Source organism: Rhinoderma darwinii, chromosome 10 (genome assembly GCF_050947455.1).
Source record: "Rhinoderma darwinii isolate aRhiDar2 chromosome 10, aRhiDar2.hap1, whole genome shotgun sequence".
Taxonomy (NCBI): Eukaryota; Metazoa; Chordata; class Amphibia; order Anura; family Rhinodermatidae; genus Rhinoderma; species Rhinoderma darwinii.
The window spans coordinates 99,552,144-99,624,232 of record NC_134696.1 but is presented as its reverse complement, the minus strand read 5'-3'; the positions used below and the strand labels follow the sequence as shown (position 1 = coordinate 99,624,232).

The 72,089-nt window shown below is 38.0% G+C and overlaps 1 protein-coding gene across 1 annotated transcript; it reads right to left on the bottom strand.

Moving 5' to 3' along the window:
• Positions 1–34,844: 34,844 nt before the first annotated feature.
• Positions 34,845–61,341, bottom strand: LOC142662687 (Schwann cell myelin protein-like). The gene is made up of 6 exons (XM_075840898.1): positions 61,299–61,341; positions 60,859–61,224; positions 57,636–57,923; positions 57,258–57,521; positions 44,446–44,504; positions 34,845–35,090 (listed from the first exon to the last, which is right to left on the bottom strand). Exons 1-6 carry the CDS (start codon positions 61,339–61,341, stop codon positions 34,845–34,847), a joined length of 1,266 nt encoding a protein of 421 aa, XP_075697013.1.
• Between the last annotated feature and the right edge of the window lie 10,748 nt (positions 61,342–72,089).

The following is a 72,089-nucleotide window of genomic DNA, read 5'->3' as shown; positions in this document are numbered from 1 at the left end:
AGAGTGTGAACTGTCCCTCATAGGTATAGTCAGAGTGAAGACTGGAGGGTCAATCAATGGAGACAATCACTTGTAGTTGTTCAGTAGCCTTGTCCTATTTTATTGCATGTCACGTATCCCTCCATGGACTGTAGTCTGCGGGAGATCTGTGATATTGCGGCCCACACCGGTTCACCCGGGCGTGGAAAGCGGCAGATTTTTACGTCCGAGGTAGGCTACGTTCGTGTGAATGTAGCCTTACACTACTAAGGGTATGTTCACACGGCCTATTTACGGACGTAAATCGGGCGTTTTTGCCCCGAATTACGCCAGAAAATAGCGCCTCAATAGCGCTGACAAACATCTGCCCATTGAAAGCAATGGGCAGACGTTTGTCTGTTCACACGAGGCGTATATTTACGCGCCGCTGTCAAATGACGGCGCGTAAATAGACGCCCGCGTAGAAGAAGTGACCTGTCACTTCTTTGGCCGTAATTGGAGCCGCTATTCATTGACTCCAATGAATAGCAGCGCTAATTACGGCCGTAATTGACGCGGCGTTCAAGCGCCTGCACATGCCGGTACGGCTGAAATTACGGGGATGTTTTCAGGCTGAAACATCCCCGTAATTTCAGCCGTTACGGACCCCCGCCGTGTGAACATACCCTAACAAATAATAAATTAAAGTTTGCACCACCAGAGTAAAGGGGGTTTTACACTGGGCGATTATCAGGCAGATAATAAGTTCATAGAACGCTTGTTGCCGATAATTGCCCTGTGTAAACAGAGCAGCGATCAGCAGATGAACGAGCAAAAGCTGCACCGTCTGATTTAGGTCTCTACCACATTGGTTGGCCATGTCATGTCTCAATCAAAGCAGACTTCTGAGGACCTCAGGATTGTCCTCGCTCTTGAGGGTAGAGAAGGTTACTGAAAAGTCTTTGTAGAGTCTTAGTAAACAAATCTAGACTGAGGAGTAATGTTTTCTGATTTTTTTAAATAAACTTCCACAGATATAGTGACAACTATGTTTTCCATGTCTAAACGTCTAACTGAAGAAGTTGCCTCCGTTATACGATGTACTGCAGAACACACGTGCCGCTCCCGTCCTCCTTCTCTACAATGGAATAAACCTGGTCACATTAAGAAGAAGTCAGTGGAGATTTCTGGTGGATCATGGAGAGAAGAATCAGAACTTACTTATATTCCTTCATATGTGGATGATGGGACTCCTGTTCAGTGCACTGCTACGTATCCTGGTGGACCAAGAACTGGGAGATCAGAAATACTGAACATCCACTGTACGTATTATATATGACTGGATATAATGAACATCCACTGTACGTATTATATATGACTGGATACAATGAACATCCACTGTACGTATTATATATGACTGGATACAATGAACATCCACTGTACATATTATATATGACTGGATACAATGAACAATACATTTTGAACTCGCTCATATATGTGATAACTTTAGCAGCTGCCTTTACTTTTACACCATTTCTTTCGGTATTACAAATCTCAGTGAATAATCTGTACACACGTCTCCCAAAGATATCTAAAAAAAAGTCACCAACCGTCCCCTATTATGCTGTTGTGTCAACTCCTTCAAAAAATTTACATTTAGCTCAGAGTGACAATTAATCTATCCCCTCTATCGTAAAATAATAAGTTAAAGCTTCCCTGGACCTACTCTTAGGGTCCAATTTTGGCCGCAACAACGAGCTCCAATCAAGGAGACAGTTTGCTGATCGGCGCTCGTTTGCTCCTTCCACAAGGTGCTATGTATGGAGACCAGCGCGTCTCCTTGTTTACATAAGGAGATGTGCTGCCGATAATATCATGGCTCTGGCTTGGTGATTCATATTCATAGAGTTCTCCTTAAGCCACTCCTGTGTATTCTTGGCTGTGTTCTTAGGGCCATTATCTTGTTCGAAGGTGAACCTTCAGCCTAGTCTGAGGTCCACAGCGGTTTGTAAGAATATCTCTGTACTTTGCTCCATTCATCTTTCCCTCATCCCTGACCAGTCTCCCTGTCCCAGCCGCTGAAAAACATCCCCATAGCACGATTCTGCCGCCACCACCATGCTTCACTGTAGGGAAGGTATTGGGCAGGTGATGAGCAGTGCCTGGTTTCCTCCAGACATGACACTTAGAATTGAGGCCAAAAAGTTAAATCTTGGTTTCATCGGACCACAGAATTTTGATTCTCAAAGTCTGAGAGTCTTTAGGTGCTTCCATGTGTCTTTTACTGAGGAGAGGCTTCTTTCTGCTGTAAAGCCCAGATTGGTGGAGTGCTGCATTGATGGTTGACCTACTGGAAGTTTGTCCCATCTGCACACAGGATTTTTGGAACTCAGCCAGAATGACCATTGGGTTCTTGCTCACCTCTCTTACCAAGGCCCTTCTCCCTTGATTACTTAGTTTGATGGGGCGGCCAGCTCTAGGAAGAGAACTGATTGTTCTAAGCTTCTGTCATTTAAAAATTATGGAGGCCATTGTGCTCTTGGGAAGATTCAGTGCAGTAGAATTTTTGTTGTACACTTCTCCAGATCTGGGGCTCCACACAATCCTGTCTATGACCTCTACAGACAGTTCTTCCCTCCTCATGGCTTGGTCTTTGCTCTGATATTCATTGTCAGCTGTGAGACCTTATATAGACAGGGGCGTGTCTTTCCAAATCATGTCCAATCAATTGAATTTACCACAGGTGGACTCCAATCAAGGTATAGAAACATTTCAAGGATGATCTAGAGAAAAGAGGGGCCCCAGAGCAAAATTTCATGTGTCATAGCAAAGCGTCTGAATACTTATGTCCATGCCAAATTTGAGCTTCTCATTTTTACTAAATTTGCAAAAATTTCTAAAATTCTGTTTTCACTTTGTCATTATGGTGTATTGAGTGCAGAATGATGGGTATTTATTTATTTTTTTCTTTAGCACAAGGCCTCGAAATAACAACATGTGAAAAAAGTGAATATGTCTGAAGACTTTCCAAATGCATTGTATGGCCCTGTTCACACATAGTTTCTTTGACATGTTTTTTGAAAATGCTCCAATAAAACATCCAAAAACAGCGCCCATTGATTTCAATGGGAGGTGGAGAAAGCACTTTTCTCTGCGTTTTTGCCCGCGACGCTAAATGGCCGCAGGCGAAAAACGTCGCAAACTCTGCCACGAAAAACGCATACAGCCAGATCAAAATCTTTTTGCCTGCAAAAGAACTCTGTGTGAACAGGGCCTAAATCTTTATAGCAGTCAGAGGTCAGTTTTTCTGATACAAAGCTCCAGTGATAATACTCTGTCTTCTGCTGCCGCCACTAGAGACAGCTTAGGAGCTGTTAATCTTCTGAATTTTTTTTAAATGTTTGCATTTCTTTCTTTCAATTTGTTATTATTTGTTATCTGCAGGGCGGATGTAATTCTCTACACAAATGTAATGAATCATTTCCTGTAAAAGATGAACCAGGGATGTCAAGTATTTGTAGTTTTAATTTTGTAAAACTAATATTTTTCTTCCACAGATGCACCAAAAAACGTGTCCGTCACCGTCATTGGGATGGATGAAGTGATGGAAGGAAGAGAGGTGACTTTACAATGTAGCAGCTTCTCCAAGCCTGATGTATATGAGTATGAATGGTACAAAGGAAGAAACAAAACCAAATTACCAGACACCGGCCGGGGGATCACAGTACAGAATGCGACCAGGGACACGGACCCCTATTCCTGTGCTGCAATAAATACTGTGGGTAGAGGAGAATCCGCCCTGACAGAGATACCGGTACTATGTATGTATACAGCCCGGAGCTACAACTGATAGTCAATGTATATTTTACATTATATAACTCTGTGAATATAACATAAATAATAATTGCTCATATATCATTGATGTTCTTTTACCCCCTCTGCTTCTTCTGATTTGGCCAACTCATATTAAGTACCATCAAATGGGAATGGAAGCCTGAGAAGCCGGAGGATCACATATTTTGGAGGTGAAACCCTCTAAGGCCGGGTTCCCACGTAGCGTAAACGCTGCAGAATTTCCCCAACGCAATTGTGTGGGAAAATTCTGCAGCGTCTACAATAGCAGCAAAGTAGTTGAGATGTAGTGAATATCATGCCCAGTTTAAATTCCGCAGAATGTCAATTTATGCTGTGTTTTGTTGATTTTCCATTTGAGGGTTCCCCATTGAATTCAAAGGGGATGCCAAACCTGCAACAGAAAGCCAAGTGTTGCGACTTTTTCAGTGTAATCACAGCGTTTACGCCGCAAAAATCGTAACACCGGAAGAAAAAAAAATTATACTTACCCAGAACACCCTCCTTCTTCTTGCAGTCCGGCCTCCTGGGATGACGTTGCATCGCATGTGACCGCTGCAGCCAATCACAGGCTGCAGCGTCACATGGCCTGCAACGTCATCCAGGGAGGCCGGATTGGATGTCAGAGGAGGGAGGGGCTAAGTATGAACGGCTTTCTTCCGCAGCGGAATTTCCGTCCGAAAAAAATTTCAGATGGAATGTCCTGCAGGTTCCTGGTCGTACACGCTGCGTGATTTTTACGCAGCGTATCCATCCCATGGGTGCCCGACCTTAAGAACACTTAAAGGTTTATTCCTATCACACAAAGTGCAACTGTCAGGAATTCTGTTGGGGAACCCCCAACAAGTATAAGTCAATGAGGACCATCATTCGCCATTTAGATCCGTATAAATAGAAGCCAAGATGCCAGTGTGAAGAGAGACTCACTATGTTTATACTATGAGGGGAAATATCAACAGGTTTACGACAGTTATCTGTCATAAAAAAGTCTCGAACTTTGGTGCACGGCGTAGTTGCGCTGAAATTTGCAACTTCTTACCTTTTTTGCTCCTTTTAAAGGTGGCTGCAAAAGGGTGTGGTTTAGCGAAAGGGGGTGTGGCCTTTGCCAGAACGGGAGATTTATCATAATTTATGCCAGGAACTGGCGTAAGTTAAACTACAAATGGAGGTATGTTTGCATTTCTGTTGCATGGACAGCCAAAGATGTGCCAAATATATTATGAGGTGTGGAGCTCTTAATATATTCGATGCCTTTTCCACCGATCTACAGTAATTTAGTTTAAGACTTGAATAAGTTGTTTGGCACGCCAGTCTTTACATAATTCCCCGAGTGAGTTTGCAGTTAACGGGGTATTCCCATCACACAAGTGAAAGCATATCTATGTTTAGCCACCGGCTGTGTAGGGAAGTGCAGCACGGCCCCATTCACTACAAGCATTTCCAGAAGGGATATTTATTTTTTATGCAGGTACTTTATGCTGCCTGGAAACTTTTTGACTCTCTGTTTAAATGGCCGACATATAAAGACATGTTCAGAATTGGTTATAGGAAGTCCTGTGTGCTATACAATACCCTGACTCTCCAAGCTGCACTGTCTTGATTTATGCTATACTATACCCTGACTCTCCAAGCTGCACTGTCTTAATTTATTTTCCTCTTTCTTAGACAAAAGGACACGTGAGGACAGAGAAGCGTAGTCAATAGCCAGATCAGAATGATCTGTAACAGCCTAATCTTGGTAGTGTGAAAAGAAACTGAAAATATCAGTTCCCTGTTACTAGAGATTCTGAACACAGGGCAAAAAGCGAGATCTGTGTTCATTTCATGCGGAGGCTGCTAATATGGTACAATAAGAAAGTCCTTTCTGTCCTGTAAAAAAGTTTAAAAAAAAAGTTGGAGTAGCTAAGAAAATAAAAATAAAATGTACGTTTGGAATGTGGAATTTCAAAAGGTGGCATTTTACAGCGGCGTCAAGAACCCCCCGGTCATATGTTGACTGCTGAAAGACCCCTTTAAGGGAAATTGCAGTAAAGGGCTGGAGATGGGTCATTGTACCAAGAATTGCCCGGAAGGAAGGATTTTTTTTTACCTTAGGCTCAATGCACATGATGCGTATTACGTGCGGTTTACCCGTGCGGATTTGCGTGTTGCAAATTCACAGCGTAATACAGTACCAGCACAGTCAGTGAATCTCATGTACACGCTGCAGTTTTTTTTCAGGATGGAAATTGACCTGCAATGCAGATTTTTGAATCTACAGCAAGTCAATTTATCTTGCGTTTCTGCTTGTAAGTTGTATCTGCCTAATGCTGTGGAAAATCACACCAAATCCCGCAGAATTAAAACGGGCCGAAAAACGCATCAAAACCGAATCGAAAAACACATTGAAAAACGTACGATTAGGTGCGGTTTTTACCTGCAAATTCCCAGCGTATTTTCAGCAGCAAAATACGTAAGGTGTGCATGTAGCCTAAAAGTACAAACAGCTGGCTAAAATCTCATAGGGGTTTAGTTTTTGCCTTCTTCTGGATCAACACTACGGTGGGTCATGGATTTAATAGTTCTGTTTTTTATTGCTTGCCGTATGTTGTCATTGAGCATTTTTCATTGAAAAGTTCTTTTCATTCTGTAGATGCAGCAACTGGTGTTCACATCACAGTGAAGAATGACTCTGACGTTACAGAATTGATATGTGATTTTCTCAGCAGCCGGCCTGATGTAACTCACTACACCTGGATGAAGGATGGATCTGTATTACCCCAGGAGACAGGAAAGACTCTGACTGTATACAACAATAAGGAGAACTACGGGCAGTATTCATGTAGCGCTCATAACCGTGCTGGGGACTCCTCCTCCGAAGAGATCCACATGAAACGTTAGTGATGATGAGAGTTACGGTAGTCCATAACTGTAAAAATGGTACCTTGCATTTCATTGGCATTTGGCACCTGTTATTAGTACATACAACAAGCGTCGGACTGGGGTTCCTTGGGCCCCCCAGAGGAGATGATTCTGAGGGCCCACTCGCCACCTATATAGAACAAATATATGTCCACTTTTTATTATATTATAGTCCTTGTTGTTATCATTGTCCACATGGGATATATTATCAATAAGGTCTAATAGGTTATTTGTGAATCCTCCAAGAAGAAATAAACCCTAGTGGCAAGTTATTAGCTCCAAAGTCACCTCCAAATGGGCTTGTCTTCTGCTGGACCTTTAGGGTCCATTATTGTGTTAGAGCCTGGGCCCACCACAGGATCCTCTGGATCTCTGGCGGGCCAGTCCGACCCTGCATACAACGACCACGTCATCTGAGTTTTGGACATAACGCCACTGCAATTTAGTGCTTCAACATGGAGAATCGTACGATATGGTGGTAAGATAAATGAAGTTGAAGTAGAGAATTCTATGTCTACAATATAAACCCTGATAGTAGCTGAAGAGGCTGAAAGGTTCTTTAATTCTGTAAATCATTTATTCTTTATCTACTTAAAAAAAACGAAAAAACAACAAGATATGTTTTTATCTTGTCTCCTTTTTTGGTATTTCCCAGGCCCAGATTATAGGGAAACCAAAAGGGGCAATTTCTCAAGGGCCTCTATCACCCAGTTCCCCAAGCTACTAAGGGAGAGGTTGGTTGCCCTAATGCATAATAGATTGTGGTCAGATCCTGCTACAAGGGAATGGGATTTTTTTTTTTGCCCAGGAAACTCTCCCATGGAACTCCACCGGCCTTGATCTCGCCCTGGCATCTCTACAAATCTTTAGCATTACTGCCTGGTAGTGCAGGGGTTTGGTTTCATATCCATTCAGAAGATTAATATATTTTTCATCGCAAGTTCATATGAGTTTTGACTTTGGTTTGCTCCCTTTTTCCAAAAACATACGGATTTGTATATCGTTTTCCCAGTGAAAGTGGCCCACGGGCCTCAATTTAGCATGATGGAATCCACAAGAGGACTTCCCAACTATATAAATTAGTGTCTCATATTAAATTACATGACTGAGTCCAGAAAACTAAAATATTTGAGGTTGAAATTAATTTAGGAAGGCTCGCAGATATATAATAACCCAAAAAATATCTGTTTTCCTACAGGTGATACAGTGGATGTATCTCTGATCTTGGGGACACTTGCTGGAGTTTTCTTTCTAATTATTTTTATTCTGGTCATAATATTTTACCTCAGGTAATAATAAGTAATAGTAATAGTAAGAACATACTTATCAATGTTTAAATCCCAAATCAGGAATGCCCCTTTTAATGCAAGATTTGCATATACCACTCCCTTTTTGTGGCATGGTTGGGGGAACAGTCTGCAATAATATGAATGGTTGATTGGCCAGCTGATTGGCTTTATTTTCCCCTTTTAATACGATGGAGGCTGAACCATGGGTCCATATTGGGCAGCATGGTGGTTGTGGGTAGCACAGTGGTTCAGTGGTTAGCACTATTGTCTTGCATTTCTGTGGGCTTGCGTTCAACTCCAACCAAGGACAACATCTTCACAGAGTTTGTATGTTCTCTATGTGTTTGTGTGGGTTCTTCCAAGTATTCCAGTTTCTTCCCAAAAACATACCAATAGGGATTTTAGATTGTGATCACCAACGGGACAGTAAGTAACAATCTCTGTATAGCCCGGCAGAATATGTTGTTGCTATTTAAGTAACAGAAATAAATAAATGGCCTCTATCATCATACGTTGAATTATGGTTCTGGAATTGGAAAAAAAAAGAGGACATCTGAGGTTGGCAAATCATCTCAAATTTGTGAGTGTCTTCTTCTGAACCATCTCTAAAAACTTTTATTCTGGTTGCATGCCCAAGTCTATATTTACAATTTTTATAACAATCTATTATACATTGTCCAAAGCTCACATAGAACTTCGCCCACATAGAGCTCCGCCCACTGTCCAACTGCCAGTTAGCTCCGCCCACAGCTAGAAGACTGAGGAAGAAGATGTGAGTGATTAGTGGCGTAGATATAATGCCCCCCCTCCCATTCACAGTATAATGCCCCCATCTCCCTACCATACACAGTATAAAGCCCCCATATGTACGAACATAATAGAAAAATAATAACATACATACTTACCTATCCCCGTTCCCCTGCGGGTGGAGGATCCTTCTCCTCCTCCGGTCTGTGCGATGTGAGTGACTCGGTGCAGAGAGGCGCGATGACGTCACTACATCGTGCCTGCCTTCGCTGAGCTGCTCACAGCACACAGAGCACAGTGCAGAGGAGGCAAAGGATCCTCCACCCGTCGTGGGACTGGGGATAGGTAAGTATGTATGTTATTATTTTTCTATTTAGTCCATACATATGGGGGCATTATACTGTGTATGGGAGGGAGGGGGTGCATTATACTGTGTATGGGAGGGAGGGGGCATTATACTGTGTATGGGAGGGAGGGGTCATTATACTGTGTATGGGAGGGGGGCATTATACTGTGTATGGGAGGGGGAATTATAATGTGGGGGCAGCTATGGGGAACATTGTACTGTGTGGGGGCAGCTATGGGGAACATTATGCTGTGTGGGGGCAGCTATGGGGGCGTTATACTATGTGGGGCAGCTATGGGGGCATTATACTGTGTGGGGGCAGCTATGGGGGAATTGTACGTCATGTAGACAGCTATGGGGAGCATTTTTATATATATTAACAGACCACTGCATTCCGTTTGCTAGCAAACCCGTGTAACAGGTTTTCTATAATAGTTGGTTATATGTTAGTAAAGAGGGTTTTAATTTTTTAATTCTTTTAAAAACAAAATTTCACTTTTTTTCACAATTGCAACAAGTTTGCTGTAATAAATACATGTAATTAGAGGCAGTTTTTCCAGCGTGCAGTTGACCATAAAGGGAACCTGTCACTATTACAGACTTCTTAAATTAGAGCATCAATGTGATTCTGTAAAGGGGTTTACCACTCATTTTATATGCCCTGTTAGAGAACTCTGAGGTCCCCTGTACAAGAGCCTAGACTTCGTCGAGAGTGGAAATCAGTTTCAATGAGCATCTCTTGCTCTGGAGGACCTATTCTGTCCTCCATTACACTGGCAGGTCATTGATGTGAATGAGCTGTGTAATGCCTAATTTCCCCTGTGGTGGCAATGCAGAGAAATTAAATACTACCAGGTTTCCCCACAGATGACAGTTGATCACTGGGGGTCTTGTGACCTGCTAATTGTCCTTGTACCTTTCTAATAAGTAGGGATTTTTCAAAATGAGAACCCTTTAATGGAAATACACGATTATGAGTATAATTACATCCATTTAACAACCCACCCGAACTTGAAGAGGAAAAGTTGAGCACTACCTGGTTCTGTAGAGTGATGTGGTCTATCAGATGATCCCTCTCAGCCAGTGTAAGAAAAAAATTGTACAAACAGATGTGTATTTTTCATGGCATTCCCATATGAGGACAAAGGACAGAAAAGGTCCCAGCTTAATTAACTAAACATACACTTAAGGACTTTTTATTTTTAAAGATGCCCTCTACTTCTGCAGGATATAAAAAACCCAATGACCCAAATTTTTGTATCTTATTGTTTCTTAATAGACAAAAGAAGAAGTCCGCTCTCCCAACCTCTCCAATTCACCGAACCACACCTGCCAGGATTACATTTAATGTGAGGGTTTTTGCATGACCAATGCCTAGGTCTCTGTATTACCCTTCTTATTACCCTGTATGTCATTCTAAACTAATTGTCTAAAAGTATCTGGTCAACTTGTGTAAACTGTGCTCATGCCCAGCAAATCCAATGCAAAATATTTCTATGTTCTTTATCCAAAACATTTTTCAAAAATAAATATTCTGATATTGTAATGTTTTATTCTAGAACACAATAGATAAGGAGGAAAAGCAGTATGGAAATATCCAGACTAATCGCCACACTCAACTGCCTCCGATGAGATCAGAGTGAGTTTCTCTTTGCATTTATAAAAGTTTTTATTTTATTTCATTACGTTTCCAAAAAATGTTACTTCAAACAATGCAGCATGTAATGTAGAGACTATTCACAATGCCTCATGGAAGAGGTGGCCTAGCTGAATAGTTTTCTTCTTCTTCTTCTTCTTCTTCTTCTTCTTCTTCGAACCCCTGACGTCACTGACAGTTGGGGTGTGGTGTTTTCTACAGGGGGTGTGGGGTGCGACCTGCAAAATGGGGTGGGGGATGATATCTACAGAGCAGTGGCACTATCAACATGGGCACTGTGGCACTTAATTGGTACTATCAACAGGAAACACCGGCACTATCTACATAAGAACTGTGTGTGGCACTCTTTGGGCATTGGCACATTATATGTGGGCCCTATCTACAGCAGGCTCTGTGGCACTATGTGGGCAATGTGGCACATTCTACAGTGGGCATCATCTATGTAAGCCTGGCACTATCTATAGTAGGCACTGTGGCAATATCTACAGCGGGTACTGCCTATGTGTGTATTGGCTACAGAGTAAGCACCAGATCGGTAGTGAAAGCCATAGCAGAAGTTCAAAAAACAAAAATAATTTTTTATATATATATATATATATATATATATATATATATATATAAAGGCAACATTATAGTAGTTATATTCTTGTATATAGGGGCAGTATTATAGTAGTTATATCCTTGTATATAAAGGCAACATTATAGTAGTTATATTCTTGTACATAGGGGGGCAATATTATAGTAGTTATATTCTTGTATATAGGTGGCAGTATTATAGTAGTTATATTCTTGTATATAGGGGCAGTATTATAGTAGTTATATTCTTGTATATAGGGGGCAGTATTATAGTAGTTATATTCTTGTATATAGGAGTCAGTATTATAGTAGTTATATTCTTGTATATAGTGGCAGTATTATAATAGTTATATTCTTGTATATAGGAGCAGTATTATAGCAGTTATATTCTTGTATATAGGGGGCAGTATTATAGTAGTTATATTCTTGTTTATAGGGGCAGTATTATAGTAGTTATATTCTTGTATATAGGAGCAGTATTATAGTAGTTATATTCTTGTATATAGGGGGCAGTATTATAGTAGTTATATTCTTGTACACTACCGTTCAAAAGTTTAGGGTCACTTAGAAATTTCCTTATTTTTGAATGAAAAGCACAGTTTTTTTCAATGAAGATAACATTAAATATATCAGAAATACACTCTATACATTGTTAATGTGCTAAATGACTATTCTAGCTGCAAACGTCTGGTTTTTAATGCAATATCTACATAGGTGTATAGAGACCCATTTCTCCAGTGTTCTAATGGTACATTGTGTTTGGTAACTGTGTTAGAAGGCTAATGGATGATTAGAAAACACTTGAAAACCCTTGTGCAATTATGTTAGCACCGCTGTAAACAGTTTTGCTGTTTAGAGGAGCTATAAAACTGACCTTCCTTTAAGCTAGTTGAGAATCTGGAGCATTACATTTGTGGGTTCAATTAAACTCTCAAAATGGCTAGAAAAAGAGAGCTTTCATGTGAAACTCGACAGTCTATTCTTGTTCTTAGCAATGAAGGCTATTCCATGAGAGAAATTGCCAAGAAACTGAAGATTTCCTACAACGTTGTGTACTACTCCCTTCAGAGGACAGCACACACAGGCTCTAACCACAGTAGAAAGAGAAGTGGGAGGCCCCGCTGCACAACTGAGCAACAAGACAAGTACATTAGAGTCTCTAGTTTGAGAAATAGACGCCTCACAGGTCCTCAACTGGCAGCTACATTAAATTGTACCCGCAAAACGCCAGTGTCAACGTCTACAGTGAAGAGGCGACTCCCGGATGCTGGCCTTCAGGGCAGAGTGGCAAAGAAAAAGCCATATCTGAGACTGGCTAATAAAAGGGAAAGATTAATATGGGCAAAAGCACACAGACATTGGACAGAGGAAGATTGGAAAAAAGTGTTATGGACAGACGAATCGAAGTTTGAGGTGTTTGGATCACACTGAAGAACATTTGTGAGACGCAGAACAACTGAAAAGATGCTGGAAGAGTGCCTGACGCCATCTGTCAAGCATGGTGGAGGTAATGTGATCGTCTGGGGTTGCTTTGGTGCTGGTAAAGTGGGAGATTTGTACAAGGTAAAAGGGATTTTGAATAAGGAAGGCTATCACTCCATTTTGCAACGACATGCCATACCCTGTGGACAGCGCTTGATTGGAGCCAATTTCATCCTACAACAGGACAATGACCCAAAGCACACCTCCAAATTATGCAAGAACTATTTAGTGAAGAAGCAGGCAGCTGGTATTCTATCTGTAATGGAGTGGCCAGCGCAGTCACCAGATCTCAACCCCATAGAGCTGTTGTGGGAGCACCTTGACCGTATGGTACGCAAGAAGTGCCCATCAAGCCAATCCAACTTGTGGGAGGGGCTTCTGGAAGCATGGGGTGAAATTTCTCCCGATTTCCTCAGCAAATGAACAGCTAGAATGCCAAAGGTCTGCAATGCTGTAATTGCTGCAAATGGAGCATTCCAAGATGAAAGCAAAGTTTGAAGGAGAAAATTATTATTTCAAATAAAAATCATTATTTCTAACCTTGTCAATGTCTTGACTATATTTTCTAGTCATTTTGCAACTCATTTGATAAATATTATACACAAATGTCTCATGGGACTATAATGTCATATGGGTTGAGCTACCAGCAAGTGCAGCAATTCCCAGCTCCCCAATAGTAAAAATAGAAACTCCAAACATCATATACTAAATACACGAGAAGAAGGAGTCGGAACTATTCAAGTATAAAGCACAAAATATCAAAAAATACAAATTTTATTGAGACATACAAAAATACATAATTAAAAACAGACTACAAACATTTGATAAATATAAGTGTGAGTTTTCATGGAAAACACAAAATTGTCTGGGTGACCCCAAACTTTTGAACGGTAGTCTATATAGTAGCAGTATTATAGTAGTTATAGTCTTGTATATAGGGGTCAGTATTATAGTAGTTATATTCTTGTATACAGGGGGCAGTATTATAGTAGTTATATTCTTGTATACAGGGGGCAGTATTACAGTAGTTATATTCTTGTATATAGGGGGCAGTATTATAGTAGTTATATTCTTGTATATAGGGGCAGCATTATAGTAGTTATATTCTTATATATAGGGGGCAGTATTATAGTAGTTATATTCTTTTATATAGGGGCTGTATTATAGTACTTATATTCTTGTATATAGGGGGCAGTATTATAGTAGTTATATTCTTGTATATAGGGGCAGCATTATAGTAGTTATATTCTTGTATATAGGGGCAGTATTATAGTAGTTATATTCTTGTATATAGGGGCAGTATTATAGTAGTTATATGCTTGTATATAGGAACAGTATTATAGTAGTTAAATTATTGTATATAGGGGCAGTATTATAGTAGTTATATTCTTGTATATAGGGGCAGTATTATAGTAGTTATATTCTTGTATACAGGGGGCAGTATTATAGTAGTTATATTCTTGTATACAGGGGGCAGTATTACAGTAGTTATATTCTTGTATATAGGGGGCAGTATTATAGTAGTTATATTCTTGTATATAGGGGCAGCATTATAGTAGTTATATTCTTATATATAGGGGGCAGTATTATAGTAGTTATATTCTTTTATATAGGGGCTGTATTATAGTACTTATATTCTTGTATATAGGGGGCAGTATTATAGTAGTTATATTCTTGTATATAGGGGCAGCATTATAGTAGTTATATTCTTATATATAGGGGGCAGTATTATAATAGTTATATTCTTGTATATAGGGGCAGTATTATAGTAGTTATATTCTTGTATATAGGGGCAGTATTATAGTAGTTATATGCTTGTATATAGGAACAGTATTATAGTAGTTAAATTATTGTATATAGGGGCAGTATTATAGTAGTTATATTCTTGTATATAGGGGCAGTATTATAGTAGTTATATTCTTGTATATAGGGACGGCATTATAGTAGTTATATTCTTGTATATAGGAGCAGTATTATAGTAGTTATATTCTTGTATATAGGGGCAGTATTATAGTAATTATATTATTGTATATAGGGGCAGTATTATAGTAGTTATATTCTTGTATATAGGGGCAGTATTATAGTAATTATATTATTGTATATAGGGGCAGTATTATAGTAGTTATATTCTTGTATATAGGGGCAGTATTATTTTAGTTATATTCTTGTATATAGGGGCAGCATTATAGTAGTTATAGTCCTGTATATAGGGGCAGTATTATAGTAGTTATATTCTTGTATATAAGGGGCAGTATTATAGTAGTTATATTCTTGTATATTGGGGGCAGTTTTATAGTAGTTATATTCTTGTATATAGGGGCAGTATTATAGTAGTTATATTCCTTTATACAGGGAGCTGTATTATAGTAGTTATATTCTTGTATATAGGGGCAGTATTATAGTAGTTATGTTATTGTACATAGGGGCAGTATTATAGCAGTTATATTCTTGTATATAGGGGCAGTATTATAGTAGTTATATTCTTGTATATAGGAGCAGTATTATAGTAGTTATATTCTTTTATATAGGGGCAGTATTATAGTAGTTATATTCTTGTATATAGGAGCAGTATTATAGTAGTTATATTCTTGTATATAGGGGGCAGTATTATAGTAGTTATATTCTTGTATATAGGAGCAGTGTTATAGTAGTTATATACTTGTATATAGGGGCAGTATTATAGTAGTTATATTATTGTATATAGGAGCAGTATTATAGTAGTTATATTCTTGTATATAGGAGCAGTATTATAGTAGTTATATTCTTTTATATAAGTGCAGTATTATAGTAGTTATATTCTTGTATATAGGAGCAATATTATAGTAGTTATATTCTTGTATATAGGGGGCAGTATTATAGTAGTTATATTCTTGTATATAGGAGCAGTATTATAGTAGTTATATTCTTGTATATAGGGGCAGTATTATAGTAGTTATATTCTTGTATATAGGAGCAGTATTATAGTAGTTATATTCTTGTCCATAGGAGAGGATAGACGTGTGCTTGTGAGCTCCCTGTTAGGACTATGCATGGCTTCTGACCCAGGTGGAGGGGAGGGGTCCTGGGCTGATGATCCTGGGAAAGCCCAGAGTCTGGAGTTTGACCTGCCGCATGGAGATGGTGGAGGTGATGATCTGGAAATGGTGGCTGGTGAGTCAACTGAATCTCATGATGTTGGTGAATTGTGCACAAAAATGACAAAGAAAAATATCTTTAAAATGGAAATGCAAGTTCGCAAATTGAGAACTGAAATTAACCAAGAGACTGATCCAAAGGCAAAGCTGATGAAATGTGAGTGTCTGGATGTTTGCACACGTGAGCTAGTGATATTGAAGGAGAGATTGCAGAAAGAATCATGCACAGTACCCAAAATAAAGAACCGGGCAATTGAGAACAAAAGGGAGACCAGAGCCCAAACTGTGAAGAGAAAAAATATCATTGCAAAAAAAGACACTGACTATAATATTGTGGCACAGGGAAACCCTGGAAGATATGAGTGTGCAGTGGCTGGAGGTTCACATCTCTCATCATGTGTGGCGTCTGTGCAATCAGCCAACACAAATGCTGCTAAAGCTGCAGAGAAATGTGTGCCAGCTGACGAGGGTTTAACTGCAGTAGACTCTATGTGCAGTACTGATGAAGTGAATGCGTGTGGCACTCCTGGGAGTGAGCAAGAAAGTGCCTCATGTCCTGATATTATAAGAGAGACCTCGCTCAGCACGGTGATTGACAGTCTGATATCTGATGAACCAGCGGCACAGGCTGAGGCGGACATTGCAGACCCTGTTCTGGAGGTTCAGCCGTCCGCAGTGTCAGTGAATGGAGTGCAGGTTACACAGCGATCAGGAGCAGACACAGGAGGATCTGCAGTACAATCAGCTGAGGAGAGGTCCAGTCCTGACCCACCTGCTGACAGACCTCAGTACAGGAGACTGTTCTCCAGCGTCACAAGGCCGACTAACCCCACACCTCAGAGGAGGAACGCGGTCAGAATCAGGTACTCAGGACCAGAGGAAAACCTCCCCTCCAGACTCTACATTGGGAAAGTTTTGTTGAAGGAGTTTATGAAGTTTAAAGCTTCTGAGGTGTTCGCTTTGATCCACGTTCCCTCCAGCAGGAATTATGACATCAGTTTCAAGCTGCAATATAGTCTAGACTTGTTCTGGAGTATTTATAACGATACAAAGGAGCACGCGATGTGGGAGCATCTACATGTCATCCAGCTGACTAAACCCCAGGTAGTCACCGCCACCGTCCTGTTCCAGTCTGAGGTGGTGGCTCTGGCAGATTTGCAGCACTGGTTGAGCAGATATTGTGAGGTGAAGAGACTGCCAACAAAGATCTATGATGAGGAGGAGATCTGGAATGGAGGATATTCTGTCAAGATCCAGCTGGTTCAGGAGAATGCAGTGACCAGACATCTGCCGCACTCCTTCTACCTGGGCTCGGAGAGAGGCGTATGTTACTACCCTGGTCAACCGCGACGGTGCCATAAATGTGGGGGCAGACACCTGGCATTCAACTGTTCCCGTATTAGGTGCTCACTATGTGGTCAGTTTGGGCATGTGAAGGACGAGTGTACAGGACCTGTCATCTGTAACCTGTGCTTAGGACCTGGACATACATTCCGGGAGTGTCCACATGCAGAACATAATAAAGAGGAGACCTTTAAAGGAGCCATGGAGAAAGAGCAGGAGGATGTCTCCATATGTGTAGATATGACCCCAGAACCTGGAAGCCCCAGCGAGGATGTGAGCCGAAGTACCAGAGACCCTGCTCCAGAGACAAATGTCCCATCTGTGGATGCTGCACAAGTGTCACCAGCCACTGAAAATAGAGGTCATGCTAAAAGCAAAATATCCAGTTACTCTGTCACCAAAACATCTAAACATCTGCCCAACACCAGTAAGGAACCAGCTGATCCAGCCGCAGCGACCAGTAAAAAACCAGCTGGGCCAGCCACAGCGACCAGTATAAAACCAGCTGATCCAGCCGCAGCGACCAGTAAAATACCAGCTGATCTAGCCGCAGCGACCAGTAAAAAACCAGCTGATCTAGTCGCAGCGACCAGTAAAAAACTAGCTGATCCAGCCCCAGCAACCAGTATCGATGAGGAGGGATTTCAGATGGTTAAAATGAGAAGTAAAACAGATGAGTCTTCTAGGAAAAAAATCACTGCTGCAAAGAAATCCCCGGAGTCTCCAGTGCTGGCGATAACTGGGGGACGTTACTGTGCGCTGGGGGAAGATGACCAGGAAGAAGAAGCAGAGATGGAGCAAGTCTCCTCACGCAACCCAGATGACGAACCTCAGGATGAAGACGCTGACCCCCCAATGTCCACCAAAAGATGGGGTGTTACAGGACATAGCAGTGGAAGAAGGAAAAAAAGTAGGAAAGACGTGTAACCAAGATGAGGCTGAAAATCACCTCCTATTAACGTGAACAGTATGAAGAATAGGAGCAGGCGGCAGGCGATATTCCAGCGTCTGTCTGACGACAAAACCAATGTCCTCTTTATACAAGAGACTTATCTACAGAGTAAAGTCCCTGCAGTCACCACATCTAGTGGGACAGTGAAACTCTCAGCTGCTGTATGGAGACTTCTAGCCCGAACTCCGTTTATATCATAGAGGTTCACTATATGTCATAAATGTGGTGACCGTGTACCCTCTGTGGTGTACGAGATGATGCCCGGTCACCAATAAAGAAGAACTCTCCTGTAATACTGTCTAGAATAATATCATGAAAAATAGTTGAAACAATCTATACTGGAGCAATATTCATATATTATGGTTTGTTTAATGATTGTGATGTTATTAAGAGACAAATGTTTATTTTCTTTATCTGTTATGAGTGTATTGCAAAGGTATTGTAATAATTTGTTGCAAGTTTTCAAATAAAAAAAAAGATAATTATAATAGTTATATTCTTGTATATAGGGGCAGTATTATAGTAGTTATATTCTTGTATATAGGGGCAGTATTATAGTAGTTATATGCTTGTATATAGGAACAGTATTATAGTAGTTAAATTATTGTATATAGGGGCAGTATTATAGTAGTTATATTCTTGTATATAGGGGCAGTATTATAGTAGTTATATTCTTGTATATAGGGACGGCATTATAGTAGTTATATTCTTGTATATAGGAGTAGTATTATAGTAGTTTTGTTCTTGTATATAGGAGCAGTATTATAGTAGTTATGTTCTTGTATATAGGGGCAATATTATAGTAGTTATATTCTTGTATATAGGGGCAGTATTATAGTAATTATATTATTGTATATAGGGGCAGTATTATAGTAGTTATATTCTTGTATATAGGGGCAGTATTATTTTAGTTATATTCTTGTATATAGGGGCAGTATTATAGTAGTTATAGTCCTTATATAGGGGCAGTATTATAGTAGTTATATTCTTGTATATAAGGGGCAGTATTATAGTAGTTATATTCTTGTATATAGGGGGCAGTTTTATAGTAGTTATATTCTTGTATATAGGGGCAGTATTATAGTAGTTATATTCCTTTATACAGGGAGCTGTATTATAGTAGTTATATTCTTGTATATAGGGGCAGTATTATAGTAGTTATGTTATTGTATATAGGGGCAGTATTATAGCAGTTATATTCTTGTATATAGGGGCAGTATTATAGTAGTTATATTCTTGTATATAGGAGCAGTATTATAGTAGTTATATTCTTTTATATAGGGGCAGTATTATAGTAGTTATATTCTTGTATATAGGAGCAGTATTATAGTAGTTATATTCTTGTATATAGGGGGCAGTATTATAGTAGTTATATTCTTGTATATAGGAGCAGTGTTATAGTAGTTATATACTTGTATATAGGGGCAGTATTATAGTAGTTATATTATTGTATATAGGAGCAGTATTATAGTAGTTATATTCTTGTATATAGGAGGCAGTATTATAGTAGTTATATTCTTGTATATAGGAGCAGTATTATAGTAGTTATATTCTTTTATATAGGGGCAGTATTATAGTAGTTATATTCTTGTATATAGGAGCAGTATTATAGTAGTTATATTCTTGTATATAGGGGGCAGTATTATAGTAGTTATATTCTTGTATATAGGGGCAGTATTATAGTAGTTATATTCTTGTATATAGGGGCAGTATTATTTTAGTTATATTCTTGTATATAGGGGCAGTATTATAGTAGTTATAGTCCTGTATATAGGGGCAGTATTATAGTAGTTATATTCTTGTATATAGGAGCAGTATTATAGTAGTTATATTCTTGTATATAGGGGGCAGTATTATAGTAGTTATATTCTTGTATATAGGAGCAGTGTTATAGTAGTTATATACTTGTATATAGGGGCAGTATTATAGTAGTTATATTATTGTATATAGGAGCAGTATTATAGTAGTTATATTCTTGTATATAGGAGGCAGTATTATAGTAGTTATATTCTTGTATATAGGAGCAGTATTATAGTAGTTATATTCTTTTATATAGGGGCAGTATTATAGTAGTTATATTCTTGTATATAGGAGCAGTATTATAGTAGTTATATTCTTGTATATAGGGGGCAGTATTATAGTAGTTATATTCTTGTATATAGGGGCAGTATTATAGTAGTTATATTCTTGTATATAGGGGCAGTATTATTTTAGTTATATTCTTGTATATAGGGGCAGTATTATAGTAGTTATAGTCCTGTATATAGGGGCAGTATTATAGTAGTTATATTCTTGTATATAAGGGGCAGTATTATAGTAGTTATATTCTTGTATATAGGGGGCAGTTTTATAGTAGTTATATTCTTGTATATAGGGGCAGTATTATAGTAGTTATATTCCTTTATACAGGGAGCTGTATTATAGTAGTTATATTCTTGTATATAGGGGCAGTATTATAGTAGTTATGTTATTGTATATAGGGGCAGTATTATAGCAGTTATATTCTTGTATATAGGGGCAGTATTATAGTAGTTATATTCTTGTATATAGGAGCAGTATTATAGTAGTTATATTCTTTTATATAGGGGCAGTATTATAGTAGTTATATTCTTGTATATAGGAGCAGTATTATAGTAGTTATATTCTTGTATATAGGGGGCAGTATTATAGTAGTTATATTCTTGTATATAGGAGCAGTGTTATAGTAGTTATATACTTGTTTATAGGGGCAGTATTATAGTAGTTATATTATTGTATATAGGAGCAGTATTATAGTAGTTATATTCTTGTATATAGGAGGCAGTATTATAGTAGTTATATTCTTGTATATAGGAGCAGTATTATAGTAGTTATATTCTTTTATATAGGGGCAGTATTATAGTAGTTATATTCTTGTATATAGGAGCAGTATTATAGTAGTTATATTCTTGTATATAGGGGGCAGTATTATAGTAGTTATATTCTTGTATATAGGAGCAGTGTTATAGTAGTTATATATTTGTATATAGGGGCAGTATTATAGTAGTTATATTATTGTATATAGGAGCAGTATTATAGTAGTTATATTCTTGTATATAGGAGGCAGTATTATAGTAGTTATATTCTTGTATATAGGAGGCAGTATTATAGTAGTTATATTCTTGTATATAGGGGGCAGTATTATAGTAGTTATATTCTTGTATATAGGAGTAGTATTATAGTAGTTATATTCTTTTATATAGGGGCAGTATTATAGTAGTTATATTCTTGTATATAGGAGCAATATTATAGTAGTTATATTCTTGTATATAGGGGGCAGTATTATAGTAGTTATATTCTTGTATATAGGAGCAGTATTATAGTAGTTATATTCTTGTATATAGGGGCAGTATTATAGTAGTTATATTCTTGTATATAGGAGCAGTATAAGGGCATGGCCAGACGTGGCGTTGCTCTGCAGACACTGTCCGCATGAATGCCACACATAATCTGCGTTGCAGATTCTGTTGCGGCTTTGCCTAAAATGTGCAGTAAATTGATGCGGATTAGCCGTTGTGTATTCATGTGAAGAGTACTTCCTGCTGTCTTTTAAATCATTCCATCTCAGTCTGTCTATAGACTTAGAAACAGATAGGTCTAGCCAGAATGAAGAAATATCCCGTTCGTAAAACCAATACGCAACGCAACACACATAACATCTGCGAATTTCAATGCGGAATTTTGAATCTCCATTAAAGTCAATTGAGAAATTCCGCAATAAGTCTGCAACAAGTTTGCTACATGTCCGCAACAGCCAGAAACCAATGAAACCAAAGCTTAAAATCCACCAAACCCACCCTGGTTAGATGGAGTGAAGAGGCCATAGGACCGGCTAATGTTAGAACTAACAGAATAAGGACTGATCTAGCGGGATCAAATTTGCTGTGCAGCTTGGAGCTCACATTTAATATTTATCAACCTGAATTTTTGGTTCTCCGAGTAGAGGGCTCGTAAATGGTTAATTTTGAGTTCCACCAAACAAGAGTGCCCTCCCTATGGGGTTACTTCTTGCTAAATCCCCATAACTGTGATGCTGGTAGGAAGTAAGGGAAATGTAGATTTCTAACCTGTTTTCCTCAGTCCTAACAGCAGGGCAAGGTTTCCGCCCTGATAAATGTGACTACTTTATAATAAACACAATGTGGGAGGGGCTAGTAGTCCTTTTAGATGGAAGGTGGCTCTAGTTAATTTGTGTTTAATTTGATTTAATTAAATGTTCCATCTGTCCTACTAGTACACTGGGGCAGAAATACCCCATTATTGTTCTGCTGTTAGGACTAAGGAAAAGCAATTTAACGTTAAAAATCTTCACTTTCAAATATTCTATTTAGGGAATTCTGAGTGAATAGAGAAGGGTTGACTCATTTGTAACCTCCATCAGCCAGAGAGACCGACTGTAAAGAGCGTCACTTGCACATGAGTACCTGGCATCTACTGTAGATGGCTTGCATAAATAGCACAAAATTTGAAACGGTACCATGTAATGCTTAAGTTCCCCTGTGGTAGCGCTGTGGGAAAAATGAACACTTGCTGTCAGGTTCTCCCCTTGCAGATTAAAGATGATTATTGAACATTTTAGAATAATTTGCAAAAGTGACACATTCTGTAAATACCCCCAAAAATGTTTTTGTTTTTTATTATTTGTCTCTTATTTTATTAGTTTTACTTGCTCTTTGATGTCACCAGCAATAATAATTGTTTTCTGTTTTCAAAGAAAAAGAGAAAAGATGCTGACAAAAACTGAGGTATGTGACATGCTAAGACAATGTAGAGAGCCCCTTACTATTTGCCTAAAAAGGACCTATGGATGTTGTAAAGGGGGAAAAAGCTGCATTTCCTCCATTGTTTTTGGGTTTTGTTTTTGCGTGCTATAAAAATGACATGTTAACTTTATTCTGTGGGCCTATACGATTGCGTTGTTACCAAATTGCAATTCTAGCGTTCTAGATTTTTATTATTTTTACGGTCCTCACCATCACCAATCGGGACAAATAATGTTTTATTGTGAGGGTATGTTCACACGGCTTATTTTCGTTTGTTTTTCCCTTGAAAACAGCTTCGTATTTTCTGACATTTTTTGCTAAGCATTTGAACATACCCTAATAGTTTGGAGTTAATCCGATGCGGTGATACTGTTGTCGTTTACTTTATTTATTTATTTTTACATTACTTTAGGAGAAAAAGGGGAAATGTTTTTCTTTTTTTACTTTTAATATTTTTTATACATTATTAAAACTTTAGTTGAGTTACTTAGGTAATTAAGACATTTAATGGCCGTTCCTAATGTTGCAGAAGAAGGGAAGCACTAAGTCAAGGAGACAAGGACATTTGTGTTGACCAATGGTCTTCTAGGGGGGTGAACCTCTAACAGACGGTAGAACAATATCCAGTATTTTGGAACTAAAAATCTGCCACAATAAATCTGGTCTGGATAAAGGGGTTATCTTCTTATAGAGTTGGCCTTTTAGAGAGGTTTCCATGTATGTATTTTTTTCAGTCGAGGACACCGGGGCTCCATTTCAGTGTTTAACCCAACACAGTAAAGTTTCCTGCTCCTAAAGTTATTTTTTTTTCCCCTATTTATTTTAATGAATTAAAATTTTAAAAAATGGTGATTTGTTTCTTTGTTCCAGCAGGCGGAAGTCACATATACTGATTTGATAATATCAAATATTACAAATCTATATGATCAACTGCAGGTAACTATGATGATGCTGTATTATTATAATGTAATCCTCTGCTTATATACAGTACTGTGCAAACGTTTTAGGCAGTTGTGGACAAATGCTGCAAAGTAAGGATGCTTTCAAAAAAAGAAGTGTTAATATTTTTTTTTTAGCAATTAACAAAATGTAAAGTGAATGAACAGAAGAGAAATCTAAATAAAATCAATATTTGGTGTGACCACCCTTTGCCTTCAAAACAATATTAATTATTCTAGATACTTGCACACAGTTTTTGAAGGAACTCAGCAGGGAGGTTGTTACAAACATCTTGGAGAACTACATACAGCTCTTCAGTGGATGTCGCTTCCTCAAATCCTTCTGTCTGTTCATGTAATCCCAGAAAGATTTGATGATGTTGAGATCAGGGCTCTTTGGGGGCCATATCATTACTTCCAGTGCTTCTTATTCTTCTTATGCTGAGGATATTTCTTAATGACATCGGCTGGATGTTTGGGGTTGTTGTCCTGCTGCAGAATAAATTGAGAGCCAATAAGACGCCTCCCTGATGGTATTGTATGATGGATAAGCATCTGCCTGTATTTCTCAGCATTCAGGACACCATTAATCCTAACCAAATCTCCAACTACATTTGCTGAAATGCAGCCACAACTTGCAAGGAACCTCCACCATGCTTCACTGCTACCTGCACAAACTCATTATTGTACCGCTCTCTAGGACCTTCCACCATACTTCACTGCTACCTGCAGACCCTCATTATTGTACCGCTCTCCAGGACCCTCCACCATACTTCACTGCTACCTGCAGACCCTCATTATTTTACCACTCTCCAGGACCCTCCACCATGCTTCATTGCTGCCTGCAGGCCCTCATTATTGTACCACTCTTCAGGACCCTCCACCATGCTTCACTGTTGCCTGCAGACACTCATTATTGTAACGCTCTCCAAGACCCTCCACCATGCTTCACTGCTACCTGCAGACCCTCATTATGGAACTTCTCTCCAGGACCCTCCGCTATACTTCATTGTTGCCTGCAGACACTCATTATTGTACCACTCTCCAGGACCCTCCACCATGCTTCACTGCTGTCTGCAGACACTCATTATTGTACCGCTCTCCAGCCCTTCTGTCTTCTGTTACAGCCAAATATTTCAAATTGTGACTCCTCAGTCCAGAGCCCCTGTTGCCACTTTCTGTACCCCAGTTCTTATGTATTTGTGCATAGTTGAGTCGCTTGGCCTTGTTTCCACGTGGGAGGTATGGCATGTTGGCCAGAATTCTTCTCTGAAGACAGACTTCTGGCCAGAATTCTCCGAACAGTAGATGCGTGTACATGAGTCCCACTGATTTCTGCCAGTTCTGAGCTGATGGCACTGATGGGCCTCTTCCAAATTTTAAAGGGAAGTAAGCATGATGTGTCCTTGATCTGCTGCACTGTTTCCTTGGCTTAACACTGTATCTACGGTCCTTAACTTTGCCTGTTTCTTTGTGCTTCTTTATAATAACTTGAACAGCTGATCTTGAAACCCCCGTCTGCTTTGAAATCTTTGCCTGGGAGAGACGTTGCTGATGCAGTATAACTACCTTGTGTCTTGTTGCTGTGCTCAGTCTTTCCATTGTGGACCTGTGACATGAAACTATCTTCCACAACCTCACCTTTGCAGCAGAGTTTGGCTGTTCCTCATCCTGTTTTAAGCCTCCTACACAGCTGTTACTGTTAATGACTGTGTTTCAACCTACATTTGAGAATAATGATCATAATCACTGGTTTGGATAAATGGTTAATCATACACATGACTATAATCCTACAAAATCCATGACTTTGTGCAAGTGTACCTAGAAGAATTTATGCTGCTTTGAAGGAAAAGGATGGTCACATCAAATATTGATTTGATTAAAATATATCTTCTGTTCATTCACTTTGTATCATTTTAATTTATAAAAATTAACCTAGTAACACTTCTATTTTTGAAAGCAGTCTTACTTTGCACAATTTTTCCACAACTGCCTAAAACTTTTTTACTGTACCGTATATTATGTATGATGAACATTGGGTATGGTAGAATGTGACTGCCGTCTGCATTTTTTATTTCCTCAGTCCTGTGTGAAAGTCTGGTTGCTATGGATAAACAACCACAGTCTTTATATGAGGCTGTCAGGCAATGTTTCCATAGCAACCAGTCTGTTTCACAATACTGAGTTCGTCAGGCAGAATTGGCACTGAACGGAGGGCAGAGAAAAGGTGGGAACACAGGACTTATTGTAAACCCAAGTCTAGACTAAGTGTTTGCTTTGTTGCTCTGCTGCTCACTCCAGCTGTTGAATAAAGGCTGGCACATAAATGTCTATTAATAATAATTTTTTATTTTTGTTTTTGCAGAAATGCAATAACCTTAGAAATATAGAAGATCAAATACTGAATTGTAGAAGAACGTTAAAAATTCATACTTGCCAACAGTTCTGACTATTTTTGGGACTCTCCCATGGATTAGACAGCAAATGGTTGGAGTGTATGTTTATTTGCATTAAAAGGGATGTTTCTGGGCAGTTTTGGGCATTTTCCCAAATTGTCCAATAATTTGTGATTTTAATGTCAATAATTATAATGGTTACTAGTAATTATAGTTCTTTTCCCCTGTACAGTCTCATCATTTCTTAATATTTATATTATATCATTGACTGTATCTTGGTTTATTTTACAGCCTGTGATCCCTGCAGATGACACTGTTGTAAGATCAGATGTAGGTGCAGCTCATGAGTATGAAAACCTTAAAAAATAATTTTTTGTAAAATGAGAATAAAACTGGTTGTGGCCTAAAGGTTGAACATGGGGGACACTTGTTTTTATAGCCCTAAACAGTAATCCACAGCAACCCACACCACAGAAGTATTGAACCAAGCTCAGAGCACACGTTTAGAAGTTTAGTTGGTTTCCGTTTGTTTTCAATCCGTAAAGTTTCCGTAACAATAGTGTAGTCGACTACATATTGCTTCCGTAAACGAGAAGGGAAAGTTTACAGAATGGAAACAAATGGAAACCAACTGCAACGAAAGCATTTTCATTGTAATCCATGGTAATACAAATGGAAGCTATGTTTTCCGTTTGGCTTTCCGTTCATCGGTTCCTCCAACTGAAATTTCGAACGGAACCGATAAACGGAAGCCCAACGCTGATGTGAACAGGCCCTATCTCTTACTAGTAACTAGCCGACAACAGGCTAATCCTCAAATTCAGAACATTTTTGAAGAATATGGAAAGGAATTTAACTTCAAAATACATTTGGAAAATACATCCCTAGGTGCTGACTAAAACTCCTATGGACCCCTAAAAAAACCTCAAAATTAAGATGCTTAAAAACCCACTGACTAAGGGCACATGAAATTTCTGGTTTAATATTAATTTTTTTAGGGTTATTTTCTTTGATGCTATTTCTTGTCTTTTTTCTTCTATTTTGCCATTATTTTAAAAATTGTGCAAGTTAATATTCTTTATTTACTACCCATGGGACTATAGTAGTCGAAGTTGGATATGAAACAACTTTAAAAAACCCTCAAATACAATTTACTTCCTTATGTGACCCATTGTAACAAATGTAACTAATTATTATTTTGTTGTATTATCTCTTTATTGTTATTTTCATTAAAAACAGATTTGACAAAAAAAATAATGACAATAAAATCATCTGCGATAATCACGGGGTCTGTTGTTCTACTTTTGTAGAATAAAACATATTTTTAAATTTTCTGTTATCTCTGTTGGATCTCATTGATTCCTTGTTGTTCTAAGGACTGATATGAAGCTTAAAATATGTTGAAAACCCTCAAACTCTCATAAATAAAGAGATGGACCCATATTGTACATGTGCCCCTATGACCTAGGAAAGGTAGTGCATAAACTATGGGCCAAGTGAATCCATACTCAAAATGCTGATTCAAGTAGTAATGTAGTCACGTGACCAATACCGTACTTTAATGCCTACACTGTTTACATGCGTCATCCCCATGTGAAGCACTTCTTAGAAGTTTTTTGTTATTTTAGAACCAATTATGATCGGGAGGATGTCTGGTTTAAAAAATTCATTTTTAAATAATTGAAAATTTGAATTGACTAGTTGGGGTTCCCCAAATCAGGACCCTCATTGATTAGAGAAAAGAACAGCTACATAGTGTGTCACACTATAGAGGACTTAGCACATCCATATATTACATTGACAGCACATTGATTTCCATGTGAACAGGTAATGTGGGGGTGCTGGAGTGAGACCAAACACTTTCTGCCAGGTTGCCTAAAAGATTACAGCTGATCACTGTGGGTCTGAGTGCTGAGACACCTTGTGATAAGCTTATTGTCAGGAAATCCTTTTAACAAAATAGAATTGTCCAAAGTGGATAACTTATTGGAAAGTGGACAACTCCTTTAAGTATAAAAAGGCAAACACAAAAAACAACCAATCAGACTCCAGTTGTCAATGCAGGTACAAAAACATACATGCATATTAATGCTTAGTTCTGATGTTGCACAAAAGATAAATTGCTTTGCGGCAATAGGTGAAAGTCAATGGCGTTGCATTAAATTTGCCCGAGTTACGCTGTGAGTCTTGTAGTGAGCTCCGGTTGTATGCATCTTAGTAGTGTTACAAGATTTCGCAATGTAGCCACAATCCTGTGGTGTGGGAGGGAATAAGAACCGTCCATTGCTTTTCATTATTGTATTTATTGTTGAACTACAGCAGAAGATCCAAGTCAGCAGATCTGTTATACAATCTCAGTGATTACAACTTTACCCATCACACGGAAACGTCACTGAGTAGCCTCAGACTAATGTTTTGTCCTGTTGCTCAGATGTGGTCGAGACACCGTACTTACAATTGGACAAGTACCAAAAACAGAAAGAGCAAGTGCAGACTGAAAATAAATCTTTTGGAAATCACTAAAGAACTTTAATAATAGAGGAAGTTGCAGCTCCTGGATGTTACATGTCACATACAGTGAAACTGTGCAAAAAGCGAAGTAACAACGAAGCCTTCAGCACGTAAAGTAGTTTTCTAATTAGAAACATTTATGACATATCCACAGGATATGCCATAAATGTTAGATAGATGTGGGTCCCACCTAAACCCCCTTCTGCCGCTATGTGTTGCAGCAGAAGCAGGTGAATTCCGACCATGAATTAGGAAACAGCATTGCTCAAAAAGCTACGCTGCTTCTGTAAGTCCCATAGAACTGAACGGTAGTTACGGAAACAGCGTAGCTCGCATGCTACACTGCTTCCTTAAATGCCAATCACTACTATGTTTTCGGAACTCCCGACCACATAGTCAGGAAGTGCCCGGGGAGGCAGAGGGAGCAGAGGAAGGGAAGGAGGGAGCAGAAAAGGCTAGAACGGGTTCATAAGCCCCTGTTCTAAATATAGGTGCGGGTCCCAGAGGTGGGACCCGCATCTATCTGAAATTTATGTTAGTTTATGGAAAAACATAGAAAAAGTAAAAGTCATAAAATAGTCTCTTACCTAAAGTAAATTATTGTGTAAATAATTCAACATTGTTAGACAAACTTACCAGGACATATACGGTTAATAAAGCACTTCTTGTTGTGGTGGACCTGGTGTCACGTTTTATGCTCCTGAAGCTAGACAGAAAGGAAGGTGAGGGTTAAGTATGGGAGCTGTTTCTACTTAGCTGCTCTAGTTTCTTAATCAATCAATTACATCAGTTCCATATTAACCCTCCTGACTCTGGGTCCTTGCCAGTTATTACTTTTCTACCTGGTTCTTTAGTTCTGTGTTTTGTGAGTATTCCAGTTTACCCCTCTGTGCTATTTCCCTTATGGCTACTGTGTATGACCCAGATTGACTTGACATTTCTTTGTCTGCTGATTTGGTATCGATGTGTAAATGTTCTATTTATGACCTGGATTGTGTTGTTTTCTCTTTTGCTTGCTAACTTTGTACTGCGTTACTGTTGTATTGCTGACCTTACTGACCTTACTGCTGTATTGCTAGTCTAACTTTTCTACCTGCTCGCTCCCCCTGTTGTCAGCTGCTTAGTGAATGCAAGGTATTATTTTTCACCAACAGGATTTACTCAGTGTCTACTAGCTAGATTCCTGATACTGGGTTTGCCTTTATCAGAGCAGTTTATCTGCCCTATGCAGGTCTCTATTTCCTTTAGGGGCATCATAGGGCTGGATCATCACCACTTGACGAGTCGGACAGCTAGTGACAAGTCTTGTAAGGGTGGTTATCACCCTCCTTGCTCTGCGCTGTAAGCATAGTACAAGGACACAGGCACCGTCTCTCGGGAGTTCGACTCCCGAGCGAAAGGAGCAGTGTGGTAGTTATGGCGCCATGACTCACATACACTCTCACACAGAACGACGGAGTGAAGTCTTCATCGGATCTGTGAAGGGGAGGGCGGGCAGAGTGACGGGCTTGTCAAGACATCACCTGGAAGGGGAGGGGGCAGAGTGGAGGTTAGAAGGAGGAGGCAGAAGCGGAAAACGCTTGGGAGAGGAGAGAGAGAGTAGAGGGAGCCATCTTGGAGGAGAGGACAGGGAGCCCCCTACAGACGGTAGCAGAGGAAGCCATCTCTCTCTCAGAATTAGGAGAGATAGACTGAGGGAGCAGCCAAAGAGCCAGAGAAGAACATAGAGAGAAGGGGGCTCAGCAGAAAATGGAGATACTGCCAGTCAGGAAACACCATAGAAGACTCAGGTACTTTTCCCCAAAAGCCATGCATTACATTTAGACATGGGAGAACCATTAAAAATATTATAGCCCCCAGTAGACCTAAAATAATAAAAAATCCACAAAAAAACATACAGTTCTTTCCCCATATCAGAGGCGTTTTCAGGTGTGGGAAGAAACAATGCCTGTGCTGTAACAATATTGATCACGGGAGAAAAAAACTCACATTCTCGATCAAGACCTTTTTGAATTGTAGTTCAGACCATGTTATCTATGTGATTGAGTGCGAGTGTGGCATTCAGTACGTTGGACGCACAACACTGATAGAAAAATCTATGTTCTTATCAAGGAGATTCAAGGAGTCATATGAATAGAAATGATGCGCGTCTTTTATTCTTATCGATAAGGAGACATCATGGCAAAATGTCTGCCTCTATCCTAAATTAAAGAGTTTTTAAACATATTCTGAGAATAACATGTCTGGACTAGTTCTTGTTACATTTTGCTTCATATATCACAATTGACAACTAATTAAACTAATTAGAAGTTAAACCTCTGTCTGGAAATTCTAATCTCCCTTTTTAGGAATTCTTCTACCCCCTCCTCATATATAATATCAGTTATCTTAACAATAAAACATATTAGACTTTTTGTTAGTCAAGGCTTTACAGATAAGATTGCATACACATTTTTAGTCTTCATTAGATAAAGTAATCATAAATTTAAAACGTTCTTAACATTCTCCCCTGTTGTAAATTTATCAAGGAATGTTCTGCGAAACATCCAAAACAGATTTCTTCTTCAAAATCTTGTCATGGGGTGTTTCCAAGCCATCTTATAAGTCCTCATTTTGAATCTCTTGATTCATTGTTTTAGTAATTGAAGTGTCAATGAATCTCTGAATTAGTCCCCTTATGCAAGAAATGCAACAACATCCATGAGTTACACGTATGGCTGTCACTGTTGCTAAGGAAATCAATAGACTGGATATGTGGTTACTCTATTTTCCAAACCATCCTTCAAGCCAATTAGTGAATATGTAATTTATTCCAGAGTTTTCCCAGAAGCTCTTAGGACAGGGAATTGAGTCCTTCCATTGCCTTGGTAATACTACCATCAGGAGCTGTATTATTGTAAATAAAAGTTCAACAGAAGATACAAACATTTTGCAGACAACCCCTTTTTCTGCTATTAACGTATCCAGGGCCATTCTATTTTGCCATGTCATTAAAGATATAGGTAGGTCCCAACTGATCTGCAATGCCCTTTATTGCATTAACAACTCTCTGTTGATTGTAATAAATATAATTAATCCAGTCGACATTCTTATTTATCGTAGACCACCAGAAAAATCCAGACTCGAAGCCTGATGCAATCTGATTTCGGGCCTTACACTCATCCCCCCCGGGGTACTCCTATTCCATCTATGTATAATCTATGGTCAAAGGATCGTCCTGGGATAGACCGCTTATAGCGATTCAGATAGTCTCCAGGGCTATTTCTCATTCTCTTAAACTCAGGGGCTGAAAACAACTGGAATTAGAAGTTAAACCTGTCTGGAAATTCTAATCTCCCTTTTTAGGAATTCTTCTACCCCCTCCTCATATATAATATCAGTTATCTTAACAATAAAACATATTAGACTTTTTGTTAGTCAAGGCTTTACAGATAAGATTGCATACACATTTTTAGTCTTCATTAGATAAAGTAATCATAAATTTAAAACGTTCTTAACATTCCCCCCTGTTGTAAATTTATCAAGGAATGTTTTGCGACACATCCAAAACAGATTTTCTTCTACAAAATCTTGTCATTGGGGTGTTTCCAAGCCATCTTATAAGTCCTCATTTTGAATCTCTTGATTCATTGTTTTAGTAATTGAAGTGTCAATGAGTCTCTGAATTAGTCCCCTTATGCAAAAAATCCTACAACATCCATGAGTTACACGTATGGCTGTCACTGTTGCTAAGGAAATCAATAGACTGGATATGTGGTTACTCTATTTTCCAAACCATCCTTCAAGCCAATTAGTGAATATGTAATTTATTCCAGAGTTTTCCAGAAGCTCTTAGGACAGGGAATTGAGTCCTTCCATTGCCTTGGTAATACTACCATCAGGAGCTGTATTATTGTAAATAAAAGTTCAACAGAAGATACAAACATTTTGCAGACACCCCCTTTTTCTGCTATTAACGTATCCAGGGCCATTCTATTTTGCCATGTCATTAAAGATATAGGTAGGTCCCAACTGATCTGCAATGCCCTTTATTGGATTAACAGCTCTCTGTTGATTGTAATAAATATAATTAATCCAGTCGACATTCTTATTTATCGTAGACCACCAGAAAAATCCAGACTCGAAGCCTGATGCAATCTGATTTCGGGCCATAAACTCATTTGCTCCCCCCCCCCCCCCCCCCGGGTACTCCTATTCCATCTATGTATAATCTATGGTCAAAGGAACGTTCAGGGATATACCACTTATAGCTATTCAGATAGACTCCAGGGCTATTTCTCATTCTCTTAAACTCAGGGGCTGAAAACAACTGGAATGGCATCAGAAGCTGAACCAGAGTACAGCTTCCCTGCCACTTGGCCAGTAGCCTAGGTCTCAGTTTCCTGATCCCACATAGCCATCAGAGATCAGTCCTTGCCCTTGTCTGGTTGGTAAACAAATTAGAGGAGTAATTACCATTATCGGTACCAATATCTATGGTGGTTTCACAAAACTCTTCAGTGAGGTTCCCTACTTTCTTACCTTGCCGATTCCTCAGAAAGCAGGTGTAGTTGCCTGGGCAAGCAACTACTAAGAGAGGGATTTCATCTCTCCCCACAGGTGGGTACAATAAAGAGAATGTCTTACATCATTTATCACCTGGATTATATGATGCATTATAAGATAACACGCATTGCAGACCTTATGTGCTCTCCTTATCTGATAGCCTGAAAGGTATAGTAGCCAGATGAGGCCTGGCTTTCATGCAAGTGATACAGTTAGTTCTATTATTTTGGATTGCAGTGTATCTCATCCAGGCTAACCATTCATTTTTATCACTGTAACCTGTTTCTAATGCCAATTTATCTTCATAAGTGAAGTTGGCCAAATAGACTATAGAGGGTAGGTCTATATTTGGGGCTAAAGGACTTTCAGTTCAATTCTTCTTCTTAACTTCAATAAAGAAATGCCCTATAGGGTCAGTACCTGAAACATCAGCTCCTATAGCATATAGTCCCTTTTCATTTTATTAGGCTTTCAAAATGTCAAAAATGACTAGTTACAGTTGGCGGAACTTGTACAGGGAGAGGTACGTTTCTTCATAATAATTAGCGTTTCTTTTAAAGAGGGATTAATGGCAGACATCATGGAATATCCATAATCATTATGTGTTGTGATCCATTTGGCCGAAGATCATGAACAACATCACCTTTTCCCTAGGGTGTTTACATAGATAGTACAAATGTACTTATCTGAATATGCTAGTTTGTGAGCTATGTTTCCATCAATGCATTGGTCTCTAACCACAGTGCAGAAATCTATTTCATATGTTGCAGTCTCACCTTCAGTGAAATTAAAATATTTAACCCTCCAAGCTAAGTCTTTAGGGAATCCTACACCCGACCCTGTTTTCCAGGGATCCCATACCTTAGGTTGACACACCTTGGACCCCCAAAGCATACCTAGAATAACTAATAACATTTTGCATTGTCTCCTCCCAGGCTCTGGATGTTTTCTTCGCTGAAGTTTGAGACCAGTTACTTCTAACAAAAGACCACCCTTTGTAATCAGTCTTTATAGCCTAGGAGGATAGTGGCAATTCCCTAACTACCTTACAGTGTGATAAGTGTATCCAAGAGGTACGTTCAGCTATCTTTACGGCCATAGGTATAGTAAGCAGAACCTGATATGGTCCTTCCCAACGAGGATGATACCAGTGTCTTCTTTTTATAACTTTGATCAGGATCCAATTTCCTGACTTCACAGGTTCAGGTTCAGTTACAGGGTCACCTGGAATACAATTAGAGATAGGAACTTCCTTGTTGGTTAACATTTTTGCCATATATTCAGCAAGTGTAAAAGCAGAGTCCTCATCCATCTTAGAGAATGGATTTAACTGTGGTATTACAAATGGTCTATCATACATCTTTTCGAAATGTGTCAAACCTGATGATGTAGGAGTCACATGCATATTTAGGACTACTAATGCTAAACAATATATTCAATTCTTCCCAGTTTCTTCCATTGTTTTCTTGAGTCTGTTTTTTAGTATCCCATTGTCGCTGTATATTTTCTCAGGTATCCCAAACCTAGGTATTATCTCATTTACCAATGCTTTAGCGACTGTAATAGCATCTGGGCTTGCTGTGGGGAATACTTCTACCCATTTGGTAAATACATCAATAATAACTAAGCGATATTTCTTCCATCTGAGTCTCGCATGAGAACCAAGGTCAAATATAACTAACTTTAACAACATATGAAATCAGCATTAATATACTTGTCTTAAAGGAACAATGTCTTTCTTGTTCACTACATAAGAACAAGATGGGGTCTCCAGACAAGATGGCCGCTGCACAAAATAAACTCACCTAAACATTATTTCAATCACTTTTACATTTCCCCAAGCCAGGTACTTAAAAGAGGGCTTATCCCCCTTACCGACTTTATTTTCTTAGCTTGCTCTATGGTCATACTTGTCCTGCATAATACCAAAAAGGTCTATACAGTGGCAACAGGCTGAGCCAACTACTTGTCAAATGCCCTCTTGGGCAGCATTCAAAACATCAAACACATAATCTGTAATTGTCTCCAATCTGTCGACCACTTTCTCTATATTATGAGCATTCTTTACTGCTAAACCTACTAATATTGGCATTAATTCAAACTTGTCCTCCACGGTACATATTGGTCATAATTGTGTTACACTGTCACTTACTGTCCTAATGGGACTTTTACCCCTGCAGATATAACAGGTCGTGGGCAGCATATTTCTCAAACCTAAAGATACCCAGGTAACATAACCTCTGGGCTCTCATTGCTGCCATTTGCTTCTTACTTATGAGTGACAACAACCTGTGACCTTCACCTCATAACTCCACATAAAACATCTCAGGTTGTTATTCACAAAACCGTGGCATATTTACATACATTATAATTATAAACCTCAGAAAATAGGGTATCAACTAATAAAATAACACTATCACTAATCTCATGCTATCACCCCTCAGGTTTGGGTCTCATCAGTTCATTGACAAGTCCTGTACATCAAATCAAACAAACAATCAAACAAACAAACAAACAAACAAACAAACAATCAAACACCTTTATCTAAGAAAAATGTCTCTGTCCCTCTGGACAGGGTACGTAGAAATGTGTAGTTACTGGGTACATTTTATGTCACACTTGGTTTTACGCTTTTCAGCAGTATTTACACCTTGATCTGAGCTGATTACCTGTAACAGCTCCTATCCACAAAAATATTCACAGATACCATATGTTTTATCTGACAAGTGTCTCAAACCAAATGTTTTCTTACCTACACTGAGATTCAAATGAACACCCTGATACATATATCTAATATCTTAGGAAGCTAAAAACAACTTGTTTAATTCAATTAAATCCATACAAAATATGTTAGAAAGGGTAATGTAGACTTGGGAACTGTCCTCTCTTTGGTCTTACATTCCCCTGTGAATTATGTTTGGCGCATGTTAAACAGGTAATTTTTTTTTTTTTTTAGAGTAGTTAGTAAAGCCATATGCCGTGAACACTTTAGATATGATTACTAACCCCCCCCCCCCCCACACACACTGTTGAGACATGGCTTGTCCCATGGCTCAATATGACTGCATATCTGAATAAGTTGCTGGGTAGGATGTATTTGTTCTTACAAGATCCATCTACAAACAGTATGAGATCACTATTTGGTAGTGGAGTATCTTTAAGATCTGATCTTGGTAACACTCTTTCTTCTATGGAGGATAAGAAATCATGTGGTTCACCATTCTCTGCAGTAGGCATCAAGGTCGAAGAATTTAAAGTGGTACATCTTTCTATCATAAATAACACTAATGTGGTGGAAGCTCTTATAGCTTCTGCAGTGGCTACCACTGATTGAACACGGGGAGGTAAGGCTCTAGCTACTGGGCCGAGTTTTGATGAGTAGTAAGCTAGAGGTCTATCCTTTCCCCCATGCTCCTGTGTTAGCACTGAAATCATGTATCCATTTTTACAATCTACAGTTTGAATAAAGGGTTTTGAATAATCAGGTAGGCCAAGCACTGAACATCCTACAAGAACCTGTTTTAGCTGGAAAAAATGCCTCCTCAGCTTCAGTAGTCCATTTAATGGAATCAATCCTTGGCTGCAAAGGGTTCCTCATAAATCAAAGACAACAATGGTCCCATAATAGCAGCATAATTGGCTATCCAACTTCTGCAGAAGTTAGTCATACCCAAAAAATACATCATTTGTCTTTTTGTCAGAGGTTTCAGTGCTTGGAGTATTGCTGACTTTCTTCCTTCATCTAGATGTTTACCATCTGGGGTAATATGGTGTATGGAATGCCTGTGTGTTGCCAAGGCTAGTAAGTATATTCCCTAGTACTTCTCCTCTGAAGTGGGTTCCTCTGTCACTCTCAATTACTTCAGGGACCCCATATCGGCATACTACTTCACTGAGTATTTTCTTAGCAGTGAATCTAAGCTGTGGCTTTGGTTACTGGCCATGCCTCAGGCCAGTTGGAAAACACGTCAGTACATACGATGACATATTCATATACACCTACCTTGGGTAGCTGTATGAAGTCCACCTGCAGTCGCTGGAAGGAGTAATCAGGGCGAGGCATGCGCTTATAGGGTGTTTTTGTCATTTTACCAGGGTTGTGTCTGGCGCATGTCTCTACATGTCGAGCAGCTGTGTTCTGAAATTCAGGGGCAAACCAGTGTTGTATTGGTTTGCCTGTTGAAGTCAGAAAGCCTCTTGCTCACCATATTGTCTCATAATCGTGTGCGACTCCAAAGGTGTATCTTGAGTCTGTAGACGTTCACCCTTTTACCTGTGCCCAACTTACATGCTTCTGCAAGTGCCATGAGTTCTGCCTCCTGGGCAGAGCTGCTGGAGGGCAGTGATATTTGCAACACTGTCTTACCTTCCTGGACTACTGCATACCCGGTGGTAAAATGTCCTGTCTGCTCATTCCAGTATCTGGATCCGTCTACAAAATACTGAACATCATAGTTAGTCAAAGGTACATCAGTGACACCTGGTAAACCTTGGGCTTAAAGTTGTGTTAATCTGGGACAATCAGGCTCATGTTCCATATCAAACAAGATATTGTCATTTGCAAGTTTGTACATTAAGGGTCTGGCATCTCCCCCTTTCTCCTCCTTTCACTACAACCATAGGAATAGTGATGGTTGTGTGGGACTGGGTGGTCTTAGATAGCAGTAAACCTATATGGGAAAATTACAACAATAATGAGACTGTTTCCTGAGAACATATATCAACAGAGATACAACACAAAAGCAAATTTTCAACATATTGCAATAGACAAGTGGTGGAGTGTTTGGGGGACCACTTAGCCAACAGTTCTTTCATTGCACGGATGACAATATCAGGGGAATTTTCTGCACCCTGGGGAAGCACCATCCAGGCATACTGTTTGCCTCTGTGTGTAAAGCAAATTATTAGTAACAATCTGCAGACCATGCTTGTTAAATAATATTTCAAGAGAGAGAGAGCAGCAGCATTTTACATTCCTTCTAACACGCTCATACACTGCATTCAGCTGCTGCCCTCAGCCCCCATCTTTTCTTCCCTTTACTTTCAGAACTAATAAGCTTCAGCGAGCCAAAATGCTGAAAGGAAACTAAATTTCTGCTATATTCGTAACTCTAAAACCAAGATATGGTACATAAAAACAACAAAAAAACAGTCTTTTACACAACCTTATACTTCGGTTTATTAGCCATATTAACAAATGAAAGCCAAGTATGCAAAACCCAATAATTTAGAACACAGTTTGAAGTGTACCCATCAGACATCCTGCTATTCCCTTAACCCCTTAATGACCGGGCCATTTTGCACGTTAATGACCAAGGATTATTTTTTTGTTTTTTCACGGTCGCATTCCAAGAGTTGTAACTTTTTTTTTATTCCGTGGACATAGCCGTATAAGGGCTTGTTTTTTGCGGGACGAGTTGTATTTTGTAATTGTACCATTTTTAGATGCTTATAACATATTGATTAACTTTTATTAACTTTATTTTAGGAGAGAATTGAAAATAAGCAGCTATTCCAGCATTAATTTTCACGTTATAAATTTACGCCGTTTACTATGCAGCGTAAATAACATGTTAACTTTATTCTATGGGTCGGCACGATTATGGGGATACCAAATATGTAGAGGTTTTATATGTTTTTCCTACGTTTGCACAATAAAAAGCCTTTTAGAAAAAAATTACTTGTTTTTGCATGGCCGCATTCCAAGAGCCGTAACGTTTTTATTTTTCCGTCGATGTGGTCGTATGTGGGCTTGATTTTTGCGGGACAATGTAGTTTTCATTAGTACTATTTTGGGGTACATAGGACTTATAGATTAACTTTTATTTTATTTTTTATGGGGGGAATGGGAGAAAAGAGAGAATTTAGCCGTTGTTTTTTGCGTTTTCTTTGGACGCCATTCATCCGGCGGTTTAATTAATGTGTTCATTTTATTGGTCAAGTTGTTACGATCGCTGGGATACCATATATATGTGTATGTGTGATTTGTTTTGACAGTTTTACTAAATAAAACCACTTTTTGGGCCAAAAAAGTAGTTTTATTTGACTTTGACTGTCATTTTTTTTTTTTCACAAACTTTATTTAACTGATTGTCATTTTTTTTTTAAGTCCCATCAGGACACTTCACTATGCGATCTGTTGATCGCATATATAATGCTTTGGTATGCTTAGTATACCGAAGCATTATTGCCTGTCAGTGTAAAACTGACAGGCAACCTATTAGGTCATGCCTCTGGCATCGCCTAACAGGCAGATGCTGAAGACAGACCTGGGGGACTTTGTTAGACCCCCGGCTGTCATGGAAACCCGACGGCGACCCGCGATTTGTTTGCGGGGGCGCCGATGGGGTGACAGAGGGAGCTCCCTCCCTCTGTCAAACACATTAAAGAGGCTCTGTCACCAGATTTTGCAACCCCTATCTGCTATTGCAGCAGATAGGCGCTGCAATGTAGATTACAGTAACGTTTTTATTTTTAAAAAACGAGCATTTTTGGGCAAGTTATGACCATTTTTGTAGTTATGCAAATGAGGCTTGCAAAAGTCCAAGTGGGTGTGTTTAAAAGTAAAAGTCCAAGTGGGCGTGTATTATGTGCGTACATCGGGGCGTTTTTAATACTTTTACTAGCTGGGCGTTCTGATGAGAAGTATCATCCACTTCTCTTCACAACGCCCAGCTTCTGCCAGATCACGCTGTGACGTCACTCACAGGTCCTGCATCGTGTCAGACGAGCGAGGACACATCGGCACCAGAGGCTTCAGTTGATTCTGCAGCAGCATCGGCGTTTGCAGGTAAGTCGATGTAGCTAATTACCTGCAAACACTGATGCTGCTGCAGAATCAACTGTAGCCTCTGGTGCCGATGTGTCCTCGCTCGTCTGACACGATGCAGGACCTGTGAGTGACGTCACAGCGTGATCTGGCAGAAGCTGGGCGTTCTGAAGAGAAGTGGATGATACTTCTCATCAGAACGCCCAGCTAGTAAAAGTATTAAAAACGCCCCGATGTACGCACATAATACACGCCCACTTGGACTTTTACTTTTAAACACACCCACTTGGACTTTTGCAAGCCTCATTTGCATAACTACAAAAATGGTCATAACTTGGCCAAAAATGCTCGTTTTTTAAAAATAAAAACGTTACTGTAATCTACATTGCAGCGCCTATCTGCTGCAATAGCAGATAGGGGTTGCAAAATCTGGTGACAGAGCCTCTTTAAATGCTGCTGTCACTATTGACAGCGGCATTTAATGGATTAAACTGCCGGAATCGGAGTGCGCTTCGATTCCGGCAGTTGCAGCAGGAGCCAGGCTGTGTATAACAGCCGTGCTCCTGCCGCTGATCGCATGGGTACGCTGTCAGTACCTGCGCGATCACAGGACGGATATATCCGTCCTCCTGCGTGAACTAGCAGCTGCTGAGGACGGATATATCCGTCCTTCGATGTTAAGGAGTTAAACCAATCAACAGGATTTAAGAAAGAAAAGGTATTATTCAATCATGAGTCTTTGTTAACCTCTTGTTCTTGTAGCCACTTCTCTCTGAAATCAGCTATTTTTGTTAGACTAGCTTTAACACGTAGGTTGCCGGCAGGATGAATATAATGGCACAATTTTATTATTATTATTATTATTACCTTTCTCTTTGTTTCTTCAACTCCAACAATTTAGTACAAGTTCAAGGCTTTCTATAATCACCTAGACTTAATCACATTGGAGATATTCACATTAGTGTAACCATATGTCATCAAACCTTTTTTTACTTACTGTAACTCACTAATTGGATATATTCCCCTGTTCTAGGCTTTGGTATTCTGCTTATCATGGTTAGTAGATCATCATCATCATCATGTTAGGTGACATGCAATATATTGGTGAAGCATGTGGGTTATAATTGCTGTAAGAGCATTACTCTAATATCTGTGTTAACTAAATTTAACCATTTATAATACATTTTCTTTTCTACATCATTTTTACAATACAGAGCAATAGTTTTCAGCTCTTTAATATCTAGAGTACTCCCAAATGTGGAGCTGGAAGCACAGTTCTCCACCCGTTCCACATTTTGTGTACTTTCTTACCATGTGCCTAGATCATTATTATCATATGGCTTCCTTCTGGATATGCCACACACCGTGTCAACTGCGGTGGGGTTTACCATAACCCCAAATTTCACTCTCATCTACCGAAGTCCCAAACTACAGGGACACAATATGGATCTTTTCAGACCACCTTTAATAGGCAATATCACCGTGCTAAGCCTTACTACTACACGTCACATTTTGCTTCCATAGCATAGCAGTCAGAGATAGTAACTCAAGCACAGGCACAGAAATATACAACAGAGAAACACTTTTATAGATACAAAGGGTCAAACCATCAGTCAGTACACAAACATTCACTGCTTAACTCTCTACTAACTCCTGCTACTGAGTGTAACATGGAGCATTAGATTAGACAGAAGACCTTTTATGGGATTCAGAGACTTTTACCGTCCCTCATAGCAGACAGACAGTTCATGGGTAACCCTTCACTTGCCTTATACATTCACACACCATTCAAAGGTCCTTCTATTACCCATTCACTGTATTGTTAGTGAGAGAACAGTCCATACATCCACATCACAAGGGAGTACAACATCAAAGTATAGTAGAAAACGCTTATAACCCCAACAGAAAAGATGCAGAACTTATGTATACAAAACGAGTCATACATACACTTCTATCTTACTTTTCGCAATTGTTAACTCGCTAACTCACTCCTGACCACGAGCGCAATAATAGTCACAACGTGGACATGCAAGAGTGCTGTCCAGATTTGTGGACGGGAGTGGTTACTTGCCACTTCACACACAGAGTTTATAATAAAGTGTCTCAACTTAGACACACGTTCTGGTGGATAAGTCTGTAAAACACAGAGAGACTATACCATATACTTGCGTTCATTCAAACAGCAAACATACAGTTAGCATAACAACTTTACATATTTTACAATATTGCACATATTTTTACAATATTACACATATTTTACATTCTGTAATATAAACCAAATTCTTCCTATGGAGATTGGACAACACATAATTAATTACAGCAGTTTATATAGCCAATATGACGTATGCACACCAGGAGATAGAGAAACCTAGTGTACAAGACCACTGGCACATGTCTATATAATATAATGCGGTAAATATAAAGGTTAATTTATTATATACAATGGTTAGTTGAACAGATGGAATTCCTGTGACTCCCTGTCTGGTAACTCACACAATAGAATCAGTATAACTTCTGTTCTCCTACAAGACATGTCATCATTCTCCATGTTAATACATTAGTAAAAAGTTTAATTTCTTAATCTTTTCTATCACACTCACACCAGTATTTACAAGTATTATGCTGATCAGTCATATACTTAATGTTCCTGGGTGTTTTAACAGTATTTTTCCTACGAATTTGTCATGGTAACAATTTTACCTAGGATCATACCTAATTGAACTCCCTTATACACACAGGGTTTTATTTATTTAACCCTTATACATTCATTCTTCACAGTCAAGGAGTCTCATAAATGATTCATATTATACATTCACAGAAGCATAAACCTATACACATCATTACCTTACACGGCACAATTCCGACACTTACAAAGACAAACAGCTGTTCCCCTCATATCTCAAACATTCAATGCTTATTATCCAATTATTTTACTCTTTAAGTATTCTTCTCATATATGTTTAATCTATAACAATCATTTCTTTCAACTTTCCACAAACCATTCTATTCATCACATGCAAATGACCATTTTATGGCTGCCAGCCTTTTCAACAATTTTTTTCTCTCATATCAACTTACTCTGTAACCACCTGTAATTTCTTACTTTGTCATTTAAAGTAGCCCAATTAATGGAGTTAACACCTGGCCATACACAATTCCTTATTCAACTTTTTTTTTTAAACAAATAATCTTAATACTCTACAATCCTTAATCTATAGGAAAACCTCCAAATCTCCAAGTACTTTATCTTTTACGTGCTGCACTGAGTTATTTATTACCTGTAGCCTTCTCATACAGGCTATGGACTTCTAACCTCAAGAACCGTTATTCTCAGGTTTTTATATTAAGTCCTGTGCTTAATATAACTAAGCCCTAGTCTTAGATCCAAGTTAGGTTTTTATCACATAACCTTATAATATCTAAATATGAAAAATAATAAAAACATATATAAACAAAATTATATTACCTTTATTCAGATGAAAACTTGAATCCTCAATTCTTCTCTACAAGTTATTTTAGAATCCTTCACTCCCCCCTGTCCTTTCCATCAGACTGGCCTCTGTTTGACAGCAATTCAGCTGGAAGTCTATAGATTTAGTGAGTTCATTGAATAACTCACTCCGTGCACGGTAAGCAGTCCTCGTGTAGACGAGGGGTCAAGAGATGTTGGATTTCCGGCTCGAAGAACCAAATGATAGAAAAATGTATGTTCTTATCAAGGAGATTCAAGGAGTCATATGAATAGAAATGCTGCGCGTCTTTTATTCTGATCGACAAGGAGACATTATTGCAAAATGTCTGCCTATATCCTGAATGACAGAATTTGTATACATATTCTAAGAATAACATGTCTGGACCAGTTCTTGATAAATTTTGCTTCATATATCACAATTGACAACTAATTAAACTAATTAGAAGTTAAACCTCTGTCTGGAAATTCTAATCTCCCTTTTTAGGAATTCAGCTACCCCCTCCTCATATATAATATCAGTAATCTTAACAATAAAACATATTAGACTTTTTGTTAGTCAAGGCTTTACAGATAAGATCGCATACACATTTTTAGTCTTCATTAGATAAAGTAATCATAAATTTTAAACTTTCTTAACAAACACAGACATTACGTTGTAAACTGAATGGCCATAGACACAACACAAAAATTGGTTTTATGACACACAGCATCTCCAGACATCTTTTTTTGCACCATAAATCTAATTTTGAGAAGGTAAAAATTACACCAATAGAAATGATAGCAAAGGATACTTACAATTGTGGAGCTTTGCTGAACAAGCGGGAGTCCTTTTGGATCTTCAGACTTCCGATGGTCTGAATGAGAATATCAGGGTATGTTCACATGCTTAGCAAAAAATTTCTGAAAATACGGAGCTGTTTTCAAGGGAAAACAGCTCCTGATTTTCAGCCATTTTTTAAACAAACTAGCTTTTTTGGCAGAGTTTTTTATGGCCGTTTTTGGAGCTTTTATTCTATTGAGTGAATAAAAAACGGCTCCAAAAATGTCCCAAGAAGTGACATGCACTTCATTTTCACGGGCATCTTTTTAAGTGCCGTTTATGGAAAACGAGGCGTAAAAAAACGCCCTGTCGTAACAGAACGCAGTATTTCCCATTGAAATCAATGGGCAGATATTTGTACTCATTCTGCTTCAGTTTTTCAGCTGTTTTTCGACGCGTAAACGCCCCAAAATACGCCTGAAAACACTACGTGTGCACATACCCTTATATTTGTCAATATTTGGGAATACTGACTATATTTGGTTAACAAGACCCCAGTATTCTTAAACATAATTTTAGCTCCAAGAAACATATATTTGTCGCCCCAAGACGTACATCACAACAAGGAAACAATTATTGAATCCAGTAAAAAATAATGGAGAGGACAAACAACTCCTCCTTATCATGGAATATAAATTTTAGTTATTTAGAACTTGGAGAGCTATAAGTTTTAGACTATCCCTAATTTTTTATCACGAAATTAAATATATATATATATATATATATATATATATATATATATATATATATATATATATGTATATATATATATATATATATATATATATATATATATATATTTTATTTATTTTTTTAATTCATTGTATTAATTGATTCTTCCAGGCTGGATTATGATTAAATTGCTAATTATACTTTTCGTGTGGTTCAGATGAGAGACCAGAAGTTTAGCTCTCCTACTCTTCCGTTGACATTTGGCTATATTAAGTTTTAATATATGTATTTTTTAGGAATTTTAACCAATAGCGCCCCCTTGTGGAGTCTTTTCACCTGACCAAGAGGGAGCTGTCCAAATTTTCAGCAACATAGAGTTTCCCGACAGATATGCTGGCTTTTAACTCAAGGCGCTGTCCAGCACTTTCAGCACTTCAGAGTAGCATCCCCATGACAACAGTGACGCTCACGTCACAGATCATGTAATATACAATCTGTAATCCCGTATGGTTTGGTTGTAAGAAACACAAATTTTCAATTATGTTTGAATCAGTAAAATATTATACATATTAACACAAATATTAGCTATTGAATATTAGTCTACCTCGAATGGTTAAAAAAAAAAAAATTATTCTTAAATTATTTCTGCAATTTTTACTGTTTATTTTTCTGTTTTATAATGTATATGTGTTGCATTTTTATTTTTAATTATTTTTTACTGTTGAACTTTTTATTGATACCAACGAAGAGACGGGAATATACCACTCCCATTATAAACTGTCACATGTACCTTTGACCCAGAAGCGGTTCCTGCTCAAAGTGGGAATTTAAGGAGTGCATCCTTTCCACTATTTTACAAGCCTTAGTCCAAGGTCGAAACGCTCAGCTTCTTGGACCACTCTTGAGACATATGTTGTCCCACTACACTTGTCTTTATTAAAAAGAAAGACATTTTTACTCACTGTGATATTCTGCCTCGACTGGGAATTTGGTTCTATCTTCCGGAAAAGTGCAGGAGCGCCTTCTACTAAGAGTGATCATTTTTTTCAAAATCACCTTGAACCTCTTCTTCACATCGACTTCCGCTGATTCTTCAGCCACCGGCGTTCACTCTGAGGGCCAGCAGCCTGCCTATACACGGAGCATCAAGGCTCCATACATTTGATGCCGACCACTTAGCACAACTCTAAAAGGTGGGTGTATTCTACACACACATACACATTAGTGCTATTACTGACCACCCTGTTTCTGCGGTATCACCCCAGAGGAGCGCTCTGTGTCTTTCTATTTTTCCCCCATATTTTTGTTATCTATCAGAGGGAAGGAGTTCAGAGGAAATACTGGGAAAAATTTATGGATTGCCTATTTAATAAGCAAGATATTTATAATTCTTTTACATAAAAAAATACCCTATTTTCTTTTTTTTGTGGTTCTCCATATACATATCTTCGGATCCCTGAACTTAATTTCAATACATTACAATACATTGACCCTTAAATGACCTTGCCTGTTTGGGCCTTATGGGCTACATTTTTTCATTTTCGCCTCTTTGCATTTCAGCAGCCGTACCTTTTTTATTTTGTATTAATAAAAATAATGTTTAAAAAAATATTTAAAAAAAGTTCAGATATGTATCCTCGTGACCCTTACACTGATATTTTTTGTTTTGAACCTTATTAAATTAAATGATAAAACTGTTAAATAATAAAACAAAAAAAAACAGGAAAACCAGTCGTACAGATGTAGCCATCTTTATCTTGACTGTTAACGTATTAAACACACAGTGGCAAGAGTCTTTAACTTGACTTTTCTATGGCTTTTCTATGGCTTTTGTTGTGTGATATCATGCCGCAGCAAGTTATCAGAGTCAAGATAAAGATGGCTACATCCGTAGGTACATGAAAGGTGTAACAGAAATCAACTAATGTGTCACTGATATTAAATGTTCTATTTCTATGTTTTAGAAAACCTATATACGTCTCATGTACCAATATACATAAGAACAATTCTCATACAGACATATGTGAGTCCAAAATAATTTTATTGTTCCACAAATGGAATACCCTCCCAAAGACTTCTATACAAAAAACATACAATTAAAACATACTTAAAATCAGACATTCCGAGACGGTCGATACATCACCATAGCCAATACATTGCAAATATGTGCAATGCAAATAAATAAATAATGCCACCGAGAGAGAGTTTCAAACTAGTATACAGTTCTATTATGTCAATATACCCACTGTTCAAGTATAGGCATATCACTGTTGTTATGCTAGTTATCATGCATCATTGTAAAATGTAATTGCATGGTTGCATCTCATTTACCCGAGGCTGGCATGGTGGCTGTTTAGACGGTCTCAGAGAAGAAACACCTCGACGTACGTTTTGCACCCTTCGTCAGGAGGTGATGCTAGTGTGCAGCTCTATGGTATAAGTACTATACCTGTATGTTGGTAGCCAGTGGTGCATGCCGGTTAATTAGGTCCCCCCACGTGTGTCTTCCGCGTCAGGAGCGTTCCGTACAGAGATGGATTCCCCCATCTCTGCACTTCCGCCCTCACTATCACAACTTCCGGCACAACGTGTGGAGGGCCAATCAAGCGCATGCGCACACTACCCTATGTGTCAAGTCATCTGGCGTTATAGATAAGCCGTTCAGACTGTTAATACTATGTTTTTACGGCAAAGTATTTAAGAGTCCATAAAATCCGCCAACAGCCATCAATGCCATATTATAATAGTGAGAATAAGAACTTTTCAATGTTATGACTTTTACTTTCTCTATATTTTTCCATAAACTTAGCAAGTTAAAGGGGTGTTCCCATCAGAGACATTTATGACATATCCACTGGATATGTCATAAATGTCAGATAGATGTGGGTTCCCCCTCTGGGACCCTCACCTATCTCTAGAATGGGGCCCCCTAAACCCCATTCTACCTTTTTCTGCTCCCTCGGCCTCCCCAGCCACTTCCTGACTATGTGGTCGGGAGTTACGACAACAGCATAGCTCGTTGAGCTACGCTGTTTCTGTAACTCCCATAGTAGTGAATGGTAGTTACAGAAGCAGCGTAGCATGCGAACTACGCTGTTTCCATAACTACCATTCAGTTCTATGGGACTTATAGAAGCAGCGTAGCTTATTGAGCAATGCTGTTTCCTAAGCCATGGTCGGAATTCACCTGCTTCTGCCGCAACACATAGCGGGAGAACGGGGTTTAGGGGGTCCAGTTCTAGAGAAAGGTGTGGGTCCCAGCGGTGGGACCCGCATCTGTCTGACATTTATGACATATCCTGTGGTTATGTCATAAATGTCAGACAGATGCGGGTCCCACCTGTGGTTATGTCATAAATGTCTTTCATTGCAAAACCACTTTACGTGCTGAAGGCTTTGTTGTTACTTCACTTCTGCACAGTTTCACTGTATGTGACATGTAACGTCCAGGAGCTGCAACTTCCTCTATTATTAAAGTACTTCAGTGATTTCCAAAAGATTTATTTTTAGTCTGCAGTTGCTCTTTCTGTTTTTGGTACTTGTCCAATTGTAAGGACGGTGTGTCGACCACATCTAGCAACAGAACAAAACATTAGTCTGGGGCTACTCGGTGACGTAACCGTGTGATGGGTAAAGTTGTAATCACTGAGATTGTATAACAGATCTGCTGACTTGGATCTTCTGCTGTAGTTCAACAATAAATACAATAATGAAAAGCAATGGACGGTTCTTTTTCCTCCCACACCACAGGATTGTGGCTACATTGCGAAATCTTGTAACACTACTAAGATGCATACAACCGGAGCACACTACAAGACTCACAGCGTAACTCGGGCAAATTTAATGCAACATCATTGACTTTCACCTATTGCCGCAAAGCAATTTATCTTTTGTGCAACATCAGAACTAAACATTGATATGCATGGATGTTTTTTTGTACCTGCATTGACAACTGGAGTCTGATTGGTTGTTTTTTGTCTTTGCCTTTTTATGCGTAAAGGAGTTGTCCACTTACCAATAAGTTATCCACTTTGGACAATCCTATTTTTGCTAAAAGGATTTCCTGACAATAAGCTTATCACAAGGTGTCTCAGCACTCAGACCCAAAGTGATCAGCTGTAATCTGTTGGGCAACCTGGCAGAAAGTGTTTGGTCTCTCTGCAGTGCCTCCACAGGGGAAACAAAGCATTACCTGTTCACATGGAAATCAATGGGCTGTCCATGTAATATATGGATGTGCTAAGTACTCCATAGTCTGACAGACTTTGCAGTTGTTCTTTGCTCTAATCAATGATGGTCCTGATTAGGGGACTCCTAACTAGTCATTTCAAATTTTCAAATATTTAAAAAGTTATTTTTTTAAAACAGACATCCTCTCTATCATAATTGGTTCTAAAATAACACACAATTTAAAAGAAGTGCTTCACGTGGGGGGTGACACATGTAAACAGTGTAGGCATTAAAGTATCGGTCACATGACTACTTCACTTCTTGAATCAGCATTTTGGCTTCACTTGGTCCATAGATTTGCGCTACCTCTCCTAGGTCATAGGGGCACTTGTGCAATATGGGTCATCCTTTTATTTATGAGATTGAGGGTATTCAACATATTTTAAGCTTCATATTCATCCTTAGTACAACAAAGAGTCAATGAGATCCAACAGAGATAACAGAATGTAAAAAAATATGTTCTACTCTACAAAAATAAAATAACGGACCCCGTTATTATCACAGATGATTGTCTTTAATGTTTTTTGTCAAATTGTTTTAAATGAAAATAACAATAAAGATATAATACAACAAAATAATAATTAGTTACATTTGTTACAATGGGTCACATAAGGAAGTAAATTGTATTTGAGGTATTGATTAGGTTGTTGCATATCCAACTTTGACTACTATAGTCCCATCGCTAGTAAACAACGAATAACCTAATAATTTGTGATTTATAAGGACAGCTAACCATGTACAATTTTTAAAATAATGTCAAAATAGAAGTAAAAATAGAAGAAATAACATCAAAGAAAATAACCTTAAAAAAATGTCAAAATAAACCAGACATCTCATGTGCCCTTTAAGCATCTTAATTCTGAGTTTTTTAGGGGTCCATAGGAGTTTTAGTCTGCAAACCAGTCTAGTTTACCTGGGGAGCTTATGACTAGCCATCATTGTATATGTATGGATTTACATTATGATAAATCAGGCCGTCCAAGTCCACCTCTATCCTTTTTTTTTTTGTATCAAGACCCTGTAAGGTAATCTCGTTCTATTGTGTCTCCAGAGAAAGACAGAGAAAAGTTGTTTTAAGTTTGTAAAAAACAAGTCTGACAAATGAATTGGAACCATGTATAAAATATACAGTATAATATGCACTATGTATGTCTGAAGTCGTTATTTACATCCATGAAATATAAGGGAGATCGCAAGAGTGAATCTGTGAAGCCATTTCAGAATAGGCAGATGACAGTTTTTGTTTTTTTTGTTGTTTATTCGATACAATATACAATTCCATACAAGTACGGAATAAAGACAATACAATATTACACATATTTTTACATTTTTCCTCCGCACCGGAGTAACCCCAAAAACCCAAAAGCATAAATGTTTAAGGATCAACTCTGTTTTTTTTATCCATTTCTTTTGTAAGTGGAAACAAATTATAATCCAAAAATTATTTAATATTATCTATATATATTATCTTATATATTATATATATAGAATAGGCGGATGATAGTTTATAGTTGAGGTTGTGAAGGTAATGTAAGTCTTTTGGCAGAGGTATACCGAAGTATTTATATGGTTTTGGGGCCATAGAAAAGGGGATTCTTTTTCAGCTTGAGTGCGAGTCAGGAGGAAAGTCTAAAGTTTAAGATTTCTGATTTCCCATAATTTATTTTGAAGTTAAATTCCTTTCCATCATCTACGAAAATGTTCTGAATGTGAGGATGAGCCTGTTATCGGCTAGTCACTATTAGGAGCTAATAGTCTGCAAAAGCAGCTGCTAGATGAGAACCTATTTTTTAACCTTGTATGTTGTCATTGTGTCTCAATTTTTGTAATAAGGTTTAGATCAGTAGGACAAACAAAATAGGAGATAATGGACACCCCTGTGTAGTTCCATTGTTTATCGAGAAGTGCGGTGACAGGCCTCTATCGACTCTCATTATGGCTGATAAGAAAGTATAGAGTGTAAAGATGGCTGAAATAAATTGTGTAAGAAAACCAAACTTTGTTAACCCCCTGGCGCCACAGCCATTTATGGCTTTTTATTATTTCATGTCATTACCTTCCATGGGCCATAACTTTTTTATTTTTCCGTCAGAGGAGTGGTGTGAAGGCTTGATTTTTTTGCAGGAGGAGTTGTAGTTTGTATTGACACTGTTTAAAGTACCATATAGTGTACTGGAAATTGAAAAAAAAACAAACACCTTGTTGGATGGAATTGGAAAAAACTGTGATTCCTCCATTGTTTGTTTGGGGTTTTGTTTTTACGTCTTTCACTGTGCGGTAAAAGCAACACATTAACTTTTCTCTGCTGGTCAATATGATTAAAATTATGTTGTTTTTATAATGTTTTACCACATTTACATAGAAAATACTCTTTGTTAAAAAAACATAACTTTTTCATGTTTTCTTAGTCCTGCGGTGCGGATTGCTGTGGATTACTATTTAGGGCTATGAAGCTCAGGGAAACAAGTTCCCTTCTTGTTCAAACTTTAGGCCACGACCAGTTTTATTTTCATTTTACATTTTTTTTATTTTTAAGGTTTTCATAATCATGAGCTGCACCTACATCCGATCCTACAACACTGGCGTCTGCAGGGATCACAGGCTGTAAAATAAACCAAGATACAGTCAATCATATCATATAAATATGAATAAATAATGAAACCATACAGGGAAAAACAAACAAAATAATAATAATTACCGGTAAACATTATAATTTCAGACAATAGAATAATAAATTATTGGACATTTTGTTAAAATTCCCCCAAAACTGCCCAGAAACGTCCCTTTTAATGCAAATAAGCATACATTCCACCCCATTTGCAATCTAATCCACAGGAAAGTCCTGAAAAAAATCAGAACTGTTAGCAAGCATAAATCTTTAACCTGATCCTACAATTAAATTTGTGATGCTCTATATTTCTAAGGTTGTTGCATTTTTTGCAAAAACCAAAATGAAAAATTGAGGATTTATTTATGCTAACTGGCTATTAAAATTAATATACATTTATGTGCCCGGCTTTATTCATCACTGGGAGTGAGTAGCTAAGCAGAAAAGCAACCATTTGGGTTTAGGTCCTGTCTCCTCACCCTTCCTCTGCCCTACGTTCAGTGTCAATTCTGCCTAAAGACCTCAGTATTCTGAGACAGACTGGTTGATATGAAAACAATGGCTGACAACCTTATATAAAGACTGTTACTTATCCATAGCAACCAGACTGTCACACAGGATTGAGCCGATCAGATGTGCAGACGGAAGTCACATTTTGCCATGCTAAAAGTTAATCATATTGAATATAAGCAGAGAATTACATTATAATTATATTATCATAGCTACCTGCAGTTGATCATATGGAGCTGTAATATCTGATCTTGTCAAATCGGTATATGAGACTACAGTCTGCAGGAACACAAAAAAAAACAAATTTGATTCCGTTAAAGTAAAGTAAAATGACTTTTGGAACAGGAAACTCTACTGTGTTTGGTTAAAGAATGCATTGGAGCCCCTGTGTCCTCGACTGAAAAATTACATAAATGGAAACCTCTCTAAAAGACCAACTCCATAATAAGTAATAAAGAAAAATAATCAGTATAGCTTTGCCAATAATCAAATTGTCAATATTATATATTTTTATATATATATATATATATATATATATATATATATATATATATATATATATATATATATATATATATATATATATATATATATATACACATACACCTCTTATAGGTTTCTCCTGTTTCTTTGAAATGTTATGAGGGCTTAGTCAGATAAAGAAGGAATCTTTGCCAATTATGTCTGCTGGTTATCTCTCCCGTCAAGTTTGCGGCAGACTGACTTGATGTTCTGGACAACATGAACTTGTAAATAGAATGACATGTTATTTGTATGCATTTCTCATGTGGCCAATAACTTGTAAGGGGGTTCTTAGATGGCAGTTAGCTAGAAAATACCTTTAAAAGGTTAATCTTAAAGTCAATCTTTAGGTCTTCTGTCTAACTCCTGAGAGGATCGCCGTGGCAATGTTTTTCTTATTTTTTACTTCTCTCTCTTAACTTATTATTGTAACTTTTATTTCTTAATAAATCTTTCATTTCATTTCACCGTGAGACAGGAGAGTTTGTTCAACATTTTATTTTCAGCTGGTGGAGAATGCGGGCATGTCCAGCAGACTTAGCCTTTCTTGCAAGTGATCTGGACAGGAGAATTTTTAGGACAGACTAAGAGGCCACAGGTGAGATTTCTTACCAGCCTCTATTCTCCTCCTCCTTTGTGGGTCTTGCTTCAGGGACTCTGGCTACAAGTGACAAAGCCGATCTCTCTCACAGGTGATCTGTTTTACTTTCCCTTTTAATTGTTTGTCTTTGTGTCTCACTAACTTGGTTGCAAAGTGTGGGATTGGGACAATCCTCACATACTGTGGCTGTTTAGGACAGGCAGTAACGTGTCTCCTGTCTGTTTTTTGGCAAGCGGTCTCAGGCGTTCTTGATATGTCAGTGAGCACTAATATATAACCCCTTTATCCAGACCAGATTTCTTGTGGTAAATTTTTAGTTCCAGAATATATTGTTCTAACATGTTTAGAGGTCCACCCCTCTAGAAGACCATTCGTCGTCAACTTCTTGTCTCCTTGACCAAATGCTTCACTTTTTCTGAAACATTGGGAACTGTAGTATTACATGTTATTCAAACTCTTAACAACCTATAACGGAACTTTACCGTTCATGGCCAGGATGGGGGAGTATGAAGCGGACATAATCAGTGGATTTCGGCTTCATGATGCAGCCGTCACTTCACTGTAACACCGGGATCAGGCATAACTGTGATTTTGGCCGTTAAACCTCATCTATGCCTTGGTAAATAGCGACCGTGGCATCCAAGCCATTAGAAAGAGGGAGATAGCCCTCCATTACCCCATCAGGGTGCCGATGGTTATCATGAAAGCCTGGGGCCTTATGAAGGCCAGCGGCAGGTCTTAATAAGAGTCGGTAAAATTTGCAGTACATATGTTTTGCAGTGTATTGTACCAAGTATCAAACGATCGGTTGTTCATGTTTCCTTGGGACTTTTAAATAAAGTTTTTAATAATAAATAAAAAAGTTAGAAAAATTAAACTTTTTCCATTTTTTCCCTAAAATAATGTAAAAAAATAAACATCATACGGTAGGTACTGTAAAAGTCCAAACTATTACAATATAACATTATTTGTCTCGGCTAATGATAATGAGCACCATTAAAAAAAAAAAAAAAAAATAAAGAACGTTAGAATTTAAATTTTTGGTCACCTTAGCCGTTATCAAAGATGGAGTAAAAAGTTATCAAAAAGTCATATATACCCCAAATTGGCACCAGCTCACTTTGCAGAAAACAAGCCCTCACACTTCCATTAACGGAAAAATAAAAAAAGTTATTGGTCTCAGAATAGGATGACACAAAACAAATATTTTTTTACCAAATAGTTTTTTCATTGTAAAAGTAGCATATGAAAAACTATATACATTTGGTATCACCGTATCCCTTAAAGTAAACATAATTTTTACAACACGTAAAAACAAATATCAAAAGACAATATTTTGTCCCTTTACAAGACCCATAGGCCCTTTTTAGGCTAGTAAGGGGCTGTCTACATTCTCTTAGCATGTCACATACCTCGGTTCTTGTCAGCTTCTTTTGTTTTTTTCTATAGAAAAAGAGAACAATTATTACTGCTGGTGTTTTTAAGCAGCACGCAAAAAAATTATAATAAGACAAATAAAAAAAAGAGAAAAACTTTTTGGGGGGATATTTACAGAATGTGTCACTATTGCAAATTCTTCTAAAATGTTCAACAATCATCTTTAATCAGCAAGGGGAACCTGGCAGCAAGTATTATTTCTGCCCACAGCGCCACCACAGGGAAAAATAAGCATTACACGGTGCTCATTCAAATTTTGTGCTATTTATGTAAGGCATAGGTGCCAGGTCCTCCTTTGCAAATGGCGCTCCTTACAGTTGATCTCTCTGGCTGACAGAGGTTACAAATGAGTGAATCGTTCTCTTTTTACTCAGAATTCCCTAAATAGGATATTTGAAAATGGGTTTTCTAAGGCAGACGATATATAGATAAAGATGTTATGGTGGCACATTGATATGGGATAGTTTAGAATTTGCAGATATAAATAAAAATTGATTTAACCATTGATTGTTAATAAACACTACCTCCAATAAGCATACAGAAGCAATAAAAGAAATAGTAGGCAAATTATTCCAATAGTTGCTAGAAGGATACTGTCTCTATAGCTTCTTCTAAATGAATTGCTGTATTCTTTATCTGTATGGGAATAGATACATATATTACAGAACCCAATATGAACATAAAAATAGACTACTCAACCAAAATCAAAGGGGTTGTTTTATGCAATTTTTTTTTTATAAATCATTGGAAGCCCCACCCCCTGTCCATCAAAAATGCATCATTCTATCTAATCCCAAAATTTATTTTTCCAACTGCAAAGTTTTAGGAAAATGTGTTATTTGTGGGGGTGGGGAACCCATAGAACTGAGGTTGTTTTTCCAATTCCACAGATATAAAGAAACATGGGTTTGGTTACTTGCAGTTTATTAACTATGTGTCCTTAATCTGCTTATTGGTGCTGAGATCATGCCTGGATTCACTGAGGAGGAAAGGCCCTTTTTCACTGGCCAATTAGCGCTCACAGAACGCTCGTTCCTGATGATTGTCCTGTGTAAGCAGGGCAGCGATCAGCAGATAAACGACCAAACGCTCGGTCATAAGCTGATCGTATGATTTTAAATACTGAAAATATTATCGTTGTCAGCAGCACATCGCCCTGTAAACACGGAGACGTGCTGCCAATGTGATAATAATGTATGGGGACGAGCGATCTGAGTAATGAGCGCTTATCCCCATACTAGCGCCTTGTGAAAGGAGCAAATGAGCACCGATTAACGAGCTGACTCGTTGATCAGCACTGGTTTACGCGGCCCAGGTTGAGCCATGTTAAAGTACGTATCTTTAGTTTCCCAAAGGCAGAACTACTAATCTCACTGCCATTTTTAATTTTTCATTCTATTTACAGTGTGAGAACACCAATGACGATATAGCATATGTATTTACTTAGCAATAAAAAAAGTACACAATACTATCTAATCTGTGACCCACCATTGTGTTGATTCAGAAAAAGGAACAAAAAAAAACCATATGAGATATTAGCCAACTGTCCTCATTTTACATTCTTTAAAAAAAAATATTAAAAAAATTATTGTCAGACTACAGCAATTTATGAAAAATTCCCTTAAATAGGTATTTCATCTGTTAACATATGCTTTTAAGAGCTGTGGTATTTTGAAAATGTTGTGGCACCAGGGCCCCTCAAATGTCATGTATCGTTTTTTCGTACTAATCTCCTCATAATGGGAAGAGTACCATTTTGTGCCCCATTATGCTTACTTTGCACCTTTCTATTTCATATGCAACATCTGCACACTGGCAGAACACTTTAGGGAATGCAATAGGGAGGACGTTTTGACAGAAGGGCTTATATGTAGCACAGTCCTTTCTATGGTTGCACTAATCTCAGAATTTGCAACATAACTGGCTCTTCACAAATCTGAAGATTAATTGAGATAATTTTTCAAAAATTTAGCTTGGACTATGACCAGTGGTGAGGCCCCAGTAGATAAAAGATTGAGGAGCCCTTCTTCAGAGGATTTCACTTATAAAATATGTGATCCTCAGGCTTCCCAGTTCTCCATTCCCATAGTATAAAGTATGGGGTGGTCAATCAAGAGAAGCAAAGGGGGTAAAAGAATCAACAATATATAAACAATGATCATTTATGTCAAATTCACAGATTTACAGAATATAAAATATATACTTACATAGTTCAGGTATCTTTTTCGTGGCAGATTTTCCTCTACCCAAACGATTTACTACAACACAGGAATAGGGGTCCGTGTCCCTGTTCACGTTCTGTACTGTGATCTTCCGTCCTGCGTCTAGTAATTTGGTATTGTTTTTCCCTTTGTACCATTCATACTTATATGTACCAGGCTTGGAATAGCTGCTACATTGTAAAGTCACATCACTTCCTTCTATCACATCATTCATCCCGATGACAGCAATAGACACATTTTTGGGTGCATCTGTAGTAGGAAAATATTATTAATATTATTATTATGTTTTTTTTAGTACTACACATAATTGTCTTGAAATGTAAAAAGTATTGTTCATTGTATCCAGTCATATATAATACGTACAGTTGATGTTGAGTATTTCTGATCTCTCAGTTCTTGGTCCATTAGGATACGTAGCAGTGCACTGAACAGGAGTCCCATCATCCACATATGAAGGAATATAAGTAAGTTCTGATTCTTCTCTCCAGTATTCACCAACAATCTCCACTGACTTCTTCTTAAACTGACCAGGTTTATTCCATTGTAGAGAAGGAGGACGGGAGCGGCACGTGTGTTCTACAGTACATTGTATAACAGTGGCTACTCCCTCAGTCATAAATTTAGTCCAATAAAGCATAATTTTCACTTTATCTGTGGAATTTTAATAAGAAAACCAGGAAATGTTAATCCTTCTTAGTCCTCTATTAGAATAAGGAACAGGGGAGGGGAATTAATGTATAGGAGGGGAGGACAGCGTAGCTAGAGAGCTGGGGCTCAGAAATGAACATGGGGATGGGATAGAGCAATGGGTTACAGCAGTTCGTAAGAATAAGAAGAAAAGCGATACAGACAAACATATAAAGTAAAGCCTACTAATGCCAGAGGCCTCAATAACAAGATTGAGGGACTCAATTAGATAATTCCGGAAGAGAATTGTGACATAGTGGGGATAAGTGAGACATGGCTGGATGATAGCAATGACTGGGCTGTTAATTTGCATGGTTACAGTCTAATCAGAAATGACCATACTAATAAGAAAGGTATATGTCAAATCCTGCCTAAAGCCATCCTGTGTGATGATGTCTGTGAGGGAAATGGTCATGTAGAGTCCCTATGGATGGAAATAATGGGCGGAAGAAATAATAATTAAATAATGATAGGGGTTTGTTATGAGCAAATATTAAAGAAGTAATTATTTTGGGGGACTTTAACTGCCCTAATATGAACTGGGAAGTCCAACAAGGGAAACAGTTTTTGGACAATAAAAAAAGGCAATTACCTCTCACAACTAGTGCAGGAGCCAAAAAGAGGGAGGGGGGGTGCAATTCTAGACCTAATTTTCACTAAGAGGTTGGACAGGATATCACAAGTACAGGTTGAGGGTCACCTAGGTAATAGTGACCACAACATAATACATTTTATGTATAATTTAATAAGATCTTTAGTAGAGTAGCAGCAAAAACGCTGAACACCTTAGTGGCAAAACTGGGACAATGCCCTCAAAAATTTAAATACACAAACTAATTGATAGTATTTGTGTTTAAATCACTTGTAAGGAAAAGACATACATTATTTTTATAGAGAATCTCACCCAAATTACCAAATAATTCTGAATTTGCCTCCCAGAGGATCAAAACGTCATCAATGTATCGCCCCCAAAAAATTATACAATCCATGTAAAACATATCGCTGAATTATCTTTGTCTTCCCACCAGCCCAGGAGAAGATTTGCATATGAGGTTATTATTAAGAAATCCTCAAATATCAAGCAACAATGAATAAGACTCAAGTGAAGTAAAGGTAGATAATAAACAAGAATCTCCAAATAATGAATCGTTTGTCCATTAACTTGACATCTCTACAAATAAGTCTACTTATAAAACGTCTGTGTTTTGTTCCCACACCTGACTCGGACGGATAAGTTTATGTGGATAGAACACAAACTTGGGAGTTGGAAAAAATTACAACATTGGCCTAAGCTGAATTTCTTTTGGAAATGATTTATATTAAATGAAATATAACTAAATATTTCAGAAAACTACGTAAACTATTAATTTGTTGACATGGAACAGTTATCCTACTGACAACCTGAAAAAAGGCATGCCCGTTGGGCAATACCTTAGAGAAAAAAGTAACTGCTCCAGAGAAGAAAATGTTGATATTTCAAGTAGGTACCTATATTTCAAATTTCGATTAATGTAAAACCTTAAAAAAGGCATATCATAAAGCAAAAATAAATATAGCAATACCCTTATAAATTAGAAATTACCGAGATAGGATAATAAGACACATAATATAATGATAAGGTCCATATGAACGTTCGGAAAACAAAATTGGGTTGAATAATGTCCACACAATGGGAGGTTCTAAGAAACGATGACTACTGAAGTCTTACCGTTAAAACCTATGTTAACATATAGAAGAGGGAAACATTTTAAAGATTCTCTGGTGCATAGACATCTTCGGATCCAGAAAGAAGTAGTTGACCAAGAAACCGGGCTTCCAACTAGACCCAAAGGGTTTTACAGATGTAGCGACTATAAAGTCTATGTACAAAATTTGATGTCTCTAAGGAAAACCTTTAGTTATTCAGTATGTAAACGAATATATGATATCTGAAAATTCATCAACTGTAAGACCGAGCAAATAATTAATATCGCACAGTGTTCTTGTTTGCTCTTATACGTCGGAAGTAATATCAAAACAAAGAATGACACTCTTCGTGCAAAACATATGAAGTTTGTTCATGAGAGTGATCTAAAAAGGATATTCACTTTTTGGAACCCAATGGATGAAGTCTGGACCACAGGGGGGGGGGGGCTCGACAAACTGCTTCTTAAAACAGAAGCAAAATGAGTTGACATATTCGATTCACGTTACCCAAAGGGACTCAATGAAGGGTTTACCTTTACACCCTTGTAAAAATCTGGTATTATTTGTCTTATTATATAGACTTGAGCGTAATTACTATATGGAATAGATTGCTGTATATAAGTATCATTCTTTACTGTACTGTGAATATATGGATAGATCCTTGTTTGCCAGTATAAATTATGAAGGATATTCTCGAGTTCTCGACTATTGCTGAATAGCAGTAACAAGCATTTCCAACTACTTTTGTTGGAATAACACAATATTGACTCTAACGACAATTTCTTTAGCTAAGTCTAAGCGTCAGTCCTCTGTAGCTACGTAGTTTCCGGTCCAGCAACGCACCCTGTAACCGAGCTGCTGTTAGTTCCAGCCTCTCTCTCCTCCTTACTTAATGACGCTTCCTGTTACTAAGTGACTCTTTACTACGTTGCACAGCAGTTACCAATCGGTAAACACAATAAATTTTCGACTAGAACTAAAAGACATCTAATTGGCCATTAGCTCAGCCAATCTGATACAATTAAGGACAGAGGATAGGGCTACTTAGGGCGATGCCAGAACATGATGGGGTTGTGTTAGCACAATTTTTTTATTTGCACAACCATTTTTTTGTCCAAAACAATCATGATAATGTAGTAATTCCCCTGTGCGTTATGAAATGCCTACTCTGACCCAGTTAGTGTTCTTGGTATTAATAATTTTATATATTTACCTGTGACATCGAGATGAACAATTTCAGAATATTTACTGTATGCATTTCTATCTCTTTTTTCTGCGATCCCTGGATAATATGTGTCTTCATCTTCTCTCCTCACAGGGTCTATCCGCAGGGTACAGCTCTTCTCTCCTGGTACCAGTGAGGTTCGGTCTTTGTATTTCCCTATTACTGAAGATGAGTCCTTGGTGTTTAAGATCTGTGTATAACCACGGCTAGCGTATAAGTACCATACAGTGCTGGACGTTCCTGAGATCCTGGAAGGATTATTATATGTGCAAGGAATCTCCACACAGGAGCCGATCAGAGCAGTTATTGTAGAAGGAAACGTCCAGTCCTGACATACAGAACCCAGATAGAAGCCTGGAAACAATCAGCAGGACATGAGGTTGGTGTCATAGTATCTCATTATATCTGATTATATTTTACTATTATACCTTGACAGATGATGAAAAGATAAACCTGCTTCATGGCATCCATGCCGTATTGTAAAGTCTGTGACTAAAAAGAAGAAAAAAAACAGTCAGAGGTACAATATAAAAGGTATTACTGTCATTAAATGTTCTATATCTATTTTAATTTTAGTTCTCACTTATGTCAAGTGTTATGTTATTTTTATGATTTGTATATGTATATGATGCAAATATACTTACGTGTAATGTTCTGTACACTTGTAGTGCCTGACGAAGGTCCTTTGACCGAAACGTTGCACGCACCAAACCCCTGGCATCTAATACAATAAATTCTAAGAAATTAAAACCAACGACTTTGTGTGCCGAATACTTTCTCTAAAGTTCTATATCTATGTTATACCCCATAATGATCATAATAATCCATGTGGGGGTTATTATCATCTGCATATAATTAACAATATCAAAAACAAGTTGTTGCTCATGAATATTCATTAAGGGTTCTGCCCGTTGCTCATGAATATTCATAAGGGACTCCACCCATTGCTCTTATATTTTTATTAGGTGCACCGACCAATGATCATATATATATTCATTAGGGACTCCGCCCATTGCTCATATATATTTATTATGTGCTCTTCCTGTTGCTGATATACTCATTAGGTGCTCCGCTCATTGCTTCAATATATTCATTAGTGGCTCCATCCGTTGTTCATGTATATTCATTAGTGGCTCCGCCCATTGCTCATATATATTCATTAGGGGCTGCGCTCTTGTCCATCCAATTTAGTATAAACAATTTTGCAGCATCTCCTCCATGCTGACAGCTGATTGGCTTGTTGTGTGGCTTCACATACCCCGATGTGTAAGAGTAATTGTAATTTTGAAAGCTCCTCCTTAACAGGTCACACAAAAAATTTACATGGAATTGTCTCTATTTGATGATGCAAGTTCTGAACTTTTTTTTAACGATCTAAAATGTTCTTCAGGTCTAACCTGGACCTTATTCTGTATACAGTTTATTATTATGACAAATCATCCCACACTCTTAAAGGTAACCTGTCCCCTTGGATATAGAGTCCATTCTGCAGGCAGCATATTATAGAGCAGGAGCTGCAGGGCAGATTGATCTCTAGTTTTCTGGGAACGTCTATGTGAGTCGTACCGCACATCACACCATTATACATACCCAGCAGAGACAAGTGAAAGGAGCCTGAAATGTGAGAGAATCTACACAGGACATAAGAATACAACAGTGTCCATGGAAGAAGAAACTGTCAATTTGAGTTACAAAACTGTAAATTTCTGTAATTTTAAGTTTATAAAAATTTTATTAATTGACCCCAAAAAGTTACTTGTGTTACAGAAAATAAAATTTACGGCAATATTTTACTTTGTGTAAGAGAATGGAGCACACAAAAGAAAAGTGTAATATCCCATCCCATTTTTGGCCTAAGCACTCTCACCATTCATGCAGTTATGGGATAAGCTTTAATTCTGCCCTGTTTTTTAAACCACACACCCAAGCCCTAACCCCCTCCTGACGCCTCCACCTTAAAGGCTATGTACACTCTTAAAGCAAAGTTGTTTGTTTTTTTAAATAAATTAATGTTTTAAGTGATTTTAAATAACTTAGAAATTGAATTTGATTAAAAAGGTTTGTTCTTTTTAAGCTATAGCTTCTATATATCCTGTATACATAGAAGCTGTATTGTTTTGTCAAAGCTGAACTGACGGCTCGGCAGATAGCTGGTCCTGTCTAACACATAGGATCGAGGTAAAAACAATCACATCTAAGTTTATGAACTTAGAGATATGCAGAACCAGCTTTTAGCCAAGTCCAGCTGAGCTGACGGAATCGGCTTTGATGGAAGTATACATCTTCTATATATACGGGATACATAAAAGATGTGTTTTTAAAATGAAAAAAAAAATCTATTTAAAAGAGGTTTCAAATCACTTAAAACATTAATTTATTTAAAAAAAAAAAAATGCTCGTTCCTCAACTATGAGTCAACAAAAATGCTAGTACGTACCCTCATCATTTTCCACCTAGACTACTGCAACATCCTTCTTTGTGGCCTCCCATCTAGGCTGTCCGCAACCTGTCCCCTCCATACATCTCTGCCCTAATCTCCCGATACCTCTCCACACGTAATCTCCTTTCCCCACACAACCTCCTTCTTATCTGCTCTTCACATCATCGTCTCCAGGAATTCTGTACTCTGGAGCTCTCTATCCCAACACATCAGACTCTGTCCAACCAGGGAAACCTTCAGAAGCAACCGGAAATCCCACCTCAGAAGAAAATAATACGGTCTACAAAAACCGTGCTGCCACTACACTACCGGAAGAACAGCTTCTACGCTCACCTACTGTCTCCTTCTCCCTTCCCTCGTAGATTAGAAGTCCTCGACCAAATGATACTCCTTAATGCACAATTCACATTATCAGAGGTACAAAATGTCATTAAACAACTCAAGATTAACCCCTTAGTGACCAGCCCATTTTAGGCCTTAATGACCAAGCTATTTTATTCGTTTTTCTATAGTCGCATTCAAAGAGCTATAACGTTTTTATTTTTTCGTCTACATAGCTGTATGAGGACTTGTTTTTTGCGGGATTAGTTGTGCTTTTTAATGGCACCATTTTTGGGTACATATAATTTTTATATTAACTTTTATTAACCTTTTTGGGGGGGATTATAAAAAAAAACTGAAATTCCGCCATTGTTCTATGCGTTTTTAAATTGACGCCGTTCACTGTGCGACGTAATTAACATGTGACCTTTATTCTATGGGTCGGTACGATTACGGCGATACCACATATGTGGAGGTTTTTTTATGTTTTACGACTTTTGCACAATAAAAACACTTTTGAACTAAAATTATTTGTTTTTGCATCGTCGCTTTCCAAGAGACGTAATTTTTTTATTTTTCCATCAATGTAGTGATTTTTTGGGCTTGTTTTCTGCGGGACAAGACATAGTTTTGAATGGTACTGTTTTGGGGTACATGGGACTTATTGATTCATTTTTATTATGACTTTTTTGGGGGGCAATGGAAAAAAATTGCAATTTCGCCATAGTTTTTGGCGTTTTTTTTTTACGGTGTTCACTTTGCGGTTTAAATTACATATTAACTTTATTAATGGAGTCATTACGGTCGCGGCGATACCACATATGTGTACTTTTTATTTTTTTTTACACTTTTACTAAATAAAACCACTTTTTATGGAAAAAAATGGTTTTATTTATTTTTTTACTGTACTTTTTATTAATAATCTTTATTTCACTTTGATGACTGATTTTATTAGTCCCACTAGGGGACTTTACTGTGCGATATTCCGATCGCTGCTATAATGCTCTGGTATACTTCGTATACCAGAGCATTATTGCCTGTCAGTGTAAATCTGACAGGCAATCTGTTAGGACGTGCCTCCGGCGCGTCCTAACAGGCATATGTCCAGGGCAGACCTGGGGGCTTTTATCAGGCCCCCGGCTGCAATGACACCCCATCGGAGACCCGCGATTGCATTCGCGGGCCGCCGATGGGTGACAGAGGGAGCGCACTCCCTCTGTAAACAAAGTTAAATGCCGCGGTCGCTATTGACGGCGGCATTTAACGGGTTAAACGGCCGCGATCGAAGTAAACTTCGATCGCGGGCATTGGAGCAGGAGCTCAGCTGTCATCAGACAGCAGAGCCCCGGCTCCTGCCTGCACGGGAGACCCGTGCAGGACTTAGACTAGGCTGACGTGAAAAGGTGTCAGCCTAGCCTAAAGCCCAGTAGTGAATCACGTGAAAAGGCGTATTAGTGGTCACTAAGGGGTTAATAAATCTCTGGGACCAGACGGTCTAACAAACGAATATTATAAACAGTTCTCTCAGATTATAGCCCCTCACCTAGTATCAATGTTCAATCAGGCCACCACTTCCGGTCGTTTTCCTAAAGAAATGCTACAAGCACTAATAATTACCCTCCCGAAACCAGGCAAATCTCCTGATAGACCCGAAAATTTTAGACCAATTTCTTTGCTAAATTGCGATTTGAAAATATACTCAAAAGTATTGGCCAACAGGCTGGTCGATATCGTTCCTTCTCTAATTAATATTGATCAAGTAGGATTTATTAAAAATAGACAGACGGTAGATGGAACTAGGAGACTAATCAACATCCTTCACTATGCAGAAACTCATAACATCCCTTCTCTGCTTCTATCATTAGACGCAGAGAAGGCCTTTGATAGGATCCACTGGGGTTATCTAAAATCGGTTCTGGATAAAATAGGAATAGTGGGCCCGTTTGGGAAAGCCATTTTAGCTTTATACTCCGGTCCTTCCGCCTCAGTATACTCAGCCGGCTTTTTATCTTCACGCTTTGACATTACAAATGGAACTAGACAGGGATGCCCCATGTCCCCTTTAATTTTTGCTCTTTTAATGGAACCTCTGGCTGAGAAAATAAGGTCTTCTAGTTCAATTTCCGGCATCACAATAGGGAAAAAGGAACACTGTATAGGTCTGTTCGCGGATGATGTAATAATAATATGCTCTTCCCCAACCACATCCCTTCCAGAAATAAGTAAAGTCTTATCAGAATTTAGTAATGCGTCTTACTACAAAATAAACACTTCTAAGTCACAAATTCTGAATATGGGGCTTTCCCAGAAAATGGTAGCACAACTTAAAGCTTCATTCCCCTTCAAATGGGTGAAAGACGCCCTGCCTTATCTAGGGGTTAATCTAACATTTCCAGTCTCAAAATTGTTTGACCAAAATTACATTCCTCTCCACAAGAAAATCATTGAGGACCTACATAACTATAAACACCATGGTGTTTCTTGGTTAGGTAGAATAGCTGCCATCAAAATGTTAACTCTTCCTAAGATTCTCTACACTTTTAGGAATGTTCCCATATTTGTGACAAACGCTTTCATAAATAAACTGCAATCCATCTTGATGAGATTCGTATGGGGGAAAACCAAATCAAGAGTTAAAGCAGATATTCTTTACAGACCCATGCGAGAGGGAGGATTGGGATGCCCCACTCTGTTACAATACTATAGAGCCGCTATCCTCGACCAATTAAAATCGTTATGGTCACAGGATGCTTCTAAACACTGGGTTTCCATTGAATCATCTGTATTGGGAAGGTACTCCTTAGCAATATCTCTATCTGCATCCTCTTTATTTGGGAACAATATGAGGTCTACACATCCTATAATAAGGGCAATCACTGAGTTATGGCGCCACCTAGTTATTAAACATAGCCTGTTTTCTACGGATTATGAGAAATCTAGTATTGCACTACTGATGGCTCTCATTCCAGATCTTGACATCTCTACTTGGATGGCTAATGGATTACTCCACATGTCTGATTTATGGGAAAATGACATGCTGATACCCTTCCAAACTCTGGCCCAAATGTATAATATTCAGAAACATGACTTTTATAAATATCTACAAATTAGGCATGCACTGACATCCATACCCATACCTCTCCCATCATCAGAATCCAAATTAAGCATATGGTTAGCAAATAATTCACCCTCCAGAGGTAATATTTCCCAATGTTATAAATTTTTACTAAACTCCTTCCCAAACGACTTGCATATATACAAACAAAAGTGGGAACATGATCTGGATGTCACTATATCTGACGATCAATGGAACTCGGCCTTTTATGCTGTCTCATCGATCTCCAGATGTACTAATCATATTGAAACAGCCAGAAAACTCTTGTATAGATGGTACCTCACCCCGGAGAAACTTCATAGATTTTACGAAGAATCAAAAGAGTGTTGGAGATGCAGTAATACAGGCACTATGCTGCACATCTGGTGGGAGTGTCCATACATCCTGGAATTGTGGAGAAAAATGGGACGCTTTCTGTCACATATATGTGGTTATCCAATTATTCTAGATGCCCCATTATGCTTATTGGCAATTGATGCCGACAAATATGATCGCACCCACAGAGCAGTTATCCTACACACTATTATAGTGACAAGATTCAAAATAGCAAAATACTGGAAAACCAATAAAATCCCATCCTTGTCAGAAATTATTCAGGGAATAAACAAGAACTACTGGTTTGAATCTATGATCGCCTCTTCTTTAAATAAAAAAAGCTAATTTGACAACATGTGGGATGTATGGACCTCTAGTCAGTATTGTAATGCGATACACTAAATTTATGGATATATACACATATAAACCATATAGTGATGTGCAAAATACCCGCGAGACTCCCTGATGTATTCCCTTACACATTGTTTTAATGTACATAATGATTTATTGTACACAAAGCTATGATATTGTACTGATACCTTTGTTATGTTAAGTTATGTAAATTTATTTCTATTTTTACTATGTTATGTTATTTAAGTAAGCTTTATTTCTGCTTACTTGTATGTTCGATTTGAAAAACTCAATAAAAACAAATGTGATAAAAATAAAAAAAAGAAGTCCTCTCTCCTTCTGTATGATTCATTAAGCTCATGTTTATTGTACTTTATTTATTGTCTAATATTAACCCCTTTTTTATATGTACAGAGCCCTGGAAATAATGGCGCTTTCAATTAATAATAATGTAAATGAAGCCTTATTCTGTGCTATAAAGAGAGTCAGCACAACATTGTTCTGTTACATACATTTACATTACGCCATTATAAGATAAAATAAATAAGATGTTATTAATCACAAAAATAATAAAATCTTAGTGAAACATCTCATATACTAGTTATTTTTTATAGATTTAATTTAGCCTAATCTGCACAGCTCTGTGCTGCACTGTGTGAACAGAAGTTCTTTTAAAATTACAAAACCTACATGGTAACTACTTGATCAGGAATTTTTTTTATACATTTTTGTGAAAATTTACCCAATTGGTCAGATTGTTACATGTTTGCTCTAAATGAAAATAGCAGAAGAAAAAAAAAAAAAAACAATTCTGTTTCTTGTTTATCAGAATTTAACAGGAAAATGCAAAGTTCCCCTTTCTTCACCCTATTGTACCCATTCTGCACAGTTGTGTAAGTTCCCAAACTATTCTTACTTTGCCTGATAACGTAGACGAATATAATAAAACACTTACGGGAAAAGTGAACAATGTTTTTAGGCTAGAAATGTAGAAATCTCACAAATGGCCCAAAGGTTGGAAAAAAATTTGACTTTTGGGTCATTTTCCTTACTCTGGCCACTTTTTTTAAAAAAAAGCGGGCAGAATTTAGTGGAATGGGCGAGGCATTTAATAAAATGTACACCAAAAACTAGAGCAAATTATGGCAAAAATTTACACCAGCTCCTGTCTCGCAAATAGACCAAGCTGCAACAAATTTATAAATTTTTCTTCATTTTCTCGTGCCTTACTCTAGATAGCTATTTATGAAGACTGGCTCAGTTTTAATACATCTCCCTCTTTGAATCAATTTTTTGTTGTGGTTTTCACGCACCCATTGACTTCAATGGGCGGCTAGGTGCGTGAAAACGCACCAATATAGGACATGCAGTGAGTTTCACGCAGTGGATCCTCGCTGAGGGAAAACTCACGCATAATATAATAAATATAATTACATACAATGAGTATAGAACACGGAGCACATATTGTAGGACACTGTGTTGGAAGTAGTCAGTAGTTACACATATCCCGGATACCACAGGACATGAGCTCCGGTAGTTTAACTGGTATGTAATATACAGCCGATAGATCTATAGGGACAATTAATGAAGAATTACTTACATGCCGAGTCTCCTGGGTACAATGAGACACAACTCTACCGTCTGCATGTGGCATTCAAGGAAGTTACTTGGTTATTTCCTGAAATTTGCAACATCCTTTACTGCAAATAATTTCATTAATGGTTCTCTGCTGGCAATGAAGCTGTTGTGTTTTTATGGATAAGATGACTCAATCAGAGAGGACATGGCAACCAGACAAGATATAGTCAATAATCAAGAGACCACCTGGATAAAATCTGGTGGAGTGGACAGTAGAACAAGTGAGACATGTTCTCCTAGGGCTGATACCACTTTATTCCAGCGATCGGTGTTGGTCACAGCGGTCAGACCTCTGGCGGTCAGACATTGGAGGAATATTCTGTTTAAAGAAGAGCCAGAAGGAAGGAAAAGTATAAAGGGAAGATTTCTACTTCTCTCTTTTATATTCACTCCTGTCTTTGGCTTCAATAACAGTATCAAAATCTGCAACAAAAACTGCTCGTGTGCCTCCAACCTTATACCGCACATATTTTTTAACTTAAAGAACAGACAATTTTACTTATTTTAAAAAAAACAAAAAATACATTTATATTAACATTTGTGGTTTTCTTTTGTCCAGTAAAGTATTTTTTTTTGCCCTTAGGTGTTTTGTCTTTTAAATACGGTTTTAATATTTTTGTGTATATATATATATAATTTTTTTTACTAATGTTTTTTTTTTTTAATCATTTGCTTCTAGTGTGTTTCAGACTAATGTTTTATAAACACAGAGGAATTATCTTAGACTAATTAAGTATTACATTCAGAGTTATGTTCTTAGCATGACAAGTTCCCGTTGTTTGTGCTCTTTACATGGAACTATATCCCCCGGTTCATATTCTGGTTGCAGTCAGTTATTTTTTTATTTTGCTTTTCTATAATGTCCTGCATCATTTTCTTCATGTTCTAGTGTTATTTGATAAGATCCACTAGCAGTTCATGTGATCATATTTGCCTCTGTACACAGTATCGGGTTGGGGTTCCTTTGGTCCACTGGAGGGGATGATTCTGGTGTACCCCTTTATCTGTACAGGACGTGTGTACGTCTCCTCATTTTTCTATGTACACACAGGACAAATCATCAATAAGGTCTGGTTTTCGAGCGAATCATCCCATAAGAATTAGACTTGTTAGAAATCCAGTAAGAAGATATTTGACATTAATCAGAGGGTAACATAAAGCAACTAGAAAAAACAACAGGAACTAATAAATAGTAATACAATGATGATGGACTTGTTCTATGAAGATGTCAGAGATTCAGAACGTGGAGATAAATGATCAGATTTATATTTACTTCAAGACATACATTTCTCAAAATTAAAAAAAGAAAAAAACCACAAATTTGAAGTCCTTGCTGTTACATCACTTCTGCAGCTTCTTCCTCTTTTCTGAGGGTATCCTGGTTATTTTCAGAACTTCTCCTTTTTGTCTTTCTTCTCCAGCAGTAACAGAAAGACCTGGACCCTGAAAGTCTGAAGTCTCCTCTAGCCAATAAGAAGACACCGGTATTATGAATGGTACATTGTAGGTGGGGGGTCCTGTTACAGAGTGTATATTGGGACTTCAGGTTATGCCTCGGCTCTTCCAATTGTCTGGACGGTGTCGCGCTGGGATAGGCTGAGACTACTCGGTGACGTTACATGTGGCGGCTGCAGTTTTAATCAGTGAGATTGTATAAGGGCTCTGTGGTCTTGGATTCCCTGTAATTGTTGTGTAAGAAACAAAAAATACAATAACAGAAAGCCATGGAGGGATGTTTATTCCTCCCAGACCGCTTGGTTGTGGTTTTATTGCATAATCTTGTAACATTACCACAGTACATGTGGCTCGGAGATAACTCTACAAAACTCAGTGTAGCCTGGAAAAAATGCAACACCATTGACATTTATAGATTATCGCAATCCAATATATCTTTTATTTACCATCAAAATGAAAAATTGCTGAGCATGGATTTTTTATCTGGTTTGGAAACTGCAGTCTGGTTGATTTATTTTTCTGCTTCTAGGACCCCCAGTGATCAGCTGTAATAATTTGGGAAAACTGGCACAAATTGTTCAGTTTCCCTGCAGCGCCTCCACAGGGGAAGTAAAGCATTACATGGTTATCATGGAAATCAATGGGCTGTTCATCTAACACATGGACATGTTGGGTCCTCCAGAGTGAGAGACACTTTATACCTGCTCTTTGTTCTAATAAATGATGGTCCCTAATAGGGTATTTCAAAATGGGTTTTCTATGCCATATATCCCTCTAAGCAGGAAGGTGCGGTATCGGTCACATGACTACTGTACTACATGAATCAGCAGTTTGAGTTTAGCTCCAGGAGCCTTCTTCACTTGACCCATAGATTTTGCAACACGAGGTGATAGGGGCACATGTGCAATATGGGTCTTCCATCTAGAACAATTTAAAGGGTTTTCAACACATTTTAAGCTTTAGAACAGTCCTCAGGACAATGAGGTGTATATATATATATATATATATATATATATATATATATATATATATATATATATATATATATATATATATAAAATCCAAAAGGCACAATAATCTAATGCTAACAGCAGATGCAAGCACATTTTCTGGCATAGAGCAGTAAATCCACGGACAACGTAGTTGTCACAGAACATTTTATTCTCATTTCAAGGATTTTGTTTTGGAGGTTTTCATATATATTAGTTGCCTCTACATCTGATCCTACTACATGGCGTCTGCAGGGATCACAGGCTGTAAAATAAACCAAGAAGAAGTCAAGAATGTTATATAAAAATGAAGAAATAATGAAACTGTACAGGGAAAAACAGCAAAAGAATTATAATTAGAATCACAAATTTTGGGACATTTAAAACAACACCCTGTAGCACGTCGCACGCCCCAAAATGACTCAGAAACATCCAATTTAATGCAAATTAGCATAAGTTCACCCCTTTTACAATAAACCAATACGGAGAATGACCATAATCCCCAACCAATACATCAGAAATGTAAATCTATCATATGTGGGGGAAGGGAAACATTTACCAAGTTATTACATGAGATCAATGGCATCGACTCACT

Bases quoted from the DNA above. Each gene is read 5' to 3' on its own strand.
- LOC142662687 (XM_075840898.1), bottom strand. From the start codon at position 61,341: ATGGATGCCATGAAGCAGGTTTATCTTTTCATCATCTGTCAAG. The intron at 61,225-61,298 runs GTATAATAGTAA...GATTGTTTCCAG, and splicing joins TCTTTTCATCATCTGTCAAG to GCTTCTATCTGGGTTCTGTA. The intron at 44,505-57,257 runs GTAAGTATATAT...ATTCTCATTCAG, and splicing joins GAAAAAGATACCTGAACTAT to ACCATCGGAAGTCTGAAGAT.